The sequence below is a fragment of the Odocoileus virginianus genome, chromosome 29 (assembly GCF_023699985.2).
Source record: "Odocoileus virginianus isolate 20LAN1187 ecotype Illinois chromosome 29, Ovbor_1.2, whole genome shotgun sequence".
NCBI lineage: Eukaryota > Metazoa > Chordata > Mammalia > Artiodactyla > Cervidae > Odocoileus > Odocoileus virginianus.
This window is the reverse complement of record NC_069702.1, coordinates 36,211,651-36,283,739: the sequence shown is the minus strand read 5'-3', so window position 1 is coordinate 36,283,739 and position 72,089 is coordinate 36,211,651. Positions and strand designations below refer to the sequence as shown.

The following is a 72,089-nucleotide window of genomic DNA, read 5'->3' as shown; positions in this document are numbered from 1 at the left end:
TGGTGGTGTTGGAGATTTGGACTTTGGCAATGTACAGATGGTCCCTGACTTAAAATGGCTTGATTTAAAATTTTTCAAACTTATGATTGTACAAAATTGATACACATTCACTGGAAACTATTCCTTGAATTTTGATCTTTTTCTGGGCTAGTGATAAGTGATGTGATACTTTTTCATGATGCTTAACAGAGGCAGGGAGCTGGGCCTCCTGGTCAGCCACAGGATCACAAGTCAAACAACCAATACACTTACATTTTGTACCCATTCAACCATCATGTTTTCACTTATAGTACTCAATTAATTATGAGATATTCAACTATTTAGTATAAAATGGACTCTGTATTAGATGGTTTTGGTGGTTCAGTGATAAAAAATCTTCCTGCCAATGCAGGAAATGTGGGCTCTATCCCTGGGTTGGGAAGATCCCCTGGAGGAGGAAATGGCAACCTATTCCAGTATTCTTTCTGGAAAACCCCATGACAGAGGAGCCTGGCGAGCTATAGTCCATGGGGTTGCAAAGAATCGGACACAACTTAGGGACTAAACAACACAGCAGCAAGCTAATATCAGGGTTGTGAGTATGATTGAATCATTGACTAAGCTATGATTTTGAGTAGCTTAGGTGTATAATTTGTTTTTTTTTTTTTTTTTTTACTTATTGCATTTTCAGTTTATGATCGGTTTACTGGGATGTAATCCCACAGTAAATCATGAAAGATCTGTAACAATATATCATTTTTTTGTTGTTGTTATTTTTATTTTTTAGTGACATATAATTTGTTCACAATGTTTCAGGCATACAGCAAAGAGATGCAGATATACACATACACAAATATATGTATACTTTTTCAGATTTGTTCCCATTATTGGTTATTGCAAGACATTGAATACAGTCCCCTGTGCTTTACAATAAGTCCTTATTGTTTACCTATTTTATATAGAGTAGTGTGTATATTTTAATCCCAAATTCCAAATTCATTTCTGCATACCTTTCCCCTTTAGTAACCATAAGTTTGTTTTCTATGTCTATGAGTCTGTTTTGTAAATAAGTTAATTTGTATCAATTTTTAGACTTTACACATAAATAATATCTTATGATGTTTACCTTTTTCTGGCTGACTCACTTCACCTAGTACAATAATCTATAGGTCCATTCATGTTACTGCAAATGGCATGATTTCATTCTTTATAACTGAGCAGTATTCCATTGTATACATGTACCATTTCTTCTGTATATATTTATCTGTCAGTGGACATTTAGGTTGCTTCCACGTCTAAGCTATTTTAATATAAATAACACTGCTATGAACACTGGGCACAGGTATCTTTGGGATTTAGTGCCTTCTACAGATACATGACCAGGAATGGGATTCCTGGATCATATGGTAACTAAATATTTAGTGTTCTAAGAAACTTCCATTCTGTTCTTTATAGTAGCTGCACCAATTCTCATTCCCACTAACAGTGTAGGAGAATTACCTTTCCTCCACACTCTCTTCAGCATTTATTGTCTACAGGTGTTTTGAGGATGGCCACTCTGACTGGTGTGCAGTGATATCTCATTGTAGTTTTGATTTGTATTTCTGTAATAATTAGCAATATTGAGCATCTTTATGTTCCTCTTGGCCATATTCATGTCTTCTATGGAGAAAGGTCTTTTTGGGTCTTCTGTCTATTTATTGATTGGATTGTTTCTGTCTTTTTCTTTTTTTTTTTGTTATTGAGCTTTAAGAGCTCTTTGTAAATTTTGGAGATTATAGGTCACATCGTTTGCAAATGTTTTCTACCATTCTGTGGATTGTCCTTTTTTTTTGGTTTGTTTATGGTTTTCTTTGCTATGCAGAAGATTTTGAGTGTAATTAGGTCACATTTGTTTCTTTTATTTCCATTAGTCTAGGAAATGGATTGAAAAAATTATTCCTGCAATTTATGTCAAAGAGTGTCCCATTCCTAGATATTTTATTCTTTTTGATGGTAAATGGTAAATGAGATTGTTTCCTTAATTTCTCTTTCTGATAGTTTGTTGTTAGTGTGTAGAAGTGCAACAGACTTCTGTATATTAATTTTGTATCCTGAAAATTTACCAAATTCATTGATGAGTTTTACTGGTTTTCTGGTGGTACATTTAGGATTTTTTTTTTTTTTTTAATGTAAAGCATTATGTTATCTGCAAACAGTGAGAGTTTTAGTTCTTCCTTTTCAATTTGGATCCATTTAATTTCTCTTCTCTCTTTGCTGTGTCTAGGACTTCCAAAACTATGTTAAATGAAAGTGGTAAGAGTGGACATCCTTGTCTTGTTCTTGATGTGAGAGGGAATGATTTCAGCTATTCACCACTAAGTATGGAGTTACCTGTGGGATTATCAGATATGGCCTTTATTATGATGAGGTGGTTTCCTTCAATCCCCACTTTCTGGAGAGTTTTTGTCATAAAGGGATGGTGAATTTTATCAAAAGGTTTTTCTGCATCTGTTGAGATGATCATATGTTTTTTATTCTTCAGTTGTTAAGGTGGTATATCATGTTGATTGATTTGTGGATATTGAAAAATTCCTGCATCCCTGAGATAAATGCCACTTTATCATGGTGCATGATACTTTTCATTTATTACTTGAGTCAGTTTGCATTTTTGAAAAGATTTTTCCATCTATCTTTATCAGTGATATTGGTCTGTAATTTTATTTATTTATTTATTTTTTTTTTGGTATGTTTCTTTGGCTTGGTATCAGGGTGATGATGGCTTCAAAGAGTGAGTCTGGGAGTGCTTCTTCCATTGTAATTTTTTGAAAGAGTTTTAGAAGGATAGCTGTTAACTCTTCTCTAAATATTTGATATAATTCATCTGTGAAGCCATCTGGTCCTAGACTTTTGTTTGTTGAGAGTTTTTTTAATTTTACTTTCAATTTCAATACTTATGATTATTTTGTTCATATTTTCTATTTCTTCCAGGTTCAGTTTTCAGAGACTATACCTTTCTAAGAATTTGTTTATCTTATGTAGGTGGTCCATTTTATTGATACATACTTGCATATAGTATTTTCTTATGTATCTGTGTTCAGTTGCTCAGTTGTGTCCAACTCTTTGTGACCCCATGGCCATTAGTCAGACTCCTCTGTCCATGGAATTTTCCAAACAAGAATACTGGAGTGGGTTGCCATTTCCTACTCCAGGGGATCTTCCCAACCCAGGGATCAAACCTGCGTCTCTTGCATCTCCTGCATTGGCGGGCAGATTCTCTACCACTGTACCAGTTGGGAAATCTTTGTATTTCTGTGGTATCTATTTTATTTTCTCCTTTTACATTTCTAATTTTATTGATTTGAGATCTCTCCTTTTTTTTTTTTTCCTTGATGAGCCTGGCTAAAGGTTTATCAATTTTATCTCTCAAAGAGTTAGCTTTTAGTTGCCTTGCTCTTTTCTACCGTTTTCTTTGTGTCTCTTTCACCCTTTTCTGCTCTGATTTTCATGATTTCTTTCCTTCTACTAACTTTGGATTCTGTTTGTTCTTCTTTATGGACTTTCATTAGGTATAAGTTTAGTTTCTTCATTTGAGATTTTTCTTGTTTCCTGAGATAGGATTGTATCTCTGTAAACTTTCCTCTTAGAACTATTTTTGTCATGTATCATAGGTAGTGGACTGTTGTGCTGTCATTGCCATTTGTCTCCAGGTAGTTTTTGATTCCCACTTTGATTTATTCAGTGATACATTTTTTTTAGTAGCCTATTGTTTAGCATACATGTGTTTGTGTTTTTACATTTTGTGTGTGTTGTTCATTTGTAATCTCATAGTGTTGTGTTCAAAAAAGATGCTTAATGTGATCTCAGTTTTTAAAAAATTTACTAAGGCTTGCTTTGTGTCCCAGCATGTGATAAATTCTGGAGAATGTCATATGTGAACTTGAGTAGAATGTGCAGCCTGTTGCTATTGGAAGGGATTTTTATAAATATTTAGTCCATCATGAAGATCAGAGTGCAAATGAAATAGAGACTAAAAATCAAACAAAAAAATAGAAAAGATTAATGAAATTGAAAGCTGGTTCTTTGAAAAGATTAAAAAAAAGAAATCAGCCTTTATCTAGAATCATCAAGAAAAGAAGGGGAGGGCCCAAATCATTAAAGTCAGAAATGGAAAGGAAAAGATACAACGAGCACCATAGAAATATTATGGGTCTTAAGAGACTACTACAAATAACTGCATGCCAATAAAGCCAACAACCTAGAAAAAATAGACAAATTCTTAGGAAAGCACAATCTCCCAAGACTGAACCATGAAGAATTAGAAAACACAAGTAGATCGAGTATCAGTAATGAACCAGTAACGTTAAAACTCCCAACAAACAATAGTTTAGGACAAGATAGTGTCACAGGTGAATTCTATCAAACATATGTAGAAGAGTTAACACCTGTTCTTCTCAAACTATTGCAGAAAATTACAGAGGAAGGAAAACTTCTGAACTTTCTATGAAGTCAGCATCACCCTGATATCAAAACCAGACAAAGATGTCACAGAAAAAGAAGATTTTAGGCCAATATCTGATGAACATGGATTCAAAAATTTTCAACAAAATATTATCGTACCAAATCCAATAATATATTAAAAGGATCATACAAAATGATCAAGTGGGATTTATCCCAGGGATGTAAGATTTTTTCAATACCTATACTAAATCAGTGTGATACACCACATCAATAAACTGAAGTATAAAAATCATGCAATCACCTACATAGATGCAGTAAAAAGCTTTGGACAAAATTCAACACCCACTTATGAAAATAACTCTCCAGAAAGTGGGCATAGAGGAACATACTACAACATAATAAAGGTCATGGTTAACAAATTCATAGCTAATGTCATCCTCAATGGTGAAGAGCCAAAAGAATTTCCTCTAAGGTAGGAACAAGAGAAATAAGTCCACTCTTGCCACTTTCATTCAACACAGTATTGAATTCTTAATCACAGCAACAGACAAGAAGAAAAATCACAGGAAGCGCAACTCAAAAAGGAAGACAGAAAACTCATTATTTACAGATGACATGGTCACATATATAGAAAATCTCAAAGATATTACCTAGGAAAATATACCAAGTTCTTGTATTGGAAGAATCAGTATCATAAAAATGACTATATTATCCAGAGCAATCTACAGATTAAATGCAATGCCTGTCAAATTAATAATGTCATTTTTCACAGAACTTGAAGAAATAATTTTAAAATTTATATGGAAACACTGAAGACCAGGAATAACAAAATAAATTTTGAGACGGCAGAACAGAGCTGATGGAATCATTCTCCCTGACTTCAGACTATATGAGAAAACTACATCATCAAAACAGTATTATACTGGCACACAAACAGATGCATAGATCAATGGAACAGAAATAAACCCATGCAACTGTGGTCAGTTAATCTATGACAAAGAAGTGAGAACATGCAATAGATAAAAGACAGTCTCTTCAATAACTGGTGCTGGAAGAACTGGGCAGCTATATGCAAAAGAGTGAAGCTGGAACATTCTCTAAAACCATATATAAGAATAAACTCAAAATGGATTAAAGACCTAAATATAAGACCAGAAACTACAAAACTCACAGATGTAAACAAAACACTCTGAGACATAAATTGTAGAAATATTTTTTGATCTGTCTTCTAAACAAAGGAAATAAAAACAAAAATAAATGGGACCAAATTAAACTTAAAAGCTATTTTGCATAGCAAAGTAAACCAGTGACAAATTAAAAAAGACAACCTAATGAATGGGAGAAAAATATTAGAAAACAAAGTGACCAGTAAGTATTTAATATCTAAAATATAAACAGTTCATACAACTCAACTTTACAAAGTTTAAAAAAAAAGTTCAGATGACATTATTAGACTTTTTTTTTCCAAAGAGGACATGCAGATGGCCTATAGGCAAATAACAAGATGTTCAACATTGCTAACCATCAGGGAAATGCAAATCAAAACCATAATGAGCTAGCACCTCACACTTGCTGAAATGTCTATTATCAAAAAGAATACAAATAACAAATGTTGGTGAGGATGTGGAGAAAAGAAACTTTGGACATTCTTGGTGGACATGTAAATTGGTGCAGACCCTGTGGAAAACTTTATAAAGGTTTTACACACAACCTAAAAATATAGCTACCATGTGACCCAGCAATTCCACTCGTACACAAACATTATTTTGAGACGATATATGCATCCCATTGTTCATAAAGACATTATTTACAATTGCCAAGGTATGAAGCAGCCTAAGTGTCCATCAACAGATGAATGCATAAAGATGTGGTATATACATGAAATTGAATACTATCTAGCAGTAAAAGTGAAATTGTGTCATTTACAGTGTGGATGTACTTGTAGATTATTATGCCATGTGAAGTGAAGTCAGATGGAGAAAAACAAATACTGAATACCACTTATATGTCAAATCTAAAAATACAACAAGCTAGTGAATATAACAAAAAAGAGATTTGCAAATATAAAGAACAAACTAGTGGTTACTAGTGGTGAGAGCAAAGGTAGGTCAGCAATATAGGGGTATGGAATTAAAAGGAGCAAACTCTCATGTATAAAATGAACTATATTAGACAACATAGGGAATATAGTGAGCATTTATAATAGCTATAAATGGAGTATAACCTTTAAATATTGTGAATCACATTGTATACATGTAAGTTATATAATATTCATTATGCATCATATATACTTCAAAATAAAAAAAAAAGCAATTTTTAAAAAATTTAAAAGATGAAATTTCTTTATTCATTTAATACTTTTGTCAGTACAAATTTTGGTAAACTGGTAAACCTTTGAGATCAACTTACTTAGTAATTTTTTAGTCTATTTATTAGCTACAAAATTGAAAATTTTAATATCTGGCTCATATAAAGTAATGAGAGAATCCTTATTTATTTAGGCAGCATTGATTATACTAAAATACAACTCAATTCAGCTAAACATCTACTCAAATTCCTTCTCCAGCCAATGTAAGGTACATCTGTGATCCACACATTCACTTTGGCAGATATGCCAGATCACAAATGTGATGTTAGTAACCTCTCTGTGAGTTAAATAGCATTGGACCTCTTTTTTTGTTTGCTTATTTTTTATATTAGTACATTCAAGGGGGCACAAACTTAGATTTTTAACTAGATCTAAGGAGTCAAAAGAGGCACCACATAGTCTAAGACTTGGTCCTCTTATTGTGCTCTGTCTCACTATGCCTATGGCTTGTATGCTGGAGACAGATACAGTACTAAACAATAAGGGTATTACATCATTAACTGATCTTTCCTAAGATTCAATCAAAGGATGATGAATGTGTGTGTGTGACTGTGTAAGTTAGTTGTGAGCAACTGAATCATTCAATTGTAGTAACAGTATATAGCTATCTATGATTTCTCATATCTTCTAAACAAATAAAACACACTAAAATTAAATGTGTTTTTCCTGTTTCCCTTCTTTCAATGGCAGATATTACCCCAGACACTCTTTTGAGATCTTTAACAAATAACAACTCCATATAATTCTCAAAGCCATGCTGCAAGATAAGTACTAATATTCCCATTTCACATATAATGAAAGTGAAGCACAAAAAAGTATATATTCCTAAATTGTATAGCTAGTAAGCAAATTTGGAAAACTCAGCAGTGGTCTCAGGACTGGAAAAGGTCAGTTTTCATTCCAATCCCTAAGAAAGGCAATACCAAAGAATGTTCAAACTACCGCACAATTGCACTCATCTCACATGCTAGTAAAGTAATGCTCAAAATTCTCCAAGCCAGGCTCCATAAATACATGAACTGTGAACTTTCAGATGTTCAAGCTGGTTTTAGAAAAGGCAGAGGAACCAGAGATGAAATTGTCAACATTCGCTAGATCATCAAAAAAGCAAGAGAGTTCCAGAAAAACATCTATGTCCGCTTTATTGACTACTCCAAACCTTCGACTGTGTGGATCACAATAAATTCTGGAAAATTCTGAGAGATGGGAATACCAGACCACCTGACCCACCTCTTGAGAAACCTGTATGCAGGTCAGAAAGCAACAGTTAGAACTGGACATGGAACAACAGACTGGTTCCAAATAGGAAAAGGCTGTATATTGTCACCCTGCTTATTTAACTTATGTGCAGAGTACATCATGAGAAACGCTGGGCTGGAAGAAGCACAAGCTGGAATGAAGATTGCTGGAGAAATATCAATAACCTCAAATATGCAGATGACACTACCCTTATGGCAGAAAGTGAAGAAGAACTAAAGAGCCTCTAGATGAAAGTGAAAGAGGAGAGTGAAAAAGTTGGTTTAATGCACTGGGAAGACCGAGAGGGATCGGGTGGAGAGGGAGGTGGGAGGGGGGACTGGGATGGGGAATACATGTAAATCCATGGCTAATTCATTTCAATGTATGACAAAAACTACTGTAATGATGTAAAGTTATTAGCCTCCAACTAATAAAAATAAATGGAAAAAAAAAAGTTGGTTTAAAACTTAACATTCAGAAAACTAAGATCATGGTATCTGGTCCCATCACTTAATGGCAAATAGATGGGGAGACAGTGGAAACAGTGTCAGATTTTTTTTTTTTTTTTTTTCACTCCAAAATCACTGCAGATGGTGACTGCAGCCATGAAATTGAAAGATGCTTACTCCTTGGAAGGAAAGTTATGACCAACCTGCTGCTGCTGCTGCTTCTGCTAAGTCGCTTCAGTCGTATCCGACTCTGTGAGACCCCATAGACAGCAGCCCACCAGGCTCCGACGTTCCTGGGATTCTCCAGGCAAGGACAGTGGAGTGAGTTGCCATTTCCTTCTCCAATGCATGAAGTGAAGTCGCACAGTTGTGTCCGACTCTTAGCGACCCCATGGACTGCAGCCTACCAGGCTCCTCTGTCCATGGGATTTTTCAGGCAAGAGTACTGGAGTGGGGTGCCATTGCCTTCTCCATGATGACCAACCTAGATAGCATATTAAAAAGCAGAGACACTACTTTGCCACAAAGGTCCATCTGGTCAAGGCTATGGTTTTTCCAGTGGTCATATATGGATGTGAGAGTTGGACTGTAAAGAAAGCTGAGAATCAAAAACTTTATACTTTTTAACTATGGTGTTGGAGAAGACTCTTCAGAGTCCCTTGGACTGCTAGGAGATCCATCCTAAAGGAGATCAGTCCTGGGTGTTCATTGGAAGGACTGTTGCTGAAGCTGAAATTCCAATACTTTGGCCACCTCATGCGAAGAGTTGACTCATTGGAAAAGACCCTGATACTGGGAGGGATTGGGGGGCAGGAGGAGAAGGGGATGACAGGGGATGAGATGGCTGGATGGCATCACTGACTCGATGGGCATGAGTCTGAGTAAACTCCGGGAGTTGGTGATGGACAGGGAGGCCTGGTGTGCTGCGATTCATGGTGTCGCAAAGAGTCAGACATGACTGAGCGACTGAACTGAACTGAAGTGAGTAAGATGTGGAGTTAATACTTGATCTTGGGTTGCTAATTCCATATTTTGCCTTAAAAAAATAAAATAAAAGAGTCTGAGCTTGCCTACATGGCTGTAACATTCCTCCCCTCCTCCCCACCAAAATACGTTTATAGTTTCAGAGCCAGCTTTGATCATATGGTCAAACTTTGTCTAATGTGATATGAGCAATAGTGATATGTCAATATTGATATAATTTGTTAGATAAGAAGAATGAGTTCTGGAGGGCTGATGTGCATTGTCCCTCTAGTGAGCAATAATATACTGTACACTTAAATGAGTTAAGATAATAGACCTCATGTTAAGTATTTGTACCTTAATCAAATAACATCTTTTAAAAAAAAAGTGTTACATGCAATTTTTAGGTCCTACCTCTCAAGATCAGTGGTGGATCCTTGATTTGATTGCCATTTTCTGTGTGCTGCAACTGATGGTGGGATTTAGGATATTCATAGTGGATAATGAAATAGATGCCATATGTTGAAAAAGGAAAAGGCTACCTAGGCTTTAAGTGAACGAGATATAATTTTGTCACATCTAAGGTTGTATTTTATAGAAACTGAACTTATGCCCTGAAAAATGAAGGAAAATTTTTATGAAGAATATATACACTGATACCCATTTTACTTCATCCTAGTCACCAAAGTATAACATCAAGTTTATCTTGCTTGCTTTGCAATTCTGCTTCCCTATATAAAAGGTTAATCTTTAACATATCTAGGAAAAACCCTACCCAATGAGCCCTGTGTGTAGATAATCTTTGCTTGGCTTTTGTACCTTTAAGCAAATCCTTCAAATACATTTCTTCTTGTCATTGAAAATTATTCCAAGTAATGTGTCCAAAACCTCCCAGTGTTTGTGTGCTGTTCTACTGTGGGTCCTTCTAAATTACTTAGAAAAGTTGTGCATTAAATTTATTTCTTCTGATATTGAATCACTTTCATAGAATAAAAATTAGGTACTCACAGTTCTAATGAGGTGGATGAAACTTGAGCCTACTATACAGAGTGAAATAATTCAGAAAGAGAAGCAGCAATACAATATATTAATGCATATATATGGAATTTAGAAAGATGGTAATGACAACCCTAAATGCAAGACAGCAAAAGAGACACAGATGTAAAGAACAGACTTTTGGACTATGTGGGAGAAGGTGAGGGTGGGACAATATGAGAGAATAACATTGAAATGTGTATATTACCATTATGTAAAATAGATGACCAGTGCAAGTTCAATACATGAAGCAGGGTGCTCTGGGACAACCCAGAGGGATGGGGTGGGGAGGGAGGTGGGAGGGGGGTTCATGATGTGGACACCTGTACACCCATGGCTGATTCATGTTGATGTATGGCAAAACCATCACAATATTGTAAAGTAATTAGCCTCCAGTTAAAACAAATAATTTTTTTTAACTTAGTGTCTCAATTTTCATCTCTTCTTTATTATGGTTTCATCTCCATTTTGAGCAGAAATTTCTCTGAACGTGCTGGCCTTTGAATGATATCAATGCAACAAGTCTAAAAGTGATTCAGACTCCTCCTCTCTTCTACATTTTCAGAGTATGTTCATTATTTTCACTTGGATCTAGATAGATTTATCTGCTCAGTTCAGCATCATACCCAGAAGTGTCATAATTATACCTACTGATATCACTTAATTTTTAATTGTTATTTCAAAGATGTACTTATTCTTAAAATAGTTTCCTATCAATAGAAAACATAGAAAATTTACTTACTTATGTTTAAGTCATAACATCTTATTCTAGAATAAGCATAGTACAACATGCAAGATTATTAGCAAGACAGAGGTCTTAAATTTCTTTTAAATTGTAAAGGAATGGTTATTAGCTTTCTATTAACTGGAAATTTCACAAAAAGGTTGGCAGAGTTTTAGTATCCTGAAATAAGTAAAGATGCTTCTATACCAGTATGTGTGATTTGAAAAAATTTTCTTCAAATCTAGGAAAAATGCTCAAAATAATAAAATTTGAGCATTATGCCTTTAAAATTGCAGGGTTTTAATGATTTTAGTGTCATTTTAATAGTAATAACTACACTTATTGACTTCAACATAATGTCAAATATAATTATCTCCCAATTATAAATGTAATGTCTTCTGTCTGAATGAATTTTCCTATAGAAAGTTCTATATTTATAACCAAGCTGCTCTATTGCAATTGAGAAACCCTCTAGTAGCATTTTAAAGAAGAATTATGAAAGCTGCTCCACAGGAAGCATCATTCCATAAAGTAACTTGCATCAACAAAGCTGCTGTTAGTATTATTCCATTCATAGTCACCAACAGGTTTTCCTTCTAACTTTTTACTTACTTGTCTTAAATGCCATCTATCCTTGTTATAGGGCTCCCCTGGTAGCTCAGCTGGTAAAGAATCTGCCTGAAATGCAGGAGTCCTGAGTTTGATCCCTGGATTGGGAAGATCCCCTGGAGGAGGGCACTTTCAACCCACACCAGTATTCTTGCCTGAAGAACCCCATGGATAGAGAAGCCTGCAGGGCTATAGGCCATGAGGTCACAAAGAGTCAGACAGGACAGCGACTAAGCATAGCACATCCTTGTTATGATGCACATCTCATTTTATATCAATATAAATCTCATTTGATAGTGAGGATATTTTTGTTTGTTTGTTTAAGTCACTCAGTTGTGTCTGACTCTTTGCAACCACATATCCGGCATTTGACAGATGGATTCTTTATCACTCAGCCACCTGGGAAGTCCCTGGGATATATAGCTCAGTGTTTTTCTTTCTAATTCTTCAATTCACTGAAAACTTGTTTAATACATTTTCCATCCCTTTTTCCACAAGGTACACTTAAAGTCATTAAATTACTCCATTTTTGTCCTGTTAGGTAGTTAGAACAGGAAAAAAGGAGTCCAGAATGGCAGTGGCTAAAAGACAAGGAAGGGACAAGCCTGCGGAAATAGAACAAAGGAAGGTCCAAGGATCAGAGTGAGGACCTCAGGTAGAACAAACAGCACTCCTGGTTAGCCTGATTTACATAGGGAAGACCCAGGGGAAGGAAAAAGTATATAAAAAGGGGGAACCAAAGGGCTGGGGCTCTCGCCCATGCAAGCTCTCTCTCACTCACGTCTTTTAGGTCTGCATGCCCTCATGCCTTGAGGATGTACTTTCCTTTATTTTCTAAATAAAACTGAGCTGTAACACTGATCTGTCCGAGAGCTGTAACACAGTTTGTCTGAGACCTGAGACACGGTCTGTCTGAGAGCTGTAACGTCTGTCACTTCAAAGTTTTTTTGTGATGAGACAAAACAGAGGAAATTACACACTGCCATGACAGTCCCTTTAATTTTCTGAAATTTTCATACAGCACAAAACTCTCAAAATTTGGATAATATTTTAATTATATGACAAAATTCTATGTAAAATGCAGAATTTACCTTAGCTAATATGTCTCTTGAATTCTTTAACTTATGTAGAATAAAATCCCATGACTCATACTAATTTCACCTTTTTTAAGGTAATGGAAATTTAAAAGATATTTCCATTGTTGGAGTACATGTGAAGAATTGAAATTTCCCATTCAAATGTGAGCTGCCTCAGTAATAATTTCAATAATAAGGAAATTACTTGACCGTATTTATTTTTTTGACAGTATTTATTAAAAATACATATACTCTTTGACAAATAATAGTTCCCTGGTTAATATAAGCTACATAAGTTAATGACAGCAGACATAAATATACATACACCTAAATAGACATGCATATGGCTTGTTTTTGCAGCATTGTTAGAAATCCGATAATAAATCAATAGAACGTGTATTAAACTGAGTTATGCAACATGCAATACTTAATGTTAGATATGTTGGATTCAAAAGTTTTTCATGATACTATAGCCTGATTCCATTTTTAAAAATACAATAAAAGAAACTTAATATATGTGTTATAAGTATATTTGTGCTTCCCTAGTGGTTCAGTGGTAAAAAACAAACAAACAAACAAACAAAACCCTGCCTGCCAATGCAGAAGATGTGGGTTTGATTCTTAGTCGGAAAGATCCCTTGGAGAAAGAAATGGCAACCCTTTCCAGTATTCTTGCCTGGAGAATCCCATAGATAGAGGAGCCTGGTGGCCTACAGTCCATGGGGTCACATGAGTTGGACAGGACTTAGCGACAAATAATAACAAAAATAGATATATTTTACTTTTGTGTATATGAACATATATAATGTATATAATATATGCCACATTGTTAACATTGATTATGGTTAGGAAATTGAAGAGGAGAAAGAAAAGCTTCATTTTTATATGCTTTGGTTTAATTTGAATTATTGCAAAAATCTTTTTCACTTTGATTTTCTAAAAGCAATATAGAATACAATTAACAATGTTCCAAATCAAAGGATTATCATTTTTGAATGCTCAGAAGCATATGAAAGCATTGTTAATAAATAATAAAAGCAATGTTAATAAATAATAAAAATTAATAAAATCTGTTCTAAATTACATCCAATTTTAGCATTACCTCTCATAACTAGTAGAAAGCTAGAAATTTTAGCTAATATTTGTCATGACAAAGTGCATTTTATAGGGCTTAATTTGGAGAAAAATAGTTTTAATACATAAAATTTTTCAGATGAATAACTTTTGGGACTCCATCTCTAAAGTCATCTGTAAGTTGGTGTGCTTTAAAATATGATGAATACAAAAACAGTCAGTTAATACAAAATGACAGATACTAGTGGACTACTTGATAGATTAACAGCTAGCATCAAGTCTTGCTAGGTCCAAGCTGTTTATTTCAGCCCCAGACTTGAAAGGATGCACAGGCCACATTCAGGCCCCTAAGCACATTTAATTCAAGTGGACAGAAGCACATGATTATATATCCAAGCCTCCTATTGAAATTGCAAGTTTTATCTTTCAGCTGCTGTACGGCTTCAAGCTGTGGAGATATAAAATGCTAGCCTTGGGACAAGTAGTTGGAGCGTCACCAAACTTTGATGAACAAAGAACTTCCTGAGTGCCTTTTTTTCTTCCTGATGACAAAGAAAATTTTTCATTTTTATAACATTGTCTCCCCAGTTTTTAATTAATGTCAGGCACAGGTGGTATAAGGGATAACCACAGTAAATCACAAAAAGGGTTATGAGCCTCCAAAGAACTATTATTAAATATAGGCAGGTCATAAAGCAATGCTTTAGAATGATGGGACTGTCAGGTGTCCACATTTTCAATCTATACTTTTGAAGCTGCTATCTCTACATCTGCAAGAGGAATTTTAGATTATACTCTGGGGCTTTGTTATAATTAGAAAAAAATAAGTTCAATATCTGATTAAAATACAATTTATTTCAATGATTTGTTTTCCCTGTATATTTTTACATTTTTTCAAATATATTTAAGATTCAAAACAGGATGGGCAGCTTCAAGTTTGTGAGTTTCCTCAAAATATAGGAAAATATTAAGTAAATATTTTGCTCCTTTCATTCATTTTGAAAATGAAGCAAATCTCAGTGAAAATTAAAAAGTCTTTATCATTAAATTCTCACATTGAAAACCATGGCAATAAATCACAAATATACATGAAAGTATGTTTGTGCACTTACAAGAATCTTAGTATCACATTTTCATGGAGAACTATTCAATATATATTTGAACGATGTTGCTGTACATCTGGAATTAACACTATGGTAAATCAACTATACTTCAGTAAAAATAAGTATATAAAAATAAACAATTTTATAATCCATCTCTAATTCTTACAATCTTCATATGCATTTTAAAAAATATGTACACCTATCCTTTTCTCCCTTCCTCCTTTATTTCCTTTCTTCTTCTCTTTCATTCTTCTTCATTGACTTACACTTCAATCTAGACATCAAATAGATAGTTGGAGGAAAAAATAAATAAAGTGTTTTGAAAATTGTGATCACACTATTGATAGAGTTAACATTTTTAAAATTGAACAGAAGACTTGTGTTTGCTTGTGCTGCCATAACAAAACATTGCAGACTGTGTGGATCAAACAGGAAGCATTCATTTTCTCACAGTTCTAAAGCCTAGAAGTTCAAGATAAAAAGGTCAGTTTGACTTCTCCCAAGGCCTCTTGGTTTGCAGACAGAGGAAGTCTTATTTTATCCTCACGTGTTTTTCTCTGTGTTCACAAATCCCCTGTGACTCTCCCTCTTTTTATAAGGGCACTAGCCATATTAAATGAGGACTCACCCATATGGCAACAATTTACCTCTTTAAATGATCAAAATTAACTCTCTAAAGGCCTCATTTCCAAATATAATCACTTTCTGAATTATACTGGGGCTAGGACTTCAACATGAAATTTGGGGGTATATAAATAATTTCATAACAATTGAAAGCATTTCCCCATGCCATTAAATAGTTTTAAATTGCAGGATATTCTAATACATTGACACATAACTATTTAAAACATTTCCTATTGTTAAACATTGATTATTTTTCTGAATTTTTACAATAGTAAAGAGTGATGTAGATAATTTCCTTAAAAAGAAGTAACTGTGCATCTTAGGCTACTTTCTTGGGCTCAAAATCGCAGAGGTGAATTTTTTCCATCAAAAGTTACAAATATTATTTCTAAAATTTCAGAACTTTCCCCCAATTTTAATTGCCTACCAGCAGCTGGTGAGTTTTGTGTTTGAATAACTTAACCAAAGCAAGTTACTAAAAGATTGTGCTACGCTTTGTCACTCTGTTCAGTTCAGTTCAGTCGCTCAGTCGTGACTGACTCTTTGCGACCCCATGAATCACAGCACACCAGGCCTCCCTGTCCATCACCAACTCCCGGAGTTTACTCAAACTCATGTTCATTAAGTCGGCGATGCCATCCAGCCATCTCATCCTCTGTTGTCCCCTTCTCCTCCTGCCCCCAATCCCTCCCAGCATCAGGGTCTTTTCCAATGAGTCAACTCTTCACATGAGGTGGCCAAAGTATTGGAGTTTCAGCTTCAGCATCAGTCCTTCCAATGAACACCCAGGACTGATCTTCTTTAGGATGGACTGGTTGGATCTCCTTGCAGTCCAAGGGACTCTCAAGAGTCTTCTCCAACACCACAGTTAAAAAGTATTAATTTTTTTGGTGCTCAGCTTTCTTCACAGTCCAACTCTCACATCCATACCTGACCACTGGAAAAACCATAGCCTTGACCAGATGGACCTTTGTTGGCAAAGTAATGTCTCTGCTTTTTAATAGGCTATCTAGGTTGGTCATAACTTGTCTTCCAAGGAGTGAGCATCTTTTAATTTTATGGCTGCAATTGCCATATGCAGTGATTTTGGAGCCCCAAAAAATAAAGTCTGACACTGTTTCCATATCTATTTCCCAAGAAGTGATGGGACCAGATGCCATAATCTTAGTTTTCTGAATGTTGAGCTTTAAGCCAACTTTTTCACTCTCCTCTTTCACTTTCCTCAAGAGGCTTTTTAGTTCCTCTTCACTTTCTGCCATAAGGGTGGTGTCATCTGTATATCTGAGGTTATTGATATTTCTCCTGGCAATCTTGATTCCAGCTTGTGCTTCTTCCAGCCCAGTGTTTGTCATGATGTACTCTGCATATAAGTGAAATGAACAGTGTGACAATATACAGCCTTGACGTACTCCTTTTCCTATTTGGAAACAGTCTGTTCTTCCATGTTCAGTTCTAAGTGTTGCTTCCTGACCTCAGTAGTGTCTGACTTTTTGTGACACTATGAACTTTAGCCCACCTGACTCCTCTGTACATGGGAATTCTCCAGGCAAGAATACTGGAGTGGGTTGTCATGCCCTCTTCCAGGGGATCTTCCCAACTCAGGGATCTAACCCAGGTCTCCTGTATTTCAGGCAGATTCTTTACCATCTGAGCTACCAGGGAAGCCCAAGAACTGGAGTGAGTAGCCTATTTCTTCTCCAGTGGGTCTTCCCAACCCAGAAATTCAACTGAGGTCTCCAGCATTACAGACAGGTTCTTTACTAGCTGAGCTACCAGAGAAGTCATTAAAAGATTATTTCTATTTAAAAATATGACTGTTCTATTTAGAAATGTTTTTTATGTACTATGTTATTGATTATATTTGTCATACTCCTACAGTTTTTTATTAGCATTTAGTATTATTTTATCATTTTTATTAGGATTATCTGTGATAGGTACATATTTACAGCAAATTTTCCCTTCCTTTAGTTTTTTAAGGAATTATCCTTACAAAGGATATTAATATGTTATTTGTCAAAAAGTATATTCACAGTACTGCTTATGGTGTTCTTATATTTTCATATTTATTTAATCATTAGAAGTATTATTTGTTTTATAATATGAATTATGTTTCAATATTTCATGGTTAATTACACATACCATCATATTAATTAAAACTTTATTGACTACATTAAACGTATCTATTTTACACTCATGAAAAACTTTCTCCACTATTTTTATTTTTATGAAATGATTTCAATTACTATTTTACTGAGAACTTCCAGAGGCCTCCAACACATCTTCCTAAATAAAACCTGTATCCAACATTCTACCGTTTCTCCCGTTATTATGGATGGATAGTTCATGCTTCTACTGTGTCCAATAGCCATCCATTGTACACTAGATATTATCCTTTGACTACTTTTGGCAATAGCCTAGCAATTCTACCATGATGTATCTATCATTCACCCCCCTCGACAGATTTATCCCCATTAGCATTCAAACCTATATTTACATCATCCACAGGAAAGCAAAACAAAGAAACAAAGAAACAAAGATACAAACACACACACATTTCCAGACTCCACCCCTTCTTTCTGCTGGCACTTTATCATTAAAAGTTTTGTGTGTTCTATGTAGGCTTGATCATTCATCCCAGTCTATCTTAGTCACAGTTTAAATACATTGTTCTATCCCATACAGGGGTTTTTCCGGAAGGTAATGATCCTGTATTAATTAGTAAATTGAATACCAATTCTGATTCTGTTTTCATTGCTTTTCTCCTATTCTCTTTTGAACTCTTATCATTTTGAATTTTCCCCACTATTCCACAGAAGGTAGTTTTATCAATTTCATGACCTCCATCTTTTATAGTTATCAACTTCTTCTGGGAATTAATTACTGTCACTTTCTGATATTCTGGGACTCTGACATCTTCACTAAAATAAGGAGTCTGTTTCAATGGCAGTATCTCCCATCTTCATTTCCACCCCTACAGAGGACAATCCTATCAGTGTATTTTAGACATACTGGTAACCTACTCATCAATGCATAGCTCAGTGATGGTAAATGTTCTCTGAGCCCTGTCAATCAGATGTAATTGAAACCTTGCTGATTGAATAAAATTATTTAAATCCACTCCAAATTTTCTATCTTAACACTTTATTTATTTATTTTTGAATTTTATGTTATTTATTTATTTATATACTGTAGTGGTTTTGCCATACATTGCCATGAATCAGCCATGGATTTACATGTGTTTCCCATCCCGATCCCCCCTCCCATCTCCCTCTCCATCCCATCCCTCTGGGTCTTCCCAGTGCATCAGCCCTGAGCACTTGTCTCATACATCCAACCTGGGCTGGTGATCTGTTCCACCCTTGATAGTATGCTTGTTTCAATGCTGTTCTCTCAGAACACCCCACCCTCGCCTTCTCCCACAGAATCTAAAAGTCTGTTCTGTACATCTGTGTCTCTTTTTCTGTTTTGCATATAGGGTTATCATTACCATCTTTTAAAATTCCATATATATATGTTAGTATACCGTATTGGTCTTTACCTTTCTGGCTTAATGTTTTTTTAATGGCTAAGTAATATTCCATAGTGTATATGTACCACAGCTTCCTTATCCATTCAGCTGTTGATGGGCATCTAGGTTGCTTCCATGTCCTGGCTATTATAAATAGTGCTGAAATGAACATTGGGGTACACGTGTCTTTTTCAGATCTGGTTTCCTCAGTGTTTATGCCCAGGAGTGGGATTGATGGGTAATATGGCAGTTCTATTTCCAGTTTTTTAAGAAATCTCCACACTGTTCTCCATAGTGTCTGTACTAGTTTACATTCCCACCAAAAGTGTAAGAGGGTTCCCTTTTCTCCACACCCTCTCCAGCATTTATTGCTTGTAGACTTTTGGATAGCAGCTATTCTGGCTGGTGTGTAATGGTACCTTACTGAAGTTTTGATTTGTATTTCTCTGATAATGAGTGATGTTGAGCATCTTTTCATGTGTTTGTTAGCCATCTGTATGTCTTCTAATTAAGTAAGACTCTGGCACAGAATATGAACAGCTTATTTCCAAATTCAGACTTAAAGAAAGTAGGGAAAACCACTAGACCATTCAGGTATGACCTAAGTCAAATCCCTAAAGATTATAAAGTGGAAGTGACAAATAGATCCAAGGGATTAGGTCTGATAGACAGAATGCCTGAAGAACTATGGATGGAGGTTCATGACACTGTACAGGAGGCAAGGATCAAGACCATCCCCAAGGAAAAGAAAGGTAAAAAGTCAAAATGGTTGTCTGAGGAGGCCTTACAAGTAGCTGTGAATAGAAGAGAAACAAAAGGCAAAGAAGAAAAGGAAAGATATTCCCATCTGAATGCAGAGTTTCAAAGAATAGCAAGGGGAGAAAACAAAGCCTTCCTCAGCCATCAGTGCAAAGAAATAGAGAAGAAACAATAGAATGGGAAAGTCTAGAAACCTCTTCAAGAAAATTAGAGATACCAAGGGAACATTTCATGCAAAGATGGGTTTAATAAAGGACAGAAATGCTATAGAACTAACTGAGGCAGAAGATATTAAAAAGAGGTAGCAAGAATACACATATAAAAAAGATCTTCATGACCCAAATAATCAAGATGGTGTGATCACTCACCTAGAGCCAGACATCCTGGAGTGTGGCCAGACATCCTGGCCCATTTCTAAGTGGGCCTTAGAAAGCATCACTACAAACACAGATAGTGGAGGTGATGGAATTCCAGTTGAGCTATTTCAAATCCTGAAAGATGATGCTGTGAAAGTGCTGCACTCAATATGTCACCAAATTTGGAAAACTCAGCAGTGGCCACAGGACTGGAAAAAGGTCAGTTTTCATTCCAATCCCAAAAAAAGGCAATGTCAAAGAATGCTCAAACTACTGCACAATTGCACTAATCTCACACGCTAGTTAAGTAATGCCCAAAATTATCCAAGCCAGGCTTCAACAGTACATGAACTGTGAACTTCCAAATGTTCAAGCTGGATTTAAAAAAGGCAGAGGAACCAGAGATCAAATTGTCAACATCTGTTCGATCATCAAAAAAGAAAGAGAGTTCCAGAAAAATAACTACTTCTGCCTTATTGACTATTCCAGAGTCTTTGACTGTGTGGATCACAACAAACTGTGGGAAATTCTTAAAGAGATGGGAATACCAGGCCACCTGACCTGTCTCTTGAGAAATCTGTATGCAGGTTAGGAAGCAACAGTTCAGACTGGACATGGAACAATAGACTGGTTCCAAATAGAAAAAGGAGTATGTCAAGGCTTTATATTGTCACCCTGCTTATTTAACATATGCAGAGTACATCATGAGAAACGCTGGGCTGGAAGAGGCACAAGCTGGAAGCAAGATTGCCAGGAGACATATCAATAACCTCAGATATGCAAATGACACCACGCTTATGGCAGAAAGTGAAGAGTAACTAAAAAGCCTCTTGAGGAAAGTAAAAAGGAGAGTAAAAAGTTTGGCTTAAAACTTAACATTCAGAAAACTAAGATGATGGCATCTGGTCCTATCACTTCATGGCAAATAGATGGGGAAACAGTGGAAACAATAACAGACTTTATTTTTTTTTGGGGGGGGGGGCTCCAAAATCACTGCAGATGGTGAGTGTAGCCATGAAATTAAAAGACACTTACACCTTGGAAGAAAATGTGTGACCAAATTAGACAGCATATTAAAAAACAGAAACATTACTTTGCCAACAAAGGTCCGTCTAGTCATGACTATGGTTTTGCCAGTAGTCATGTATGGATGTGAGAGTTGGACTATAAAGAAAGTTGAGCACTAAAGAATTGATGCTTTAACTGTGGTGTTAGAGAAGACTCTTGAGAGTCCCTTGGAAAGCAAGGAGATCCAACCAGTCCATCCTAAAGGCGATCAGTCCTGAATATGCATTGGAAGGACTGATGCTGTAGCTGAAACTCTAGTACTTTGGCCACCTAATGTGAAGAACTGACTCAATTGAAAATACCCTGATACTGGTAAAGATTGAAGGCAGGAGGAGAAAAAAATATCAGAGGATGAGATATCAGAGAACTGATATCAGAGGACTGAGTGATTGTACTAAACTGAACACTTTAACAATAAATACTTTCAGCTTAGCTTGTGTTTGTGCAGGCTGCACATAAATGCAAGTTTTGATTAACCAGCTGACTAAAAAGTGAGATCTACTCTCTGCTGAATAAGCTAGTGCATGTAATACAGATTCATTGCCAAATGTACTCTATCACTATATGCAGTCCAACAGACCATCATATTTTTTCCTCCTTAGTTATCCAAAACCATCAGTGTCTCTTTCCACATACAATTCCCATGTTTCTATCACAATAAATCATAAATATCTAGCAAATATTTTAGTGTATAAATCTTACCAGAGTTCAGATTTAATTTTTATCCCTTTGAGACCAGGAGAGTTTTGACTCACAATGTCAAAAAGGTGGTAGAGATTAGTCTTAAAAAGATGGACATTACTTTGAATGGCACAAGGTAATTACCTCAAATGAGTTTCTTACAGGTCTTTAATCAGTGACGAAACAGCCTCACTATTAACAGAGAACTTTTTTCTTCTGCTTCCAAGGAAAACTCATAGGTGCTTAGAAGTCAGATAAACCAGTCAGCCTAACATATCAAAAAGTTCGTTATTCCTTGGGATTTCAATCTATACTCAGAATTTCACCTGACTGGATTGTGAGTTTAATATATGCTATAATACAGCAACTTCTATAATCATATTCTAGATCAGATCTTCAGCTAAGTCTTCCCTATGAGATTAAAAGAGAAAAACTTCCCCTTAATCCTGAAATATCCTAGATTCTGATCATGGAAATATTCTAGTGAAGGATTTACAAGAACAGAGAAGAACTTCAGGCCAGAAGAAATATGTAAAATCATATTATCTTGGTTTTAGAGACACAGAGAGAAACTTATATTTTGTTCAGGCATGTTTGAGTCTCTATCTCATTTATCTGAATCAGTATCTTGATAGTATATCCATAGTTTCTCTGGATTTGCATATCTTTTTCCTAAAGAATAAAACTGTATTTTGGATTATTTCACTATGAATTAAATTAAGCATAGCACAGATTGAATGAAAATTGATTATTTGGAAGCACATTTCTCTTCTAAAAGAAAGCATTTTAAAACGATTCAAAGATAAACTTAGTCTCCTTTTACAAATTTCTGCTTATATGGCTTTAGTAAACAGTTGTCACAGTATCTCAAATGTGCCCGCTATAAAACCAAACCGTAACACTATGCAACATGACCAGTAATAGAAGAAAATACAAAAAAAAAAAAAAAAAAATCCCACACATTTCACAGATCTGATTTGGCTAGAAGCACCAGTTTTCTAGGTACAAGGGATCTTGAAGTAAAATAAAGTGTAAGCTGTTTGTATTCTACTTTTCTATTTAATATATATATGTATATATGTGTGTGTGTGTGTATATATATATATATATATATATATATATATATATATATATATATAAATTTGAGGGGAAAGTATACAAGAAAGGAACCCTGAGTGCATTATCCACGGCAAGAGCAAAGTCCACATTTTTAGTTAGTACATTTGAGGATAGTTTTCTGTTTCCAGAAAGGGGCACCGCTAAGCTTGGCAATGGGGCACATAAGTAAACATACTGCTGTCTTGCTGTTGGGCTGCACGTCACAGACCCGCAAGCCTTATGCTGGCCGTTGCCCAGCCTTGAGAACAAAGAAAGAGCCCAGAAACAGTGACAGAGACATCAACGATTTTTTGGAAAGGGGGTTTTACATATCTGCCACCCCACACTGTGTGCTGCAGACAGCAAACAGGACCTGGCAGTGATCTTGCCTACTCGGGGGAGGAGGGGGCTACCATTTATAGTTGGAATAGACATCAGGTTGGCTCATCTGTTACCAGGGAAACCAGAAGCAAAGTCATGTCCCTCACTGCCCCTGTGACGGTTAACGACCATCGCAAGGACAGGTGTTTCCCTTTAAGGTTACAAGTGGAGCCATTCTTAAGAATTAGAACTAGCTGTGATAGGGCACAAGAACGTTCATGTGAGTAGGGTGTAAGGGAGGCAGGGATTGGTCAAGCAGGAGACATACAGAGAGCAAGAGAACAGCCATCTTGAGTGATCTGAACATTCAGCTCCACCCTGACATGCCCTGCACAACCATCACGACCTTGATCTGTCCCTCTTCCATGACATCGCTGATATACAGAGAGGTCACTGCAACCAAGTACTGAAAATGCAATACAGACACAAGCAGCTAAAGAGTATACAGAGTAAACGAGGAGATTATTGGGTCAATTTCTCATGAAAGTCCAGAGGAGAACGCCAACATCTCACTGTAGACCCAGCGATCAGACTCATTTTGCAGTTAGGCCACGATGGTTGCTCATTCCATGCACTGATTCCCTCCACTCAGACTAAGGACAAAATGTAAGATGTGTAACAGGCAAAGTGCAAGGCAAATTTGACCATTAAGCAAAATCTAAGCTGTAACAAGATTCTGAGATAATGCCATCCCTTCCTGTGGTTTTTATCCTTACCTGCAGTACCATACCACTCATTCACCCTCAGTCTCCACAGCCCTTGCAAGCAATTCACAGGGTCCCCCAGCTCACTGCAGAGAAAGTAGTGCTGACAGAAAGAGGTCAAGTCACCCACAGGTTATGTCCCTCCCTTGGGGACCTTCTGCACTGACGTGTCTTTAGTGTCTTTTCTTAAATTTAGATCCCATGTCTTCACTTCTTTTTGTCAAGTGGTCTTTGTGACCTGGGCCCTTTTCTGATCTCACCCCTGTCATTCTCCCACTGTAGCTGGGATGAACAGAGAGACGGGTGGGTAGGTGCAGGCTAAGAGGCCGTGGTCTGTCCCACCTGCAGTGCCCAAATATTGTTTTCAACCCTCTGGAGGTGGTCTTCAACAAGGGTCCTTCCGCTCAGGGTTGTTCTAACCAACAGAACCTGAGTTTGTTCAGAAGCAATGGAAAATTATTCTTTAATCAGGGAGTGGAGAGATAGGAGCACCTGCTCTCCTGACAAGCCATGGTCGGGGATGCTTTACAAGGCTCTCCTCAGCTGGTAGGGAGCATTCTCAGAGTTCTTGCTGGGCAGGCATAATTGTGCTGCTCAGGCTCCAGAACCCAGTGCGCATCTCCGATTATGGCCCAGTGCCACCTCCATCTTGAATAGAGGTGTCCGGGTGCAGCATCTGCACCTGGCCTGGTCCTGGAGCTGAAGCGCTGGTGCAGCCATTTCCCAATAGAAATGCTGGTCTGAAGGGCTGGTGTGAGGCCTCTGAACAAGGCACCCAGTGAGCGAATGAAACTAGACTATGCACAAAGGGGGGAAAAAAAGGTTAGACTTTATTTTATTACCCAGATTCTATTTTATTTAGTGGCAATTGATAATGAGCTTTGCTAGTGACCAAATGAGCAACAGGTAATTTAGGTGCAGGTAAATTCGGTAACTGAGGACTAAATTCTTGAAAAAGACTACAAAAATTAGTGGAAAAATTATGAAAATATCCTCCAAAAAGCATCAAGGAACTACCGAGATAGTAAGAAGTTACAGACCTAGAATGTGGAAGAGGAGAGAAAGGCAATTCTGCACCTAGGGTCAATTTTGCTTCATTGGCAGGCTATTATTTAAACCAAAAGATTCTAAATCTCCAAGTCTTCTCCAGAGAGTCTAGCAATCATGTTCAAGGGCAGCTGTGCATTAGAGAAAAAAGCTTAAGAACTTTTAGAATCTGTGGGACACTGCCTTGAACTAGAGATACAGAATGTTTTATGTTAGAGTTCAGAGACCAGACAATTCATGAAATTTTCACCAGAAACATTTCACCATACATCCGTAGAGTTCTATGTTGTGGTTTTATTTCCAGGTCTTGAAAAAGCAGTTGGAATAAATGTAAGTGTCAAACCATATCTGACAAACTGAGTAACAACTATTTTGTGAAAGGAAGCCCAGGCTTTAGCCCTCTTTACCAGAGTAGTAAAGCTAAACCAACATTGCTAATTATATATTCATACCACATGGATCAATTACAGACCTTCATCCCACAACCAAAGACTAAAATGCAACTCCTGAGCAAAAACAGAGGGTTCTTCAACAGTGATGTTGGATTACAAATTTAATCAGGTAGAGTCTAATTGGCATTATATCAAAAAATATGACTACTTTAATAAAGAGAATTAAAATGGCCTTTGAGAGCAACTGGTAAAAAACAAGTTATCTGACAATCTTTTCCCACCTTTAGCCCCTATAAGTGATAAACAGATGAAGGTAGCAACAGTTTGTCTTCAACCAGCATTCATAGCATTTCACTCTCATATCTGTCTACCTCAACTTTTCTGCCATCCTAATTTAATTCACAGTGAAGTTGATCATCTCTCAAGACCAAAGGCCTCAAGCTGGTCTATTACCTTAATGACATTCTGCTGATAGGAGATGGTGAGGGGAAGAAATAGATACCATAAATACCTTAGGAACATGCAAAATTCTAGGGGTTGTAGATAAGGCCTATGAAATTTCAAAGTCTTGTACTTCAGTGAAGTTTTTGGTTTGAGTTGTGTTGGAAAATCCCCTTAGTGAAAGATGAATAAATGTATCCTGTATGTACTACCATTAAAAGAAAAGCACAATTGCCTGCTAGGCTTCAGTGGATTTTTGGAAATAATATCTGTTATGTTTGTGTGTACTATTCTGAGTATTCATAAGTAACTTACATCAAAGAAAACTCAAAGACAAATTCAACTTCTGAGTTAAATTTTTACTTGAGTCCTTAGAGGAGAGACCAATTATTATAGTAGTGGTCCCCTTAATAAAAATACCTATGCAGAATTTAAAGGCAAAACCTGAAGTTCAATTTGTTACCTGGAAATTATAAATTCTGATTGTATGAAGTTTGAGTTAGATTTCATAAAGCTAGAAACAAGGTGTTCTTACTTTCCTTGGCTTTATTCAGAATGCGAAATGTCTTAAGCATTTTTTTTTTTGTTTTTTATGACTAATCTCAGTATATAAGCCTTGGGGAATGTACTTCTTTGGATATTAGTATGATATACATTTCATATATAATATTTTTTTATGTGATATGTTAGTCATGATGGAAGACAAAAGTGAGGAGGAAAAAAATGACAATTTTTCACTTCTTTTTTTTTTTTTTATTCCCCATCTTGAACCCATGTCTTTTTCAGTTTCTGTTCCTTAGACACAGGTTTAATTAAATATAGTTATTCAACAATTTTGTGATTCCTTTATTACACTTTTCCTTTTTTTGCTGATTCTATTTATATTGCTTCAAAGAGTTGATTATATATTTTAATTAACTATAGTATGGTTAATTATTAACACCTCTTTGCTCTACGGTTAACAAAACTTGAGACAAAATATAAGGACTAAAATCAAGAGTTCCCTGGAGACTTTTCAAAGTGCTGAGTGTCATTTATAAATTAATTATATAATTCTTTAAATATTTTTACTGGGCCTAACAGTTTAGCTCTTCTAAGTCCAAGAAACAAGGACATTTTATTCACTTTCATCAGATTTTGCCTTGAATATTTAAAATTGACAACTACCTCATTTTCTCTATATTTTTAAAATTTTGATAATTTGATTTAATTTCTTGAACATTTATTATTAATAGTTTGTGAATAATAATGTTTATATTTGGATTGCCTATGGCCTGGTTCTATTAATTTTTCTTTGGTGCTTTCACTCAACAAGTCTTTTTGATGTCATGTTATTTGTTAGTGAGAAGTAAATACTATGTATGAAAAATTTTAGAGCTAATTGAACCAAGGGAAATCACTTTAATCAAATCAGGGATTAGCCATCTGTCTTCGGCTTGGACCTAACCTTGTGAAATGTGATAGACTAAAAGAAAAAGGGAAAAAAGACAACTAAATTAGCTCTTCTCATCAAGTTATGGAATATATTTAATCTTTGAATTTAGGCCTGGTAATATGATTTATTTTGGCCAACAAACAAGGTAAAAGGAAAACTTGAAGTGTTTTTGTACATTGTCCATGACCTTTTTTGCCTAAAGGAATCCCACCTTCACACTGTGAGGAAGCTTGAGTAACCTATTAGAGAAGCCTTCTGGAACATAACCTAGACAGAGGCTGACAGCCTGCCAAATATCAGGGATATCAGTGGGGACTTCTTAGATGATGCAGCCCCAGTTAAACTATTCATTCACTACAGTGTACCAGGACAGAACCAGTGCAAGTTGCCAATCTATGTAATGTTTGTTGTTTTAAGCTACCAATATTTGGGTTGAATTGTTTTGTATCTAGGATTAAAGTGTTCAATTCCTACTTCACACTCACTCTTTTGGTGTGTATTCCTTCATGATTCCAACGAAAAGATGGAATGTTGGTCAGAGTTTCTCCTCTTTGGCAAGCACTAAAACTCACATTTTCTATTAAGGTCCCAGATGCCTGAAACTGTCAAACACTCTATTCAGGCTTATCTGGTTTTCAGAATCGCAGATTCTACTTCTTTCTTCAACTTCCCAAAACATTAATCATGACTTTTGAATAGACCAATACTTCAAGAGGATAAGTAGCATCAAATATTGCATTCTCTCCCTCTGAAATGTCCTTTTCTCCAGAATTTTACCTCAGCAAGTTCAATCTTTCTTGGCAGCAGTCCAGTACCTCCAAATAGATTTTTTTTTTTTAATGTTCAATCTTTCTCAGTGAATTTTGGTTTGCAACAAACCAATACTGAAGGAAAATAATTGTATGCAATTAAATTCTAAAACTTTTGTTTTCCTGGAGATTATGAACTCCTTGAGAATAAGGGCACATGATTTATTTGGTTTTGAGTTTCAACATGTAACTTAATGTTTGAAACGCAGAAATTCACAGAAATTCCTAATTTTTTTCTGTTGAAATTCAGAAATGGAAGAGAGGAAATAGAGTGTGCTAATTAAGGAATGAAAGTTAAGATACATATGTACAGGCCAACTTTAGTTACAAATAAGTTGTGATATTTACTATCCACAAATAGTATTCCTTTCATAGGCAGTCTTTGAATACTTTTGGGGCTTCCAAAGTGGTGCTAGTGGTAAAGAACCCACCAGCCAGTGCAGGAGACTTAAGAGACTCAGGTTCAATCACTGGGTCATGATGATCCCCTGGAGTAGGAAAGAGCAACCCATCGAGTATCCTAGCCTGGAGAATTCCAAGGACAAAAGAGCCTGGTGAGCTACAGTTCAAAGGGTCACAAAGAGTCAGACACAAATGAAGCTGAAAGGTAGTTTGAAAATGGTTCTTTCAGGAGCTCAAAATTTATAGAAAACAGAAGAACCATCCGTAGTCATCTTAGAGCCCAAGAAAAGAGAATCTGTCACTGTTTCCACTTTTCACCCTTCTACTTTCCATGAAATGATGGCACCAGATGCCATAATCTTAGTTTGTTTGTTTTTTTTTTTAATGTTGAGTTTCAAGCTAGCATTTCACTCTCCTCCTTGACCCTTATCAAGAGGTGCTTTACTTCCTCTTCACTTTCTGCCATTAAAGTGGGATCATCTGAATATATGAGGTTGCTGATATTTCTCCCAGAAAGCTTGATTCCAGCTTGTGGTTCATCCAGCCCTGCATTTCACATGATGTACTCTGCATAGAAGTTAAATAAGCCGGATGACAATATATAGCCTTATCATACTCCTTTCCCAATTTTGGACCAATGCATTGTTCCATGTCTAGTTCTAACTGTGGCTCCTTGACCTGCATATAGGTTTCACAGGAGGTGGGTAAGGTGATCTGGTATTCCCATCTCTTAAAGAATTTTCCACAGTTTGTTGTGATCCATGAAGTCAAAGGCTTTATTTAGCATAGTCAATGAAGCAGAAGTAGATGATTTTCTAGAATTTGCTTGCTTTCTCTATGATCCAATGGATGTTGGCAAATTGATCTCTGGTTCCTCTGCCTCTTCTAAGTCCAGCTTGTACATCAGAAGTTCTCAGTTTACATACTACTGAAGCCTAGCTTGAAGGATTTTGAGTGTCACCCTGCTAGCATGTGAAATGAGTGCAATTGTATGGTAGTTTGAACATTCTTTGCCATTGCCCCTTTTGGGAATTGAAATGCAAACTGACTTTTGCCAGTTCCATGGCCATTGCTGAGTTTTCCAAATTTGCTGGTGTACTGAGTGTAGCCTTTTAACAGCATCATCTTTTAGGATTTGAAATAGCTCAGCTGAAATTCCATCACTTCCACTACCTTTGCTCATGGTAATGCTTCCTAAGACCCACTTGACTTCGTACTTCACAGTGTCTGGTTCTAGGTCAGTGACCACACCATCGTGGTTATTTGGGTCATTAAGGCCACTTTCTGTACAGTTCTTCTGTATATTCTTCCCACCTCTTCTTAATCTCTTCTGTTTCTATTAGGTCCTTACGGTTTCTGTCCTTTATCATGCCCATCCTTGTATGAAATGTTCCCTTGATATTTCCAGTATTCTTAAAGAGATCTCTAGTTTTTCCCATTATATATTTTTCCTATTATTTTCTATGTTTTCTATTGTTTCTATGTTTTCTATTGTTTCTTTAAAAAGTCCTTCTTCTCTTTCCTTGTTATTCTCTGGATCTCGGCATTCAGTTGACTAATATCGTTCCCTTTCTCCTTTGCCTTTCAGTTCTTTTCTCAGCTATTTGTAAGGGCTCATTAGATAGCCACTTTGCCTCTTTATTGAATCAATAAGTGAAAACATCAATGTGTAACCAGCAGTCTGTCAAGTAGTGGGCATCCAATGTTTGGCACAAGTAGTTCCAAGCATTAAGTAGTTTTTAGTGTAGTAGAAAAGAAATATCTGTACACAGGTAACAATAAAATTCCAGTGAGATAAATGTCATGCAAAAGGGAAAGAAATGCTCTCTTAAACTTGACCGTAGTAGCAAAAACATTCTATTCACGTTAGAAACAATGTTCCACCATTTATTTTTCATCCAAACACGTTTCCTAAGCTTTAGATCCCAAAAGCGCTAAGAGACACTTAAACATTTAGTATAATGACTAACTAGTACCACCATATTTTATTTTTGTTTCAGATTGAATTATTGTGGCAGTAAAACCAATAAGGATGAAGGATAATATGCAATGATTTCTGGCAGCTTTGACACTAACTTTATGTATGTGTTTTATTAAAATGTGTTCATTATTCTTAATACATAAAAGTTTCATATACAGTATACACTCTGGATTAAGTCTGTATATTTAAACTAGAGATCACTCACTTCTCAATTACAATGCAACATAAGCATGAGCAAATTGTTCAGAATTTCTGTGCTATGCTTTTATAAAATGGAAAAAGGAATAAAATCTGTCTCATAGGTTTTTCTTAATAAGTTTAATAAGGATATTTATGTAAAATAATTGTAATATATAATACTGGCATAATTTGTATTCAAAATATTTAAGTTTAATGATTTTGTTAAAAATTTAAAAATAAAAATAGTCAAATCCATTTTGGAGATCAGTTGGATATGTTTAAAAAATTTTTTAATTATGTATACCTTTGCTCAAGGTTTTTTACACTTGAAGAAGCTACTCTAACCAAAATATTACCTATATCTTTTCTTATAGGTGTGTGTGTATATATATATATATATATATATATATATACACACACATATATATACACTTGTTAGAAAACACCGTGGGAAGAAAGAGCCACCTCTAAGGACCGTTGATGAAGGCCTTTATTGGGTGGTCGCTCTCGGGCAGAACTCCCGGGGGTGGGTGAGTGAAGAGACAAAGGGAGTCTGTGAGGTATGAGGTGTGGGGAGAGATTTTATAGCCAGGGCCGGCGTCCAAGCCAGGTTTTTCCATATAAGAAAGAAAGCACGGGCTGTAGCGGTGGTTGGTGTCCAAGGGCTCCGTGTCGGTACCTGATTGGATCAGGCTGCAGGGGGTCGGTCCCCGGAAGTTTAGTCAGCCTCCGGAACTTGTCTGCGGCACTTTTCCGGGGCATGCCTCAACATGCCCGACCTTTCATCCCGGCCTTTTTGCTATAGGACAAGGGGCGCTGGTTCTCTCTGGCTACTTCCTGCTGAACGGGGGGCGGCGAGGGTTAGGGTGTGGCCAGGATGACAGGGAGCGTCTGCCGTTACTTTTGTTACGGAGTGTTTGTTGGAAGCCCTTGGTACTGCTGTCGCAACACCATCAGCTGGACCGTGTTTAGCCGTTGTTTGATAAAGGCCAAGAGCTTATTTAAGAGACAGGGCCTGAAAGTTAAGAGCAACAAGAGGATTATGAGTGGTCCCATTAAGGTCGAGAGCAGGGTGGTCAGCCAGGGGGAGTTTTGGAACCATAATTCGAACCAACCTTGCTGGGCTTTCCGTTCTCTCTTTCTGTGCTCTAGTCCTTCTCTTACCTTGGCCATGGACTCCCTTACTACCCCTGTATGGTCTGCATAAAAGCAACACTCTTCTTTGAGGGCTGCACAGAGGCCCCCTTGTTGTAAAAAAATCAGGTCTAGGCCTCGTCTGTTCTGTAACACCACTTCTGACAAAGAGGTTAGGGATTTTTCTAAGGCCATCATAGACTTTTCTACTCGTGCAATGTCTTCATCAATGGCGACTCTCAGGGTGATCAGGCCCTGATGTTGTGTGGTCAGGGAAGCAATGCCCGTACCCGTTCTGGCTGACCCCAGGGCGAACAGCGTTGCTAGAGTAATAGCTATAATGGGCTCCCTCTTATGTCTAGGAGCTGGAGTGCCTCAGTCCCAAAAGTTGTAGAGGACCTCTTCTGGGTGGTAGGTAATCTTGGGTACTACCACTACCATGACACAGAATTCCCCGCTCTGGTTGAAGACAGCTAAATGGAGACAGGGCATCAGCCCAGTCTGTGAGCATACCCACCACCCCCCAGTTTCTGGTATGACGTAGGTCTTATTGGTGAAGTTGGTGTCATTGCCAGTCTGGGCGCACAGGGTTTGTTTATCCGTAGGAACCGTGCCTAAGCAGGTCCCCGAACCCCATACTTGTTTCATGGTAAGGCCCACCTTGCGGTCTCCCCAAGAACACTGTGGTGGGTTGGAGAGAGTGGATAAGTTGTAGGTGGCGTTTAAGCCCATGGCCTCGTAGTAAGGTGGGTGTAAGGTGTAGCAAAGCCAGCAGGATTGGGCCGCATTAGGATTGGAGTGGTTGAGGGCCCCGTAGGTTTCTTTGATCAAGGCCCACAGGGGTTCTTGGGTTTCTGGTGGGTCTGTCCGGGTTAGCTGAAGAGAGGGGGTAGGGGTAGGCGAGGTCACAATCTTTGTGGTGTTTGTCCCTTGTGGTGAGGGGCGGGGAGGTGCAATAACCTGGTTGGGCCCCACAGCATGGGTCTGGGCGGGTTGCAGGACTTGTTGGACATACAACGTTGCGCTATTGCTTCCCGTGCCATAGGTATCATATATCACTACCCCCCAGGACAGCCCGGAAATCCATCTATTTTCAATCCGTCCCTTCTGTGTAAATGATAGTTGGACCTGGTCGCTGCACTGCCCCAGGTTGGAGGGTTGCCCCTGCCAATCTGATTCCAGGAGAGGACCCGTGAAGGACATATTGATCAGGTCTGGCTTGGTCACCGACCACTTCCAGCTCCCATCGTTGGAAGTGACACAGCCCCAGGATTTACAGTAGTGGCTCACCATTCCCCCACAAGTCTTTATGTTTTCTCGCTGATGTCCCGGGCAGGCATAAAACCTGAGGGACCTGACCCTACACTTAGAGTATCCTGATTGTTCGATTAACTTTGTAAGGTTAAAGTATAGGTCTGGCCACCACTTATCTTTCGGTTGGGTGGCTGTGGTCTGGTTTAGCTCTTCGTAGGTCTCTCCATTTTTTAAGATCCAGGTGATTTGAAAAGGCTGGTGGGGGTTTTGGTTGGTGTGCCCCCCTTTTTCTAGGACCCCCAGTACCCCCAGAGTAACCCAGAGTAGAGAGCCCCACATTGTTCTGAGGTTGGGGTGAAGGGGGTGTGGCGGACAACCAGCCTCGTGGGTCTTGTAGGGATGGAGCTGGTAACCAGGTCAAGGTGTCCCAAGGGAATAGCACCCCAGGAGTAGGAAGCAGATGGCTAGGTATGTGAGGGCCAGGGACAGTCGAAGAGTGGAGGACAAATTGCGGGGGACCGCGGCCACTAATCCAATGGCAAAAAGTATAGCCAGAGCTGTGATTGTTAGCAGCCACAGTGGGTGATGCCAGGTCAGCATTGGATATCGGGATATGGTCCCTCAATTATTTTGGGATCGATGACAGAGGGGCTCGGGTGATGGTCAGTTTGGTCGGCCCCATGAGGGTGGAGCGGTAGGAATAATTGGAGGGAGGGGCCTGGGCCGGGGCCACCCCTGTCTCTGGGAGACCCGGGGGAGCTCGTTTGAGCTGGGTTAGTTGATACCAGGGCTCGTGTCCCAGAAGTTTGGCTGCCATGGGAGTGGTGAGGATTACAGTATGGGGCCCCATCCAGCGAGGTTGTAGCAGGTGGGGACTCAAGGCTTTTAGCAGTACCTGATTTCCCGGAGCCAGAGGCTGAGTTGACCCTCGTCATCTGTCGGTTGTGGCAGGACCCGGTCTGCGTGTTCTCTCAGCAAGGATCGTAGGAGGGAGAAGAGGGGGAGGTACCCTGCGAGTGGGGGAGCCTCTCCCTCTGGGAGGTAAGTCAGGAGATAGGGCCTGCCGTAGAGCAGTTCAAAAGGGGTCAAACCTGTTTTGGAGTGTGGTGTGGTGAGAATGCGAGTGAGCGCCAGAGGAAGGAGGTCGACCCAAGACAGCCGCAGTTCTGAGGCAAGTTTGGTCAGGTGCGTCTTGATGATGCCGTTCACCCGCTCTACTTTGCCTGACGATTGGGCCCGATAGGGGATGTGGAGATGCCAGTCGATGCTGAGGGCTGTAGCCACCTGCTGGGAGATCTGTGAGATGAATGCAGGCCCATTGTCAGACTGGAGAAGTTTGGCAACCCAAATCTGGGAATGAGAAGGGTCGTCAAGACCTCTGCCACTGCCGCTGCTGTCTCTCGGGCGGTGGGGAAGGCCTTGACCCATCCTGAAAAGGTGTCTACCAAGATCAGCAGATAGCGGTAGGTTCGATGTCTGGGCATGTGGGTGAAGTCTATCTGCCACTCCTGCCCAGGCATATGTCCCCTTAGCTGGTGAGTCTCTTGTGGGGGTCGGAGTCCTTCTTGAGGAAAGGTGGAAGCACATGTTAGGCAGGAGCAGTGGACAGCATATATGGTCTGTCTGAGATGTAGGGGAGAAAAGCCGGGGCTGAGAAAGGAAAAGAGAGCCCTTGGTCCGATGTGGAGGGTATTGTGAATTTGGGATATTATGGCCTTAACCTGGCGCTCAGGAAGCACCAGTTTATTATGGAGTAGTATCCATCCCAACGGGTGTCTCTGAGCCCCTTCCTGTGCCAGCAAGGCTCTGGCTTCTTTGCTGGAATAATCTGGGTTGAGGGTGATCTCAAAGTCAGCAAGGGCTCGGGGGCTTGTTGTAAGGTGATTTGTCGAGCCACTTGATCTGCCATGTTGTTACCCAGAGCGACAGTGTCATGAGTATTTTGGTGTCCCTTGCAGTGTATGATAGCGACCTCTTTGGGCAGGGATAAGGCATCTAACAGTCGAATAATGTGGGGGGCATTACAGATGGGGGATCCTTTAGTGGTCAGGAAGCCCCGTTCTTTCCAGATTGCCACGTGAGAATGGGCAATCAAGAAGGCATATTTGGAGTTTGTGTAAATATTGGCCCTTTTGCTAGGTGTAAAGCTCTAGTTAGGGCTGTTAGTTTAGCCTTCTGAGAGGTCGTCCCGGGTGGCAAGGGCTGAGCCTCCAGGACTTCTCGGGTGGTTACCACAGCATAAGCCGCCCTTCGGTTCCCATCGGGATCTCACTTTGGGCTCCCATCGACGAACAGAGTTAGCTCTGGATCTGGTAAAGTTTCGGAAAACAGGTTGTGAGGTGATTGCATAAGGGACTCAAAGACTTCTGAGCATGAGTGGGCTGAGGGTTTTGAGGAGAGGGGGAGGGAGGGCAATGAAGAAAGCGGGTTTAATTGTGGAGAACGACCCACAGAAACTTGTGGATTGTCCAAAAATACCAGGTGAAACTGCTGGAGCCTGGATTCACTGAGGTCAGAGAGAAATTTAGAGGCTAAAAGATCGCCAAGGCGATGAGGTGAGAAGGTGGTCAGGGGTTGACCATGAATCAGCTTTTTAGCATCAGTGTACAATATTGTCACTGCTGCTAGTGCCCGCAGGCAGAAGAACCATCCCCTGGCTGTGGGATCAAGTTGTTTGGATATGTAAGCAATAGGCAGCAGTTCAGGGCCAATTGGTTGCACCAAGGCTCCAAAGGCTATCCCTCCCTTTTCATCAGTGTATAGATGGTGCGGATAGTTGGGATTTGGGAGAAAGAGAGGGGGTGCAGCCAATGGGGTTGAGCGTAAAGCGTGGAAGGCCTGAGCCACTTCAGTGGGGGAAGACAGCAGTCCTGTGGGAGTCTCTTAAGCGGCGGCATATAGGGATTTGGCCAGGGTGGCGTAATTTGGGACCCAGTGTCGGAAGAATCCCGTCAGTCCTAAGAAGGACAATATCTGGTCTCCATTGGCCGGAGGGCAGATGGACCTGAGAAGGCTACACCGATCTGCTGTCAGGGCCTTAGTGGTAGGGGTGATTTGGAGGCCTAGATAGACAACAGAAGTCTGAGTAAGTTGGGCTTTGGATTGTGAGGCTCTGTAACCCTGGGAACCGAGGAAATTAAGAAGAGTTGCAGAATGTTGTCGGGAGGTCTCTTCCGAGGGGCTGCAAAGGAGCAAGTCGTCTACGTATTGGAGGAGGGTGCTAGGGCAGAGCGAGCATCTGGCCAGGTCCCGGGGCAGAGCCTGCCCGAGGTAGTGGGGACTATCTCTGAACCCCTGAGGGAGCACGGTCCATGTCAGTTGTGTGGTCAGCTGGGTGTCGGGGTCAGTCCAGGTGAAAGCAAAGAGGAATTGGCAGTCAGGGTGGAGTGGGATTGTAAAAAAGGCATCCTTGAGGTCAGTAACAGTGAAATGAGAGGTTTTGGGAGGTATGGAAGAAAGGAGGGTGTAAGGGTTAGGGATAAGTGGATGGGCAGGGACCACCGCCGCGTTGATCAGGCGGAGGTCCTGCACTAGCCGGTAGTCTCCTGAAGCCTTCCGAACATGGAGGATGGGTGTGTTACAGGGGGAAGTCGTGGGGATCAAGAGACCCTGTCCCATGAGACGGTCGATGATGGGCTTTAGCCCCCTGAGGTTATGACTAGACAAAGGAAACTGGGGCCGGACTGGGAAACAGGTGGGGTCTTTTAGCCGGATGAGGACTGGAGGGTGGTGCCGAGCCACCACTGGGACTCGGGTGTCCCAGACCTAAGGATTAACAGAAGAGGTTGGAGGGTCAACAAGTAGCGTTAGGAAGGCCCCTGACGTGGGAGCCAATTCTGGAATTAGGTGAAGAGTGGCCTTCAGCTTAGTGAGTATATCTCTTCCCAAGAGAGGAGTAGGGCAGGAGGGGATGACCAAAAAGGAGTGGGTAAATAGGCAGGAATCTAATTGACAGGATAGCAGTTGGGTTTGGAGCGGACATGAGGGTTGGCCGTCAATGCCCATAACCGAAACCTGGGAAGGACATAAAGTGCCCCCGAAAGAGGGAAGGACCGAATAGGTAGCCCCCGTATCAACTAGAAAGTTGATAGACTTACCCGCTACCTGGAGCGTTACCCTGGGCTCGGCTTGGGTTATCGGGGTTCCCGAGTCTGGGCGGCGTCAGTCATCGTTGAAGCTCAGCAGCTCCAAGGCCAGAGGAGGGCAGGAGGTCTCCCTGGGGGGCTCTGGTCCCTGGCCCCTAGAGGTCGGGGCCCGAGAGGCCTGGGGACAGTCACTAGCCCAGTGTCCTCGTTGTTTGCACAATGGGCACGGCTTGGAAGGAGGCCGCGGGTTGGGGCACATCTTGGCCCAGTGTCCTTCTTGGCTGCACTTGAAGCAGGCCCCCAGAGGGGGGTTTTGGGGCTCCAAGCCCACCGCCGGCCGCAGGGCTGCTACCAAGGCCTGGGTTTGCTGGTTTAGGAGGCTTGCCTGAAATTTGGCCTTTTGCTTGAGCCTGGCCTTTTGGCTGGCCTCAGCAGTTTCTTCACGGGAGTTGTAAACCTTAAAGGCCATTTTTACCAGGTCTCAAATAGGGGTCTGAGGGCCGTCCTCGGCCTTGGCCAGCTTTTTTCGGATGTCAGGTGAGGATTGGGAGATAAAACGGTTGGCCAAGGTAGCTGCCCCAATGGGGGACTCAGGGGAAAGTCTAGTGTATTGAACAAAGGCCTCAGTCAGCCGATTAAGAAACATGGCTGGGTTTTCATTGGGCCCCTGAGTCACCTCGTCTAGTTTGAGGAGGTTTACAACCTTATGAGAGGACATTTCCATCCCATCGAGGATACACTCTATCATATAGCATACCCGCAGCTGGCCGCCACCCCCTTCCGGGTAGTTCCAATCAGAGTTGGTGTCAGGAACTGCCTGAGCTCCCGGGGGATGCTCAGGGGAGGGGTTGGCACAGTGTCACTGATCGGCCTGAGCCTTGGCTGCCGTCCAAATGGCCTGCCTCTCTTCGGGGGTGGTGGTAGACCCCAGGATGGCATATATGTCCTGCCATGTTAAGGCGTAGGCGCGGGTCAGACTAGTAAACTGCTTAATGTACTGAGTGGGGTTGGAGGAAAAGGATCCCAGTTTGGCCTCAATCTGTGCTAAATCTTGGAGAGAGAAGGGGACGTGAACCTGGGCTAGACCCTCAGCTCCGGCTACTTGTCGCAGAGGGAGTAGTGGCACTGGGGGAGGGGGAGGGGAGGCTCCTGGAGGGTTGCTGTGGGAGCGAGTGTGGGAGCTAACTGGAGAAGGGGAGGGGGTGATGGGGGGAAGGGGAGGACACAAGATAGGGCTAAGGGCCGGAGGATCTGGGGCCGGCGGTTGAGTCTCGGGGGCGGGAGCAGGGGCAAAAGGGGCCAAAGTGGAGGGGGAGGGGGCAGGAACCGGAGAGGAAGGGGTGGGGGCCGTGGGAGAGGTATGGGCGGGGCACCAGATCTTCTGGGGGAACAGAGAAAGCAGAGGACTCAGAGATGGGAGGAGTTGGCTTGGCCCGGGAGGGTGGAGTCGGGGGGGCCATAGTGAGTAGGATTTGGCTAGGAGCGCACATGGTGCACAGGGTGGGGCGAGAGTGCAACGCCCAAAAGGCCTGAACATAGGGGACCTCAGACCATTTTCCCGTTCTCTGGCAGTAATTATCTAAATCACGGAGGACGTCAAAGTCTAATGTCCCTGTGGCTGGCCATTGTGAGCCATTGTCTAGGGAATACTGAGGCCAGGCCTGTGAACACAGAAAAGTGAGTTGCTTGGGGTGGATATATCCCTTTAGTCTTAGGGTCTGCAGGTTAGCCAGCAGGCACTCTAAGGGTGTGGAGTATTGGGGATCGGGTTTGGAGGCTGTTGATCCCATTGCGACCATGGGGCATGGAGGCAACCCTTGCTATCCGAACGTCTTTGGACGTGTCAAGGGAAGCCGGGGGTCCGTGCAGCCATTCGGAACGTCTTCCTCACGAGCTAGGGACCAGGAAAGGCCGAATCCGGAGGTCTACTCAGCCGCTTGGGACGTCTCCCTCATGAGCTGGTGACCGGAAAAGGCCGAAGCCGAAGGCCAAAGCCAGAGGTCTACTCAGCCGCTGGGGACGTCTCCCCACAAGCTGGTGACCGGGAGGGCCCAGTAAGTGTGCACCCGTTATTGGGCCCTAGGAGGTGGTCGCCAGGTAGGGCAGGCCACAAAGCTGAGGGGACTTACCCCGTATCCTGCCGTCCGGGGGGTTGGTCAGCCGCCTGGGTCTGGGGCTACCAAGGCAGTGGAGCTCGAGGGTGCCTCAACGGCGAGTGCCGGGGGCCCTCACCTCGAGACCCGCTTTGGGCGCCAGATGTTAGAAAACGCCGCAGGAAGAAAGAGCCACCTCTAAGGACCGTTGATGAAGGCCTTTATTGGGTGGTCGCTCTCGGGCAGAACTCCCAGGGGCGGTGAGTGAAGAGACAAAGGGAGTCTGTGAGGTATGAGGGGTGGGGAGAGGTTTAATAGCCAGGGCCGGCGTCCAAGCCAGGTTTTTCCATATAAGGAAGAAAGCACGGGCTGCAGAGGCGGTTGGTGTCCAAGGGCTCCGTGTCGGTACCTGATTGGATCAGGCTGCAGGGGGTCGGTCCCCGGAAGTTTAGTCAGCCTCCGGAACTTGTCTGCGGCACTTTTCCAGGGCATGCCTCAACATGACCGACCTTCCAACACTCATCAAATAATTTAACATATGTTAAACAAGCAGTACATTTACATATGTAGTCATTAAATTATATGCTAAATGAATACTTAATTTTTAAGGATAAGCACAATGTATTATAAAGTTAATATGTTTTCAAACAGTATATTTACTGTATAAGCATAGACCATATTCTGATAGAATATACATCAGGTAATACTGAAAAATACAGTTTAAAAGAGTGAATGTTTCTTCGCTTTTTATTTATTTCCATTTTCCAGTATTTCCACAAAATATCTGGATTTTGTATATAGATTGTGATTTTATTTTGAGGAAACTAAAGGGTTTTAAATCAAAATAAGACAGTTAACTAGAAATTTTGTAACCAGGAGGCAAAAAAATACAAGGTTACGCCTATGGGTTCCTTCTTATCTGCCTATTCTGGAAATAAACAGGAAACAGATCAACAAGGGGAGATCATCTATGCTAGAAAGCTAGAATGTTCTCACTGATTGGCTGGTTGTGCATATACTTTTAGTGGCATAAGCTTTGTTGCCGGGAGCCAGCACACGAGATCCCACCCATGATAAGGTCGTGAGGAGAAGACCTGACAAGCAAGGCAGATCCTCAGGGATTTCGAAAAGCTGCCCCGGCGCTCACCTTAAAGATGATCTCTGTCTTTCTGATGCTTGCTATATTAGACTACTCCCTAATTTCTGTGACACAGGTCGAAGGCCTTCCCCGATCTCTTTCCAAACAGAATCAACTTAGAACTTTAATCAATATGTCCCCCAGACGGTGGTATCCTATAAGATTATCCAGGATGAAAGGAGTGTTTCAATTTAGACCCCTTTGCTGGCATTCTAGCCTGCTTGGCAAATGCGTACTAATGCACATGACTGCTCACAACACCTTAATCATAAACAGCATAAATAACCTGATCACACAAAAGGCCCTAATAGGCACAGAGCCCTTTGGCGGGTGAGGAAGCCCTATTAGATAACAAAAAAATTTATTCTAAAAGTGGTTGTAGTTAAAGATTTAAAAAAATAAGAGTTTAGAATTGTTCATTTTAACCAGGAATGCTAAACAGGGGCTGCCTCACCTGAGCTGCAGTCTTTGTGTGGTAAGCCTTTCAGATAATTTAACTGATAACTTCTGCAAAAGGACTGACCTTTGTGTTCATTAAAGAATAGATTACGGAAAACAGCTTTGCATTCACCTAGGTCATAAAATGTCAATAGGCCCCAAGGCCAGAAGATAATGTACAAAACTCTCACAATGAAGTATGCAGAAAACACCCTGGTTTCGTGTAGGACAAGCTGATGTAACATTAAACTATCTTCCCCTTAAAAATGCACTAACTTAGAATATAAAAGCTATGGTAAAAAATAAAGATTTGCCAGACTCTGTGCACCCCCCGTCTGGTCACACACTCTCTCTCTCTTTCTCTTGCCGTTCATCCTGAGGGTATCCCCTGGATCCTGCCGAGGCTAGACCCCAGCACTTTGTTGTTTTTTAGATTTTTCCCAAATCTCCTGACGGAAAAGATCTGTTTTAAGCTAATATTACTCATTTGTAGCTATCAGACCTTTGGAGACAGAATTCTTAAAGACTACATAAAGAGATTCTGAAGAAATAAATAACTATAAAGCCATCCTGTTTTGTTTGTTTATTTGTTTTGTAACTTGCTTCAAGCCAAATCTAATGTCAGAGGAAGGGTAGTCTGGCAGAGTACTGTAGTGGACTGATCGCAAAGCTGATGCTGAACGTAAAATCAGCACAGCAAGTAATCACAAGTATATATTATATTCAGAAAGGGATTTAGTATAGGTTCTAAGACCTTTAGTTCTATACACTACATCATTCTGACATCATGAAATACTGAGTAACAAATAAGAAAATATAGTATTTAAAAGACAAAACACATTTAAATATATTCATAAAAGTGAAAAAGTGAAAGTCCCTCAGTCATGTCTGACTCTTGGCAACTCCATGGACTGTAGCCCGCCAGACTCCTATGTCCATGGAATTCTCCAGGCAAGAATGCTGGAGTGTGTAGGTATTCCCTCCTCCAGGGATTGAACCTGGGTATTCCGTACAGCAGGCAGATTCTTTACCCTCTGAGCCACCAGTGACCACATATAATTTAAATTCAAGAAATTAAAGCATGTAATCATTAGATGAAGGTTTTCAAAGGCAATACGTTGAGTCACTCATTGAACTATATACTTTTTTCATAGAAAATACAACTATATATCTATGAATGTATGTATGGTTAACATGATATTTGCCATGTTTTATTTATATTCTAATTCAATCCTTGTTTTCTTAGCTGAAACAGAAGCCCCTCTCTACATCTTTGTAAATGAAGGCTTATACTGATGCTGTTATAGCCATGCTTTCTGGGAAACAAACTCACTCAGAAGGACAATGTAGATAGTGGAGTACTGTTTATTACACCGGCGGGTCCAAGGCAGAGTCTCCTCTTAGCCAAGGACCCCGACCAGCATTTGTGAAAATCTTTTATACCCCATGTGTATGTGTCCAAACCCACCACCCTGATTCCCTTGAGACTTACATAAACAAAGGTAGGGTAAATACAACTACAATAACCCCATCATTCACGTGTTATGTGTTCAAACAGTCAATAATCAATAAGCCCGCAGTTACATTCCAAAGAGTTAATAATCAATAAGCTTGTGATCACGTTCCAACCAGTTAATAATCGATAAGCCTGTGATTACATCCTGATAGATACGGAAAATGTTTATGACCTGTCCGGAGACAGGGGTGATTACTGTATGTCTCCTCTTAGGCAGTGAGTAACCTGGATGTGATCGTCAAGATTCCCCTGTCTGGAGGGGGTCTTATCCTTCCATTGTCATTCCCACAGGCACTAAGCAGAGAGTTCAGAGTCCACTGGAGAGGCAGCCGAGCATGATCAGCACAGATAGGCCTGAGATATAGTCCTGGACCTATGAATTCTTTCTTCAATACTTAAAGGAAATCATCAAAACAGTTATTTGATGATATATTGTCTGGCTGTGGAGTGTTTTTAACATTAATTGGATATAATTAAACTGCTTCTAGTGTATTACAGGAGGAATATGATTACATTACTGAATAATTTTGTCTGCATATTTGAAAGCTAATGTACAAACAGGGTTTGTGAGCATATGACATGTACAGTTAAAAAGACACTGCCCTCAGAAGGACCCTGCATTTGGTCTAAAGCTCTACTGTTGTTGTCTTGGAATTTTTAATGATTTTGAATAACATGACCCATTTTCATTTGCTTGACCCGAAAATTATATAGCTAAGTCTATGTGCAAAAGAATTAAACTTAACTATCATTGTTGTTGTTTAGTCACTAAGCCATTTCCAAATGTTTTGTGACCCCTCAACTGTAGCCCACCAGGCTCCTCTGTCCCGGGGATTCCCCAGACAAGAATAATGGAGTGGGTTCCATTTCCTTCTCCAGGGGAACTTCCTGATCCAGGGATTTCATGGCTGCAATCACCATCTGCAGTGATTTTGGAGCCCAGAAAAATAATGTCTGACACTGTTTCCACTGTTTCATGATCTATTTGCATGAAATGATGGGACCTGATGCCATAATCTTAGTTTTCTGAATGTTGAGCTTTAAGCCAACTTTTTCACTTTACGCTTTCACTTTCATCAAGAGGCAGTTTAGTTTCTCTTCACTTTCTGCCATAAGGGCGGTGTCATCTGCATATCTGAGGTTATTGATATTTCTCCTAGCAATCTTGATTCCAGCTTGCACTTCTTCCAGACCAGCGTTTCTACTGATGTACTCTGCATATAAGTTAAATAAGCAGGGTGACATATACAGCTTTGATGTACTCCTTTCCTATTTGGAACCAGTCTGTTGTTCCAAGTCCAGTTCTAACTGTCGCTTCCTTACCTGCATACAAGTTTCTCAAGAGGCAGGTCAGGTGGTCTGGTATTCCCATCTCTTTCAGAATTTTCCAGTTTATTGTGATCCACATAGTCGAAGGCTATGACGTAGTCAATAAAGCAGAAATAGATGTTTTTTTCTGGAATTCTCTTGGTTTTTCAATGATCCAGTGGATATTAGCAATTTGATCTCTGATTCCTCTGCCTTTTCTAAAACGAGATTGAACATCTGGAAGTTCTTGTTTCACGGATTGCTGAAGCCTGGATTGGAGAATTTTGAGCATTACTTTACTAATGTGTGAGATGAGTGCAATTGTGCAGTAGTTTGAGCATTCTTTCGGATTGCCTTTCTTAGGGATTGGAATGAAAACTGACCTTTTCCAGTCCTGTGGCCACTGCTGAGTTTTCCAAATTTGCTGGCTTATTGAGTGCAGCACTTTCACAGCATCATCTTTCAGGATTTGAAATAGCTCAACTGGAATTCCATCACATTCACTAACTTTGTTCATAGTGATGCTTTCTAAGGCCCACTTGACTGCACATTCCATGATGTCTGGCTCTAGGTAAGTGATCACACCATTGTGATTATCTGGGTCATGAAGATCTTTTTTTGTACAGTTCTTCTGTGTATTCTTGCCACCTCTTCTTAGTATCTTCTACTTCTCTTAGGTCCATACCATCTGTCCTTTATCAAACCCATCTTTGCCTGAAATTTTCCCTTGATATCTTTAATTTTCTTGCAGAGATATCTAGTCTTTCTCAATCTGTTGTTTTCCTCTAATTCTTTGCACTGATCCCTGAGGAAGGCTTTCTTATCTCTCCTTCCTATTCTTTGGAACTCTGCATTCAAATGGGAATATCTTTCCTTTTCTCCTTTCCTTTTTGTTTTTCTTCTTTTCACAGCTATTTGTAAGGCCTCCTTAGACAACCATTTTACCGTTTTGCGTTTCTTTTCCATGGGGATGATCTTGACCCCTGTCTCCTGTACAATGTCACGAACCTCTGTCCATAGTTCATCAGACTCTATCATATCTAGTCCCTTATATCTATTTCTCACTTCCACTGTATAGTCATAAAGGATTTGATTTAGGTCATACCTGAATGGTTTCATGGTTTTCCCCATTTTCTTCAGTTTAAGTCTGAATTTGGCAATAAGGTGTTCATGATCTGAGCCACAGTCAGCTCCCAGACTTGTTTTTGCTGACTGTATAGAGCTTCTCCATCTTTGGCTACAAAGTATATAATCAATCTGAATTTGGTGTTAACCATCTGATGATATCCATGTGTAGAGTCTTCTCTTGCATTGTTGGAAGAGGGTGTTTGCTATGACCAGCGTGTTCTCTTGGCAAAACTCTATTAGCCTTTGCCCTGCTTCATTCCATACTCCAAGGCCAAATTTCCCTGCTACTCCAGGTGTTTCTTGACCTCCTACTTTTGCATTCCAGTCCCCTATAATGAGAGAGACATCTTTTTTGGGTGTTAGTTCTAAAAGGTCTTGTAGGTCTTCATAGAGCCATTCAACTTCAGCTCCTTCAGTGTTACTGGTTGGGGCATAGCCTTGGATTACCGTGATATTGAATGGTTTGCCTTGGAAATGAACAGAGATCATTCTGTTATTTTGAGATTGCATCCAAGTACTGCATTTTGGACTCTTTTGTTGACCATGATGGCTACTCCATGTCTTCTAAGGGATTTCTGTGCACAGTAGTAGATATAATGGTCATCTGAGTTAAATTCACCCATTACAGTCCAGCTTAGTTTGCTGATTCCTAGAATGTTGACATTGACTCTTGCCACCTCCTGTTTGACCACTTCCAAATTTGCCTTGATTCATGGACCTAACGTTCCAGGTTCCTATGCAATATTGCTCTTTACAGCATCAGACCTTGCTTTTATCACCAGTCACATCCACAACTGGGTGTTGCTTTTGCTTTGGTTCCATCCCTTCATTCTTTCTGGAGTTATTTCTCCACTGATCTCCAGTAGCATATTGGGCACCTACTGACCTGGGGAGTTCCTGTTTCAGTATCCTATCATTTAGCATTTTTATACTGTTCCTGGGGTTCTCAAGACAAGAATACTGAAGTGGTTTGCCATTCCCTCTCAAGTGGACCACATTCTGTCAGACCTCTCCACCATGACCCGACCGTCTTGGGTGGCCCCACACAGCATGACTTAGTTTCATTGAGTTAGACAAGGCTGTGGTCCTGTGATCAGATTGGCTAGTTTTCTATGATTATGGTTTTAGTGTGTCTGCCCTCTGATGTCCTCTCGCAACACCTAGCGTCTTACTTGGGTTTCTCTTACCTTGGACGTGGGATATCTCTTCACGTCTGCTCCAGCAATGCGCAGCCGCTGCTCCTTACTTTGGACAGGGGGTACCTTCTCACCGCCGCCCCTCCTGACCTTGAACATGGAGTAGCTCCTCTCAGCCCTCCTGTGCCCGTGAGGCAACTGACTCATAGATGCTATTATAAACTTGTTTCGGAGGTCACACAGTTATCCATGCGAGTGCAGAGCCTCGTCTAGTGGTTTCATTCCACCGTGAAGTCAGGAAGACTGCTGGAACACAGAACCCGCCACAAGGAGCTGCAGGTACAGGCAGCCCAGAACATCGGCCTGGAGTGGCTGGGTGAGCCGCCAAGACTTTGTTTTCACACGGTTATGTTTTCCAATTATCTATTGACATAAAAAGATAGTCCAAGATTTAGTGACTTAACAAAAGCTATTTCAGTATATATTTTGAAATTTTGATTATGAATTTGACCAAGGCTTGCATGGCTGTGACTTGTGTTATTAAGTCACCAGCTGCAAGGTCCAACATGGTTTCTTACACACTTGGCATTTTAATAAAGACTGTGGGAAACAGTTCAGCTGGGCCCCACTCCCTTCCATTTTTGTCCCAGGACCTCTCTATGTAGGATATTTAGTAGGATAGCCAGACTTACACAAGGTTCCTAGAAAAAGTACAGTAGAATAAAAAGAGGAAGTGAAAGTTGCCTGTCTCTTACTACCTGACAAAATATTTGTCCAACAGTATTTCTACAGTGTTCTATATAAAATAGTTCTACTCAAAATAGCTACAGAGCCCTCTCATATTCCAGAGGCAGGGTGATGAGTAACACGAGGAGGGTCAAAGCATTTGCATATGTCTTTAATCTATTAAATCGTGATTAGGTAATATAGATAAACAATTAATTTGTACACATAAATTGCTTTGTATGTACCACTTTTACATCAAATTAAACTACTTTACAGACACAGATACAGTTAGATATAGATAGAACTATAACAATAAAATGAATGTAGGTAGATAGATATTGCTATTTATTCAGAAACCATCCATTAAATACTTTTTTTTCTATGAACTAGGAATAGTTAAAACAGAGAAATGTGAATTTGTTTCTTTGTTAACAACAACAAACAGGGTTTATTAGAAAAATACAAATAAAATTGAATAATAGCTTATTCTTTTGTGTTTAATTAAATATACAGAGATTGCATTTTCAAAATGCAAAAATGTCTATCTTGTATATGCCTTTACAGTAAAGAGGTACTTCCCCTATAGATAATTTTGTGAAAAACAGCATGTTGTTTTTCACATTATTTGCTTTTTTTTCCCCCAATGACATGTGTCTGACATCAAGTTTTCATTTTAGTTCATTTGGAATAGACATTTATTTTAAAAAATTAAAAGTTAGTTTACTTAAATTAAGTAATATTAGATTGAGAAGAAAGGCCAAAATAGGATACATTACTGAAGATTTCCAAAATATATTGCAGATATAATCCTTATACAAAACTGAATAGAAAAAGCCCAGAGAGGAAAGGACTAAATACAAAAATTAAATCCTGCATATCATCTGTTGGACACTTGGAAAGTAAAATCTTGCCCTGTATGAATATAGAGAAAATATAGAATACATTCCAGATAATTTGTCATTTTCTTTTATAAATGTAATTGCTTTATTAATATGATTATATACACAGCATTCCAAAATTCTTTCAAGAGCTCATAGGTAAATGTGCTTTCGGCAATAAAACTTATAATGAGTTAAAAGATGGTACTCTCTTTTCCAACAGTTTGAAGGAACACGAGTCATAGGTCATAAGCTAACAAAGAAAGGTTTATTTAAGGAGCAGTGTTTCGCCTAAAGGTAAACTCAGATAATTATGATTGTTCATTTATATATACACACACACACACACACACACACACACACATATATGAGTAACTTGTTGGTTCATTATAATACCATTGTTGACCTTAAATAAGACTGCCTGTTATTTCTCCAGCAAAGTTGGGTTTACTTAGGATCAGCAAAGATTTGCAATTACAGCACTTCCACGTGCAAGCCCCTGCACAGAAAGGAGAGAAGAACTCTTTTAAACAAGGATGAAGGAATTTGGGAAGTCTCTAGTAAGCAGAGCTCATTGAAGGAACTGAGAGTTGGAAGCATACTGATTTTTGGTTGACTAAGTTGTGACAGTCTCTCATTAGCTAAACTCTTGGCAGACAAGAAGAAATCTTTCTCTCCCCTTTGGCACTTTGCTATAATCAGAGAGTATGAGAGCTACCCCTTCTGGTCTACCAATTCTGTTTTAGTTGGGATTTCTGTTTAACTACATTTTACACCATATTACATTTCACAAATATAGGTGAAAGGTTATTGAATATGGATTTATATTCAGTTCAGTCGTTCAGTCATGTCCAAGTCTTTGCGACCCCATGGACTGCAGCACGTCAGACTTCCCTGTCCATTACCAGGATCTATATTAGGTTTAGAAAAATTTTCCCTCATGGAAACAGATTTTGGACCCATTTTATGTATCTGATGGGGCTTTCTTTGTATATCTGTTACTTTTTGATTTATAAGAAATATATATTTGGTAATTTAGGTTACAAAATTTTATTTCTCATATATATTTGACATTTGTTCATGTTCCCTGACTCCTAAAACCCTTGGAATTTTCTATGATGAGAGTTTAAAATGTACCTTATGTTATGCTAATGAGCTGACTGTTGGAAAGCTCTTTGGTAAACTAAAGTGGGGTGCCTGATTGCCATGAGAACCAACAGTGTAATTAGACTGTTGGAACTTTCAGTTCACTTCTGTCCCCAACTACAGGTAGAGAAGAAGGACTAGAGATTGAGTTAAACTGCCAGTGGCCACTGATTTAATTATGCCTATGCAATAAAGCCTTCATAAAACCCCAAAAGGACAGTGTTTAGAAAGCTTTCAAGCTGGTGAACACCTGGAGATTTGGGAAGTGTGGCATGCGGGGAGAGAGCATATCCTTTTCCCATATCCTATACCATACATCTATTCTATAAAATGTTTCCTTGAGTTCTGTGAGCCGCTCTAGCAAATTAATGAAATCCAATGAGTGGGTAGTCTTATTTGTAGCCAGTTGTCCAGAAGCACAGGTGATAACCTGGGCTTGCATCTAGCTTCTGAAGTGAGGAGTGGGAAAAGTCTTATGACACTGATCCCTTAACCTGTAGAATTTGATGTTATCTCCTGATAGGGATTATGAAAGTTTAGTTGAATTGTGCAACACCCAGCTTGTATCAGATCATTGCTTGGTGTTCTGGGGAAACCCATCATCCTGTTTCAGAGACAAATTGATATCTATAATAACTGCTTCTGTGATAACTTGGGGGACTGTTAGAGTAGTCAGTGAAAAAGAAGAGGTCTTAATATTAGTTGTCAATATCAGATAACTATAAATTAGGACTACTTTCCCATTTTGGGCTTAGAAGAATAATTTGTATTTTTTTTTTTTTTTAACCAGCTTAAAGCTAAAGTTAAGAAGAACAACGTAACATAGTAAAATTTCAAAGTTATTTTTATAACCATAAATATAAACTATGATAGATTGTACTATTAACAATTTTATTTTTCTGAAGAGCAAATCAGCATATTTTATTTAAATAAAATTCCCTTCAAATATTCAAATTTCAGAAAATAATTTTACTTTGTATGCATCAAATGGCATCTTGTAGAATGAACATTGAGATACGGTTCATGAGTTTAAGTAATTCTGTGTGATTTTTTTAAACTCTAAGTGAATAGAACATCAAGGTCATTTCCTTCTAAATATATATCTATATAATATATATTTTTAAAATATATGTATGTAACATATTTAAATATATATATTACATATATGATTTGCAACACTAACATAAGAAACTAAATAATGACAAGTAAGATTGGGACTCAAAATTACTTAGAAGTTTAGTAATACCACAGGGATTGGAATTTCAAAAGCAAATAAACTTTAGGATTTCTGATAGAGAATTATCTTCTGGTTAACTGCTATTAAAAACCGAACAGTTTAAGAATGTTTAAAATCTGTTAGAGAAAGATATCAATTATCTGGTAGTTACCTAGGAGATAACCTTAGTGGTACAGAACACAAATGAAAGATTTGCAGACAAGCAAAAAACCTATACTTACTCTACTCATAAATATAACCCACTTGTTTGTCCCCTACTTGCCAATACTTTGCAAATTAGAAGCAACAAATAAAAAATATTTGAAGGCACCTTATAGCTATAAAACATCTTTTGGGCAGGAAATAAGAGGAAAAGTGAGTCTCTGAGCTCAGCAAACACATCAATTTGTATGACTATGTTATAGGAAAAATAGAGATTCCAAAGTAGAAATCCTTCCAGATTTTCCACTTAATCCTCAAGGATTTGGAACACTGTAAGGGTAAAAGTTGAAGGCAAGATCCCAAGCTGGCTGTAGCACTAGATGCAATCATTTTGCATGACATATAAAAAATTTCATGTCATCTATGTGCAATCATTTTTTTTTTTACTCAAATATTTTGAAATGCCTTTTAGCTTTCAGTATGTATCATTCAGATACTTCCCACCCTTTTGTGCATCTTCTCATTCTTTTTGCCTATTGCCATTTATTTGGAATAAGACCTTTCAGGGATTGCTGTTGTTTGAGATGCTTTTTCCAAAAAATTAAAGTCTATATTAGTGAATTTGTCGAGTGAGGGAAATATGAATGAAACTTTGTATTGGAGAGAGAAATTTTATCAAAATATTCAGATCATCTACTTAAAGATTTTTTAATCCCACGGTCATAAATATTGCATATTCGATTCTTAAGATTTTAAATGAAACATTTCCTCAGATCTTAGAGACAGTGACAAAGGTCACATTATATAATGGGTAGGATTCCAGTACTCCTTTCATTAAAGATGTTAACTATCACTAGTTAAAATAATACTGCCTAGAGTTAAACCTCGGGACAGTAACTGATTTTTTTTTTCCATTTATTTTTATTAGTTGGAGGCTAATTACTTTACAATATTGTAGTGGTTTTTGTCATACATTGACATGAATCAGCCATGGATTTACATGTGTTCCCCATCCCGACCCCCCATCCCACCTCTCTCTCGACCCGATCCCTTTGGTTCTTCCCAGTGCACCAGGTCCGAGCACTTGTCTCGTGCATCCAACCTGGGCTGGTGATCTCTTTCTCCCTAGATAATATACATGTTTCGATGCTGTTCTCTTGAAACATCCCACCCTCACCTTCTCCATCAGAGTCCAAAAGTCTGTTCTATACATCTGTGTCTCTTTTTCTGTTTTGCATACAGGGTTATCGTTACCATCTTTCTAAATTTCATATATATGCGTTAGTATACTGTAATGGTCTTTATCTTTCTGGCTTACTTCACTCTGTATAATGGGCTCCAGTTTCATCCATCTCATTAGAACTGATTTAAATGAATTCTTTTTAATGACTGAGTAATATTCCATGGTGTATATGTACCACAGCTTCCTCATCCATTCGTCTGCTGATGGGCATCTAGGTTGCTTCCATGTCCTGGCTATTATAAATAGTGCTGTGATGAATATTGGGGTGCACGTGTCTCTTTCAGATCTGATTTCCTCGGTGTGTATGCCCAGAAGTGGGATTGCTGGGTCATATGGCAGTTCTATTTCCAGTTTTTAAAGAAATCTCCACACTGTTTTCCATAGTGGCTGTACTAGTTTTCATTCCCACCAATAGTATAAGAGGGTTTCCTTGTCTCCACCCCCTCTCCAGCATTTATTGCTTGTAGACTTTTGGATAGCAGCCATCCTGACTGGCGTGTAATGGTACCTCATTGTGGTTTTGATTTGCATTTCTCTGATAATGAGTGATGTTGAGCATCTTTTCATGTGTTTTTTTGCCATCTGTATGTTTCCTTGGAGAAATGTCTGTTTAGTTCTTTGGACCATTTTTTGATTAGGTCATTTATTTTTCTGCAGTTGAGCTGGAGGAGTTGCTTGTATATTTTTGAGATTAATCCTTTGTTGCTCCGTTTGCTATTATTTTCTCCCAATCTGAGGGCTGTCTTTTCACCTTGCTTATAGTTTCCTTTGTTGTGCAAAAGCTTTTAAGTTTCATTAGGTCCCATTTGTTTATTTTTTCTTTTGTTTCTAATATTCTGGGATGTGGGTCATAGAGGATCCTGCTGTGATTTATGTCGGAGAGTGTTTTGCCTATGTTCTCCTCTAGGAGTTTTAGAGTTTCTGGTCTTATGTTTAGATCTTTAATCCATTTTGAGTTTATTTTTGTGTATGGTGTTAGAAAGTGTTCTAGTTTCATTCTTTTACAGGTGGTTGACCAGTTTTCCCAGCACCACTTGTTAAAGAGGTTGTCTTTTTTGCATTGTATATCCTTGCCTCCTTTGTCGAAGATAAGGTGACCATAGGTTCGTGGATTTATCTCTGGGCTTTCTATTCTGTTCCATTGATCTATATTTCTGTTTTTGTGCCAGTACCATACTGTCTTGATGACTGTGTCTTTGTAGTAGAGTCTGAAGTCAGGCAGATTGATTCCTCCAGTTCCATTCTTCTTTCTCAAGATTACTTTGGCTATTCGAGGTTTTTTTGTATTTCCATATAAATTGTGAGATTATTTGTTCTAGTTCTGTGAAAAATACCATTGGTAGCTTGATAGGGATTGCATTGAATCTATAGATTGCTTTGGGTAGTATAGCCATTTTGACAATATTGATTCTTCCAGTCCATGAACACGGTATATTTCTCCATCTGTTTGTGTCCTCTTTGATTTCTTTCATCAGTGATTTATAGTTTTCTATGTATAGGTCTTTTGTTTCTTTAGGTAGATATACTCCTAAGTATTTTATTCTTTTTGTTGCAATGGTGAATGGTATTGTTTCCTTAATTTCTCTTTCTGTTTTCTCATTGTTAGTGTATAGGAATGCAAGAGATTTCTGTGTGTTAATTTTATATCCTGCAACTTTACTATATTCGTTGATTAGCTCTAGTAGTTTTCTGGTAGAGTCTTTAGGGTTTTTTTATGTAGAGCATCATGTCATCTGCAAACAGAGAGAGTTTCACTTCTTCTTTTCCTATCTGGATTCCTTTTACTTTTTTTTCTGCCCTGATTGCTGTGGCCAACACTTCCAAAACTATGTTGAATAGTAATGGTGAAAGTGGGCACACTTGTCTTGTTCCTGATTTCAGGGGAAATGCTTTCAATTTTTCACCATTGAGGGTAATGCTTGCTGTGGGTTTGTCATATATAGCTTTTATTATGTTGAGGTATGTTCCTTCTATTCCTGCTTTCTGGAGAGTTTTAATCATAAATGGATGTTGAATTTTGTCAAAGGCTTTTTCTGCATCTATTGATATAATCATATGGTTTTTATCTTTCAATTTGTTAATGTGGTGTATTACATTGATTGATTTGCAGATATTAAAGAATCCTTGCATTCCTGGGATAAAGCCCACTTGGTCATAGTGTATGATTTTTTTAATATGTTGTTGGATTCTGTTTGCTAGAATTTTGTTAAAGATTTTTGCATCTATGTTCATCAGTGATATTGGCCTGTAGTTTTCTTTTTTTGTGGCATCTTTGTCTGGTTTTGGAATTAGGGTGATGGTGGCCTCATAGAATGAGTTTGGAAGTTTACCTTCTTCTGCAATGTTCTGGAAAAGTTTGAGTAAGATAGGTGTTAGCTCTTCTCTAAATTTCTGGTAGAATTCAGCTGTGAAGCCATCTGGTCCTGGGCTTTTGTTTGCTGGAAGATTTCTGATTACAGTTACAATTTCCTTGCTTGTGATGGGTTTGTTAAGATCTTCTATTTCTTCCTGGTTCAGTTTTGGAAAGTTATACTTCTCTAAGAACTTGTCCATTTCTTCCAAGTTGACCATTTTATTGGCATAGAGCTACTGGTAGTAGTCTCTTATGATCCTTTGTATTTCAGTGTTGTCTGTTGTGATCTCTCCATTGTCGTTTCTAATTTTGTTAATTAGGTTCTTCTCCCTTTGTTTCTTAATGAGTCTTGCTAATGGTCTGTCAATTTTGTTTATTTTTTTCAAAAAACCAGCTTTTAGCTTTGTTGATTTTTGCTATGGTCTCTTTAGTTTCTTTTGCATTTATTTCTGCCCTAATTTTTAAGATTTCTTTCCTTCTACTAACCCTGGGGTTCTTCATTTCTTCCTTCTCTAGTTGTTATAGGTGTAGAGTTAGGTTATTTATTTGACTTTTTTCTTGTTTCTTGAGGTAGGCCTGTAATGCTATGAATTTTCCCTTAGCACTGCTTTTACAGTGTCCCATAGGTTTTGGGTTGTTGTGTTTTCATTTTCATTCATTGCTATGCATATTTTGATTTCTTTTTTGATTTCTTCTATGATTTGTTGGTTATTCAGAAGTGTGTTGTTTAGCCTCCATATGTTTGAATTTTTAATAATTTTTTTCCTGTAATTGAGATCTAATCTTCCTGCACTGTGGTCAGAAAAGATGACTGGAATGATTTCAATTTGTTTGAATTTACCAGGACTACATTTATGGCCCAGGATGTGATCTATTCTGGAGAAGGTTCCGTGTGCACTTGAGAAAAAGGTGAAGTTGATTGTTTTGGGGTGAAACGTCATATAGATGTCAATTAGGTTTAGCTGGTCCATTGTGTCCTTTAAAGTTTGTGTTTCCTTGTTCATTTTCTGTTTAGTTGATCTATCCATAGTTGTGAGTGGGGTATTGAAGTCTCCCACTATTATTGTGTTACTATTAATTTCCTCTTTCATACTCGTTAGCATTTGCCTTACATATTACGGTGCTCCTATGTTGGGTGCAGATATATTTATAATTGTTATATCTTCTTCTTGGATTGATCCTTTGATCATTATGTAGTGTCCTTCTTTCTCTCTTTTCACAGCCTTTATTTGAAAGTCTATTTTATCTGATATGAGTATTGTGACTCCTGCTTTCTTTCGGTCTCCGTTTGCATGAAATATTTTTTTCCAGCCCTTCACTTTTAGTCTGTATGTGTCCCTTGTTTTGAGGTGGGTCTCTTGTAGATAGCATATATAGGGGTCTTGCTTTTGTATCCATTCAGCAAGCCTTTGTCTTTTGGTTGGGGCATTCACCCCATTTACATTTAAGGTAATTATTGATAGGTATGGTCCCTTTGCCATTTATTTTGTTGTTTGGGGTTCACGTTTATACCACCTTTCTGTGTTTCCTGTCTAGAAAAGTGCCTTCAGTATTTGTTGAAGAGCCGGTTTGGTGGTGCTGAATTCTCTCAGCTTTTGCTTGTCTGTAAAGCTTTTGAGTTCTCCTTCATATCTGAATGAGATCCTTGCTGGGTAGAGTAATCTAGGTTGTAGGTTATTCTCTTTCATTACTCTAAGTATGTCCTGCCATTCCCTTCTGGCCTGAAGGGTTTCTATTGATAGATCGGCTGTTATCCTTATGGGAATCGCTTTGTGTGTTATTTGTTGTTTCTCCCTTGCTGCTTTTAATATTTGTTCTTTGTGTTTGATCTTTGTTAATTTGATTAATATGTGTCTTGGGGTTTTTCGCCTTAGGTTTATCCTGTTTGGGACTCTCTGGGTTTCTTGGATTTGTGTGGCTATTTCCTTCCTCATTTTAGGGAAGTTTTCAGCTATTATCTCCTCAAGTAACTTCCCTTGGCCTTTCTTTTTGTCTTCTTCTTCTGGGACTCCTATGATTCGAATGTTGGGGCGTTTCACATTGTCCCAGAGGTCTCTGAGGTTGTCCTCATTTCTTTTGATTCTTTTTTCTTTTTTCCTCTCTGCTTCATTTATTTCCACTATTTTATCTTCTAACTCACTTATCCTATCTTCTGTCTCTGTTATTCTACTCATGGTTCCCTGCAGAGTGTTTTTGATCTCATTTATTGCATTATTCATTTTTAATTGACTCTTTTTTATTTCTTCTAGGTCCTTGTTAAGATTTCTTTCATCTTCTCAATCTTTGTCTCCAGGCTATTTATTTGTAACTCCATTTTGTTTTCAAGATTTTGGATTATTCTAAATTCTTTTTCAGATAGATTCCCTATCTCCTCCTGTTTTGTTTAACTTGGTGGGCATTTTTCATGTTCCTTTACCTGTTGGGTATTTCTCTGCCTTTTCATCTTGTTTAGATTGCTGTGTCTGAAATGGTCTTTCTGTATTCTGGTGGTCTGTGGTTCCTTTTTATTGCGGAGGTTTCAACTAGTGGGTGGGGTTGGACGATTGGTTTGTCAAGGTTTCCTGGTTAGGGAAGCTTGTGTCAGTGTTCTGGTGCGTGGAATTGGATTTCTTCTCTCTGGAGTGCAATGGAGTGTCTAGTAATGAGTTTTGTGATGGGTCTATGTGTTAGGTGTTACTTTGGGCAGCCTGTATGTTGACACTCAGGTCTATGTTCCTGCGTTGCTAAAGAATTTGTGTGGTATGTCTTGTTCTGGAGCTTATTGGCTCTTGGGTGGTGGTTGGTTTTGGTGTAGGTATGGAGGCTTTTGGATGGTCTCTTATTCCTTAATGTTCCGTGTAGTCAGGAGTTTTCTGGTTTTCTCAGGTTTTAGGCTTAAGCCTCCTGCCTCTGGATTTCAGTTTTATTCTTCCAATAGTCTCAAGACTTCTCCACCTATACAGCACTGATAATAAAACTTCTAGATTAATGGTGAAAAGATTCTCCACCATGAGAGACAACCAGAGAGGTTCACAGAGTTACATGAAGAATAGGAGAGGGAGGAAGGAGAAAGAGGTGAGCAGGAAGAGAAAAAGGGGGACTCAAGAGGAGAGAGACAGATCTACACAGTTATCTGTTTCCAAAATGTTCTCCGTAGCCCAGACACCCACAAAGATTCACAGAATTGGATTGGGAAGAGCAGGGGAAAGGAGGAAAGAGAAGTGTTCTAAGGTAGAAAACAGAGAGTCAATTGTGGGAGAGAGTAATCAACACACTCCTGAATAGAAATGGGAACTGAATATTGGATTCTTAAATGTCCAAAATTTATATCACATACTGAAAAATAAAGATTAAAAATCTAGTGTAGAGGTTAGAGTCTTTGAAATACAATATTTAAAAACAAAAACAAAAACACACAAAAAATTTAGAATATATATGAAGTTTGGTTTAAAAATAGGGTTTCTCTCTCTTTTTTCCTTTTTTCAAGGTTATAGTGAAATGAAAATGAAAATTAAGGAATAATAGAGGAGTATTAGAGGACTTTAAAAGGAAATAGGAGAGAAAAAGAAAAAAAAGAAAAAAAAATTAAAAGAAAAAAATTTTTTTCCCTAATTAAAAAAATCATAAAAATATATGAAAATGAAAGTTGAGGAGTAATGGAGGAGTAATAGGGAATTTTAAAAGAAAAGAGAAAAAAATTTGAAAAAAGGAAAGAAAAAAAAATTTTTTTTTTTTTAATTAAAAAAAGTATACATATATATCTAGGAATTTCTCTGGAGCTGTTGTGGTCAGTGTAGGTTCAGTTCAATTTCAGATAGCTCCTCTTTCCAGCTTACACTTCTAGATATCTATAGGCCCCTTCCAGTGTAGTCGGTGTTACCTTCAGGGATTTTAATCTGTTGCACCGGTCCTTTCTGAAGCGGTTCCTTTTGTTTATTTGGCTTTTGTTTGCCGCCTCTTCGGTGTCTAATTTCCGCCCTGACACAGGTGGGTGGAGGTGATCTCTTATTTAGGTTCACTAGTTCAGTTCAGTCCTGTTATGGGGAGGGCGGGGCGCTGCAGACAGATATCACTGTGTGTGGATAGCGCTCACCGTGTTCGGCCACACTGGGTTTGCGCCACTCACAGGTGTCTATGCTTTCCCCAACTACACTGTTCAGGCTCCCGGTTGCTCTATATGGAGCGGGCCCTGCGTTGAGTGCAGTTCCAGTTTTCGGGTACTCCACAAAAGCGTGGCTTCGGTTGCGCCTGCATTTTGTGCCTTCCCAGGCCTGAGCGGTTCAGACAGCCCGGGGCTTGGGCGCACTCTCCCCTGATGCGGCGCGCCTTTTCCTCCGCAGCCCCAGCGCGCGCCCATGGGGTGCCAGCGGCTTGTGTTTGTTCTCAGGAACTGGCCTCTAGCCGAGACCCTCCTGGCGGTGGATGTCGACCATACAGAATCTCAGGAAGTCTTTAGATAGAAACAGGAGGCCTGTTTGCAGTGTGGGAGGGGGTGGCTTCTCTGGGGCTGAGTTTGCCCCTTTCTCCTCCCCCCTGCCTCCTACCTCCAGCGGGGATGGGCCAGCTCTTCTCTGGAGTTTCTCAGTCCCTTTGTTTTGTGAACGACCAGCAGTGTGTTCAGGCCAGTTAATTTTCTCCCTTGCTATCCCACAGTTTAAAAGAGCTCCCTCTGATTGCCCTCAGGACTCTTAGGCCTGGTCTTCACCCTAAGCAATGCCGCCCGCTCCTCTCCGTTCCGCAGCCCCCTTGTTGGTGGCGGGTGCGGGCATCTGGGGTACTTTTCTTCTGGGAGTTGCTTTTAGGCACGTAATCTGTGAGCCTTATTTAATTTTTCCTCCCTGTTAGGTTGCCCTCTGAGATTCGAAAACTTCCCCCAGACCCACCAGTGCAAGGGTTTCCTGGTGATTGGAAACATCCTCTATTAAGATTCCCTTCCCGGGACGAGTCTCCGTCCCTAGCTCTTTTGTCTCTCTTTTTATCTTTTATATTTTGTCCTACCTCCCTTCGAAGACAATGGGTTGCTTTTCTTGGCGCCTGATGTCCTCTGCTAGTGATCAGAAGTTGTTTTGTGGAATTTGCTCAGCGTTCAATTGTTCTTTCGATGAATTTGTAGGTGAGAAAGTGGTCTCCCCATCCTATTCCTCAACCATCTTGGCTCTGTCTCCAGTAACTGATTTTTATAACACCCTGAGATATTAAAAAAAAAAAAAAACTTTATTATTTTTAGCCCACATATCCAATGTTTAAGATAGTGTTAAGAATAGTTAATATTAACACAGTGGTTAAGAGCACAAAGAGTGAACCCAGAGGACTTGATCTAGAACCCCAGTTCTGTTCATTGTTAGCTGGTCAAGTAACTTACCTATAAACCCTTGTTTCTTTACCCTAAAATGAACATAAAATTTTATCCTTATCCTAAGGATAAGAGTCATGTCCGACTCTTTGCAAGCCTATGGGCTATAGTCTGCCAGGCTCCTCTGTCGGTGGGATGTTATAGACGAGAATACTGAAGTGGTTAGCCATGCCCTCCTTGTGGGGGTCTTCCTCATCCAAGGATTAAACCCACATCTCTTGTGTCTCCTGTATGACATGTGGATTATTTACCACTAGCACCACCTGGAAAACCAAGGATGCAATTAGTAACATACACAGAGCACTCTGAGGGGTCCCCTTCTCTATTATATTGTGCTGTATCAGTGTTGTTGTTGTTGTTTTTCAGTTGCTCAGTCATGTCCAACTCTTTGAGACCCCATGGACTGCAGCACGCCAGGCTTCCCTGTCCATCACCATCTCCTGGAGCTTGCTCAAACTCATGTCCTTTGAGTTGGTGAGGACATCCAACCATCTCATCCTCAGCCATCCCCTTCTCTTCCTGCCTTCAATGTTTCCCAGCATCAGGGTCTGTTCTAATGAATTTTCTAATATCAGTGTTAGTTGCTTCCATAAACTGTTTAATTTATCTTGCTGAAATATTCACTTGTCAGATTTATAAAATTTTATTTTAAATATTTAAGCTACTTATTTATACCATTTACACAGCCTCCCCCCCTTTTTTTTTGTAATAAGTTCATCTTTCCAAAGTAAACTAAAGTGATACTAATTTGAGAAAGGAAAGTTGAGCTCTTTCCATTGCTTTAATATGTATTAAAAGATGTGTTAATTCTTCAAGAAGTTTATTTAAAAGGTTCATGAAGTTGAAAATAATATTAATATTAAGGTAAAACAAACAAAAAATCTACTTGAGCTTTTGATTGCCAGTTGTTCATTTGCTGAGTTGTGTCTGACTCTTTGCAACCCCATGGACCCCAGCACATCAGGCTCCTCTGTCCTGGAGTTTGCTCAAAGTTATGTCCATTGAGTCATTGAAGCTATCTAGCAATCTCGTCCTCTGCTGCTCCTTCTCTTTCTGCCCTCAATCTTTCCCAGAATCAGGATCTTTTCTAATGAGTTGGCTCTTTGCATCAGGTGGCCAAAGTATTGGAGCTTCAGCATCAGTCCTTCCAATGAATATTCATGGTTGATTTCCTTTAGGATTGAATGGTTTGACCTGCTGTCCAGTGGTGTCTTCTCCAGACAGATTCTGTGCTAAATTCTGTGTGACTATTTAATCCTTTCCATAAACTTATAGTTGTTAAGAGCTAATGAGTCAGTGATAGTTCAATTAATATCTCAAGTTCAATAAGTTTTAACTTGTCAAATTCAGTAAGTGGAAAGAAATCAGGATTTGAACATAGGCAGCCAGACTGAAGAGTTAATTCTTCAGAGGAACTTGACAAGTATGACAAGGAATATTTCCCTAATTATAGAAGTAGAAGATAGGAAGAAGAGAGGTCATATATGGCAAGACAGGAAGATCTCATGGTTTCCCCAGGGATATAATTGATATAAATAAATATTTCAAATTCTGGTTTGGTAGGCTTTTGTTTTGTCTTGTTTGAATTCTGATCTTTTCACCTATCAGTTTGTATATGACTTAATGTCTTGATTTCAGTTTTATTTTCTATAATATAAAATAAATAATTTCTCTATCAAGAGGATATTTTATAGATTGAATAATATAAAAACCAAGTCCAGTGCAAGACAAATAAGTACTCTATAAGTGAAAAAATTACCATTTTTATTGTTATTGCTATTTTCATAGCAACTGTCATCTTTATTCAGTTAGAAGAGCATGTTTTAAGTACTCTATAAGTGATAAATATGACCATTTTTATTGTTATTGCTATTTTCATAGCAACTGTCATCTTTATTCAGTTAGAAGAGCATGTTTAAGTGTAGAAGATGTCTTAGATATTATGAAGGAGAGAAGAAAAAGAAACAAAAGATCTTTCCATATGTTCTAGCTAAACTTGTGCAGAGTATGATAAAAATAAAATTTGAGCAAGCCAGAGACATAAATATTATCTTTGTATCCTGCCTCTTTTAATCTTCTACCTCTTATCATTACTCTTTAAAAGTCTCTTGACTATCCTAATTCAGTATGCTTCTTTAATAACAAATAAACAAATATTATTGGCCACGAAGTAATGAACCAGTTGATGGCTCTGGTCTTGACTATGTTGACCCATGCATCTATAGTCACCTGCAGGATAAATCGCAATTATATTGATTTTTAAAAGTAGACTATTTTTTCAAAGCAGTTTAGGTTCACAGCAAAATTAAGTGGAAGATATAAAAATTGCCCACGTTCCTCATTTCCCCACATATGCACAGTCTCCCACATTATCAGTGATTCAAAAATCCCCCCCTCCCAAAAAAAAAAAGTTGTACATTTGTTACTCTTAATGAACCTGCCTGGCAGTGCAGAAGATGTAAGAAACACTGTTTTGGTCTCTGGGTCAGGAAGACCCCCTTGGAAGAGGACATGGCAATCTACTCCAGTTTTGTTGCCTGAAGAATCCCATGCATAAAGGAGCCTGGCCGGCTACCGTCCGTAGGGTTTCACAAAGTTGGACATGGCTGAAGCGACTTAGCATACAAACAATGAACCTATATTGACATAATTGCCACACGATATCCATAGTTTACATTAGACTTCATTCTCAGTATTGTACATTCTATGGACTTGGACAAATACAGAATGACAAGCATCCACTGTTACAGTACTACAAAGATTAGTTTTATGTGCCCAAAATCCACTGTGTTCTACACATTAATTCTTCTCTCTCTTGTAAGCCCTGGCAACCACTGTCCATAGTTTTGCCTTTTCTGGAATGTCAAACAGTAGAAGTCATACAGTATGTAACCCTTTCAGACTGGTTTCTTTCACTTAGTGATGTACATTTAAGGCTTCTCCACGTCTTTTCATGATTTTTCCTTAGTCTGGATGTACTGAGTTTATTCATTTATCTCCTGAAAGTCATCATTTTTGTTTTCAAATTCCAAAGTTTTGGAATTCCAAAAATTCTAAATTTTAACAGTTATGAGTCAAGCTGATATAAATATCCACATGCAGGATTTTGTGTGGACCCACAGCGCTAGTGGTAACAAGCTGGTCTGTCAATGCCAGAGACATCAGAGATGCAGGTTTGATCGCTGGGTCAGGAACATCTGGAGTAAGAAATAGCAAACATTCCAGTATTCTTGCCTGGAGAATCCCATGAATAGAGGAGCCTGGTGGGCTATGATACATAGGGTCACAGAGTTAGACTCAACTGAAGTCACTTAGCAAATAGCAAGGAGTGCAATTATTAAATCCTATGTAAGAGTATCTTAAGGCAAACCATTCGATATCATGGTAATCCAAGCCTATGCCCCAACCAGTAAGGCTGAAGAAGCTGAAGTTGAGCGGTTCTATGAAGACCTACAAGACCTTTAAGAACTAACCCCCCAAAAAGATGTCCTTCTCATTATAGGGGACTGGAATGCAAAAGTAGGAAGTCAAGAAACACCTGGAATAACAGGCAAATTTGGCCTTGGAGTATGGAATGAAGCAGGGTAAAGGCTAATAGAGTTTTGCAAAGAGAACGCACTGTTCATAGCAAACACCATCTTCCAGCAACGCAAGAGAAGACTCTACATATGGACATCACCAGATGGTTGACACCAAAGTCAGATTGATTGTATTCTTTGCAGCCAAAGATGGAGAAGCTATATACAGTCAGCAAACAAGACTGGGAGCTGACTGTGGCTCAGATTATGAACTCCTTATTGTCCAATTCAGACTTAAACTGAAGAAAGTAGGGAAAACCACTAGACTATTCAGGTATGACCTAAATCAAATCCCTTATGACTGTACAGTGGAAGTAAGAAATAGATTTAAGGGACTAGATCTGATAGAGAGCCTGATGAACTATGTACAGAGGTTCCTGACATTGTACAGGAGACAGGGATCCAAACCATCCCCATGGAAAAGAAATGAAAAAAGGCAAAATGGTTATCTGAGGGCCTTACAAATAGCTGTGAAAAGAAGAGAAGTGAAAAGCAAAGGAGAAAAGGAAAGATATCTTTCCAACCCAGGGACTGAACCCAGGTCTTCTGCATTGCAGGCAGATTCTTTACCAAATGAGCCACTCGGGAAGCCCAGAAACTGCCTGTCTTTCAAACTAGCTATACAGTTTTATAATACTACAAGCAATAAATGATAGTTCCTGCTACTCCTCTCCCTCACAATTCATACATTGCTTTTAATTTTCCAGTTATTTCCCTGATTTATTCTGATTAATTTTTCACAAGTGTGATGATAATTTTTTTTTGTGCTCTTGAATCTCCTCTTGACTTCAAGGCCCTGTGCCACAATTTTACTGAAAAATGTAATGAGGCTCTTAAACACAAGTATTGCCGTCAGTAAGTGGTCTCTATTTACTAATGTAATTTTACATCATATCATGGCATGACTTGACATCACAAAACAACATGAGATAAAACTGTGTGATCTATTCATCATTCTAACTTTATTTATCATCAACAATCATTTAGGAGTTGTCTATTATCTTTTATGAAAATGGTTTTTGCTGTTACCTCTTTTATTCCTTTTCTTACCACTATTATTGTCCCTCAACTATATTTTTAATAAACCATAAGTTCCTTGAGGCAAACTCCTCTTTTAAACAACAGGACATCTTGTTTAAAACAGATGTCCAACACTGAACACAGAGTCTGATGTCTACTATACCTGCAGTTGGTATTTATTGAATATAAAAATTATACATAGGCAAATATAGATGCATTGTATATGGATACTTGTATAAGTGTTATTTGGAAAAACTTGCTTCAAAATTATTATTATTATTTTTAACGTTCCATCATGTTCAATAAAATCAACTACTTCTAAAAATTCAATTGAGATTCAGCTTGGCAAAATTCTGCTCATAGCTTTTTATTAATATTTTCATAAGAAAGGGAGAATGGATATATATGTATGTGGATATAAAATGTCCTTGCTATGTTAATGTCAAAGTAATGCTAGATACATACTTGATCACAAATAATGACTTTTCTAACTTTGTATGTTAAATTTTGCTTGAAATTTCTTTATTTCTTCAACAATGGAAGAATATTCTCAGCTAATATAAACTTCTAACTTGATCTTTAAGGACTTTAAGCAGATTTTTTTTTTTTTAATCTGCACTTTTATTTTTTGAGCAGTTTGCTAACAGTCCTCTTTAGCTCATTTGAAGACTGTATATCCATTTGCTCTCATTGGCTTTTCTTTGTAGTTCATTCTTGCCAGTTGTCTTAATCACACACTTGTGATTTTTCTTTCTATTTATATCTCATCGATTTCTCTCAACCTGTAGCCTTTAAAAATAATTGGAGGGTGGATCTCTTAAAATTCTTTCTCTACCAGTTTCTAGTCTGCTCTTCATGGATTCTAAGCTGGCGTTACAGATATGTAAGTTCTTTTCATTATTTGTATTTATTTTCCTTTATTTCATAATTCTCTGTATAAAGTAGCCTGGATATGTTCTATTAACCTTTTGTTACTTCATTAACCCTTTCTACTCCCATTTCCAATTTGTTGTTATAATTATTTTTTAAGTCAAATATATACATATATATATTTAGTTTTAGAGTTACATTTGATTCCTTTTATGAATTTTTATTTCAGAAGTTTTCCATTTTATAATCTGTGGTTCAGTTCAGTTCAGTCGCTCAGTCATGTCCGACTCTTTGCGACCCCATGAATCACAGCACGCCAGGCCTCCCTGTCCATCACAAACGCTCGGAGTTTAATCAAACTCATGCCCATCGAGTCGGTGATGCCATTCAGCCATCTCATCCTCTGTCGTCCCTTCTCCTGCCCCCAGTCCCTCCCAGCATCAGGGTCTTTTCCAATGAGTCAACTCTTTGCATGAGGTGGCCAAAGTATTGAAGTTTCACCTTCAGCATCAGTCCATCCAATGAACACCCAGGACTCATCTCCTTTAGGATGGATTGTTTGTATCTCCTTGCAGTCCAAGGGATTCTTAAGAGTCTTCTCCAACACCACAGTTCAAAAGCATCAATTTTTCAGCACTCAGCTTTCTTCACAGTCCAACTCTCACATCCATACCTGACCACTGGAAAAACCATAGCCTTGAATAGACGGACCTTTGTTGGTAAAGTAATGTCTCTGCTTTTTAATATGCTATCTAGGTTGGTCATAACTTGTCTTCCAAGGAGTAAGCGTCTTTTAATTTCATGGCTGCAGTCACCATCTGCAGTGATTTTAGAGCCCCCTAAAATAAAGTCTGACACTGTTTCCACTGTCTCCCCATCTATTTCCCATGAGGTGATGGGACCAGACGCCATGATCTTAGTTTTCTGAATGTTGAACTTTAAGCCAACTTTTTCACTCTTGTCTTTCTCTTTCATCAAGAGGCTTTTTAGTTCCTCTTCACTTTCTGCCATAAGGGTGGTGTCTTCTGCATATCTGAGGCTATTGATTTTTCTCCCGGCAATCTTGATTCCAGCTTATGCTTCTTCCAGCCCAGCGTTTCTTGTGATGTACTCTGCATATACGTGAAATAAGCAGGGTGACACTATACAGCCTTGATGTACTCCTTTTCCTATTTGGAACCAGTCTGTTCCATGTCCAGTTCTAACTGTTGCTTCCTGACCTGCATACTGGTTTCTCAAGAGGCAGGTCAGGTGATCTGGTATCCACACAGTCGAAGGCTTTGGTGTAGTCAATAAATAATAAATAAATAATTTATATAGTAAATAAATTATCTGTGGTAGGATCCCCTAAAATGTTCATGTCCTACTCCCAGAATTTGTAAATGTGTTATTTTACATAGTAAAGCTGACTTTTTAGATGTGGTTAAATTAGGATTCCTAGAAAGGGGTATTATCATGGATTATCTGGGTGGGCACAATGAAATTATGAGTATAAGAAAGGAGGCAAGAAGTCAAAGAGGAGAAGACAGTGGGAGAACAGAAGCACAGATTGGACTGCTGTGAGCCACAAACCACGCAATGCCAGCGGTCTCTACAGACTGAAAGAGACAGGAAAAAGATTTTCTCCTAAAGCAGCTAAAGGAAGCAACATAGCTGATTCTAATTTTAGCTCCATAAGACTTCTTCCAGGCTTCCTGATCCCCAGAAACTAAGATAATGGTTTGTTTTGTTTTAAACCACAAAGCCTGGGGTGATTTCACAGCAGCAATAGGAAATTAACATATGCATAAATTTTCCTTAACGTATCTATTTATAAACATTTTAAAGTTTGTTCCTGATAGCCATAATCTTAAGGCCATCAATGAGTTAATTTAAATTATCTATATTCCCTGGATTTTGTTTAATGATATTGGGTTAATTTACCTTTTGTTTTAGTGGGTTTTGCTTTGTTTTTTTAAGGAAGCCTGAGGATGTTTATTACTGCTCTTCCCTTAACAGTCTGAAACCCCTCAGGGCTGTGACACCACTGGAAACTTCACACTGATTTTCATTTTCTGCTCATTTTTTCAGCTTTTTCACCTGCACACAATTGAAGCTTAAGGATTTGGCAGTGTGTTGGACTCACTCTCCTAGGACTCCCTTCTCCCTGGAATTTTGGTCATGCAAGTTCTGGTTTGCTTGGCATTCTCAAACTCAGATTGCCCTTTCTTTTCTTTATGTTAAGCTCAGTAAGATTTCCAAATATTTTGCTGGCTTCTCTGCCTATTAGACAAAACCCTTGGCTTTTTCGCTCACTCATTCTATGCCATAATTCAGCAAATATATTGAGTACCCAGTCTGATACAATCTAGTATAAGCTTCTGTACAATGTAAGTAAGGAGAAGGGGGCAACAGAGAATGAGATGGTTGGATAAGATCACTGGCTCAGTGGACATAAGTATGAGCAAAGTCCAGAAGATAATGAAGGACAGTGAAGCCAGGCGTGCTGCAGTCAATGGAGTCACAAAGAGTAGGACACAATTTAGTGACTGAACAACAACAAATACACTGTAAGTTAGAGTATTGCTTTCATTTTGCTTATGTGAGCCTTGAAGCTTAGCAATGATACATAACTTGCCCACCATGGCCCAGCGAGAGTTGGAGGCAGTTCTCTCTCTAATCTCACTTCACTCTAACATTCACTTCACTATATGAGAATGACTCCCAGATGTAATATAAAATAAACTGAATAAAAAATAGTAACCATGTAAATAGGAATTAGATTTATGAACCTACTAATTAATTTCAATGTCTTCAGACAATATATTTTGTTTTCCAGTGGAAAGAGGTAAAAGCTAAAGTAATTTTGAATTTTATGTGTTTAACTGATTATTAAAGTTATGAGTATAAACACTAGCAGTAAAAAAAAAAAAAAATGTAAGGAGACTCTTTGCTATAGGTGACATACATGAAAAATTAATAGAATACCATAATTAGAAGAGAACATAACCCAACTTACAGCTCTCATGGAAATTTTTATAATAGTGCCCACCATAATCGGTCATTGCTGCTTTTTATACCCTTTCTTGATATTCCAATTTGGGACAAGTTTATTTATCTTGCATTGAGCAGTAAATAAATCTCCTATGTTTGTTTCTATTCATTGTTTTTTCTGCTAATAGAGAATTGATTTTGATGAACTTACTGAGGAAGTGTATTCACATGTGAGGAACATAAAAGCAACCAAAATGTATTAAAAGGCTAAGATAAACTCCAAAATAATAGAGTGATAATTTTAACCAGAATAAATGAGAGAATCAGTGGGGGAGGCGATAATACTATGCTGTCATAGTTAAGACTGTAATGCAGTGAGCAAACTAATAATTCAATGCTGGAATTTCAAAGGGAGCTAAACAACAAAGCAGGTCTTTGTGAAATAGAGTGCAAGAACATTTGGTTGCTTAATTTTGTTTCTTAATATATTCTCAAACTTCTAAAAATAAAGTGCTAATAAGAATATTGTTAGGAAACTTTAAATAATTACAATAACTAGTAAAATATCAGATGTTAGCATTGTTTTAGATCAAATAATATTGTTAAGTTGGATATTGAAGGATATGAGGATAGGTATTTAAACTTAAGTTTTTGTATTACCAATATTTATTATTATCAACATTTTTCATATTTCTTACATTTGAAAAAATAACCAAAGAAAGAAACCAAAGAAAAACTCTAAACTTTTAAAGCCATTGAACATTTAAAAACCTTCATCTTGTTTGACTTCTTTCTTGTTAGGGATAGGTAGTAACTATTCTCAAAAATATCTGTTCTCTGTCTGAAGCATCACTCACTTCTTTGATAACTCATACCAGTTGTTCTACCCTGATTTTTCCTTTTCTACCTCTATTATTTCTTTTTCTTATCCCTTAGAACTATATTCTAGATTCTTTTCACTCATCCCACAATGTCTATATGGTAAATGTCCTATTGTCAGACGTTTAAATATTTTATGTGCCATTATCTGCATGTAATGATTTAGAGATTCAGGGTCTGGAATTGACTAGATTTGAGTACAATTATTTTATAACTAATTATGTGAGTTATTTACTATCTTAAGTTTTGAAAAAGTATTTTTGCTGTAAATGGAAGATCTCTTCCTCTTCCCTCAGAGAAATAACGAACAATCTGCATTTCATCACATTTTAAGACAATAATTAGATCATGATGATGTGTAAGTTTGATCTCATCACATGGATGAGAGACTGTCCATTTTGCACACTTCTTCCATGTCTCACCTATGCATCCATCACCCTCCACCATGTGACAGAACTCTCACTACCTCAGGCTGGTTGTGCTCCTGGTGGGGGGCAGGAGGGTCTCCAGAAAGCTTAGCATGTCCACAAGATACATACAAGGAGCTGTGTACTTGGAGCTCCCTGGCCCAGAATCCAGTGTTGCTGAACTTCATGTATATCTTCCTAGAATCTCAGGTGAGGAAGATATTACAGGCTCATCTTATCTCTCTTCACCAACTCTTTTTTTTTTTTTTTTTTTCTCCTTCTCATCCTGGTCAGAAAGGAGTTTTATCCTTATCCTTCTCTTGTATCATAACTACCTCCTTTTTAAAATATAATTTATCTCTTCATCAAATTTTATGTCATTATAGCAGATGGTATTCAGTTTAATGATGAAGAGCAGAGTTTTGAGTCAGCTTGCCTAGGTTTGAATTGTAGCTCTGATCCATTATTAAATATATGATCTTGGTCAAAACACTTAACTGTGCCTTAATTTTCTTGTCCTGCAATTACAAATTATTATAATACCTTCTTCATAGGGATATTGAAAGATGAAATGAGTTAATATGGATAAATGGCTTAGAATATTGTCTTGCATGTAAGTACAAGATGTATTTTAGCATTTGTTATTCATGTAAGTTATATAAATTGGCAGTTAAAGAGTATTTAAATCTTTGCATCTTCTTTGAAGGACTCCTCTTCAAATGCTTGATTTTCTCCCACACTTTCCAATGTAACTTAGAAGGTCAACCCTTAGCCACCTCAAACTTATTTACATATATTATTAAAGTTTCTTTGAATCCAGGAAAAACATTAAGTATATCTTGTTTAGGTGCATTTGTTTAAATTTGGCAGGAAGTATGTGTTAGTCCCTAACCCCAAATTAATGCCGTGCTCTTTTTTGACTGGAAAAAAAAAAAAAAAAAGAAATCATAATCCAGACCCTATTGTTAGATTTTTTATTTAACAGTGAAACTAGTGCTGAGGGTGTCTTGTGTCTGGAGATTACCAGCATGGTTTACTCTGGTTTTCTAGAACTCTGGCCTTACTTACCACATTAAGAGAATGTCTTTTTTTCCCCCCACTTTTCCTCCCTCTTCTTCCTCTTGCTTTCCCTCTCCTTTGTTTTTCTCTTTTTTTTTTTTTTCTGTGTTTCTGATTATACATCAAATCTGAGGTCTTTCTCCAGAATAAAGTCATTTCTGTCATATCATTGGCCCATACTTTGTTCATGAATTATTGCAACTGATAGGGCTTCCTTTCCTGTAAAGCAACTATGTATCTTAAAAACACAGGTTCCAGAGGTGACCTAAAGAAAAAATTACATGTTGGTCCCTTTCCTCCCCTCTCTTGGGCCTTTCTCTTCACTTTTATTCTACCTCAGGTTTAGAATCCTGGTCTCATGATGTCTTCAAAGTCAATAGTTTGTAGGTTTGTAGTTAGACTAGGTCTCAAACAAATGATGACCAGTGATCTTGGAAAAAACTATGGCTGCATCTGTAAATTCTATGAGAATGTATTTAATAACTGGTCAGTTCTACACTACTAGTCAAATTGAGGGGTTTCACCTTTTGCTTTTACTGCCCCTCTGGTTATCAAAAACAATTATTTGGTTTATTCTTCAAATGTCCTTGGTCTTTTACAAGACCAAAGTTCCACATTTGCCTATTTAATGATCAGCAAACAGTTTTAAATGAATTATCTCAAACCATCTGCTGTGCAAACTATTTTTTTTAATTCATATGTAACATAAATGCAAATACCAAACTTGATAGTTTTGTGTATACACTTTCTCTCTCTTTTTTTTTTTCAACTTTGATAACTCTTATTCATTCATCCAACCAGTGTTCCATCAAATAACTCATATAAACAGTCTAATATAAAGCTGCTATAAATTTAACTATTTAATTGTATAGATAATACATGGAGTTTTTTAGTTATCTTATGTTTTACAAGTGGAAACATTTTGCAAGCTTTTCTACTATCTTCACTGAACAATATGAAATTCTTCCCAGTCTATTGGTCTACATGTAATTCACTATTTTTAATGACCAAGTAGCACTTCATACTGGAGCTATATCACAATTTATATAGTTATCCTTCAAATCATAGTCACCTTCTATATTTCTGCTTTTTTCTTCCCCTGAAAACAATGCTTACAATTATATTTTTGATACATAAATCACTATATGTTATTTTATTTCTATAGAGTAGATATCCTAGTATAAGATACTGTGTTTAAAAGGAAAATTCGTTAAAAAATTTTATTTTGGACTCTTCAGTTGCTTGTCTTAAAAATAACTGACATTTTTGCAAGCAATAGACATGTCATTTTCTAGTAATATCCAACAACATCTATGTGCCTTTAAATTTTTTAACAGTTTGAAACATGTAAAACATAAAGGATAATGATGAGTCAACATTTATTTTTATTTGCAGTTTTCTGAATATTGGTACATTTAATGATTTGTATTTTTTGGTGAATTTTTTGATGAATTTTCCCTTTATAACACCTGGCCATTATTTTTTTATTAATATTTCATCTTTTTCATTTTCATATTCAGAGATACTTTGCTCATTATCTGTATTACAAATATTTTACATTGTTGTATATTTGTTATTAATATTTATGTAGGATAGTGTTAATATACAGTTTGTCTTGCTGGTCTCTTTTTCAGATATTATTTTTCTTTGCCTACTTACTGTAGTTTAATTTTAGTTAAGGTTTGTGATGGTTTTGCAGTGGTGGACATCAAAACCCTCCCCACATGAACCGTCACATGAACATAGACTATATCCCCCTGAAAATGTACAGAAAGGAATGTTCCCACTCTTTCTTTTCCATATATTCCCCAAGAATTACAAAGAGGACCAGGATTCAGCCAACATTCTCAATTCATTTTTGTGGATTAGTGAAACTAGTTAATATTATTAAATATTATTTAAATTTCAACTGGAAATAGACAAGGGGCAAAGTTCTTAAAACCAGTTTTCAGGCACCTGCCAAAAGAACTAGAAGAGAAATTAAAAGAGCAGTTTTTTTTTTTTTCCCTAGAACTTAAGACTTCATTTTCCTCTGAGCTCATATTATCATGTGAGTCAGAAGAGGCAGGTTTTATTGTTTTTAGTTTAAAGG

At 38.6% G+C, this 72,089-nt stretch overlaps 1 protein-coding gene across 5 annotated transcripts; it reads right to left on the bottom strand.

Annotated features, from left to right (window-relative positions):
- Positions 1 to 31,397: 31,397 nt before the first annotated feature.
- Positions 31,398 to 39,711, bottom strand: LOC139032058 (uncharacterized). Of its 5 annotated transcripts, none has more exons than XR_011484607.1 (4): positions 37,411 to 39,295; positions 34,209 to 35,622; positions 32,720 to 32,935; positions 31,398 to 31,940 (listed from the first exon to the last, which is right to left on the bottom strand). XR_011484607.1 is itself a non-coding variant. In XM_070458348.1 (3 exons), exons 2-3 carry the CDS (start codon positions 34,898 to 34,900, stop codon positions 31,832 to 31,834), a joined length of 801 nt encoding a protein of 266 aa, XP_070314449.1. In that variant the 5' UTR covers positions 34,901 to 35,622; positions 39,528 to 39,711; the 3' UTR covers positions 31,398 to 31,831. The 5 variants fall into 5 exon arrangements, 3 of the variants coding, with proteins under 3 accessions (XP_070314449.1, XP_070314450.1, XP_070314448.1); XR_011484606.1 differs by having other exon boundaries at positions 31,398 to 32,935; positions 34,209 to 34,609; positions 35,546 to 35,622; XM_070458348.1 differs by lacking the exons at positions 32,720 to 32,935; positions 37,411 to 39,295 and adding an exon at positions 39,528 to 39,711.
- Between the last annotated feature and the right edge of the window lie 32,378 nt (positions 39,712 to 72,089).

What these genes read in the sequence shown, in the direction of transcription:
- LOC139032058 (XM_070458348.1), bottom strand. Translation starts at nt 34,900, where the DNA reads ATGTGCTTCCACCTTTCCTCAAGAAGGACTCCGACCCCCACAAGAGAC. An exon ending in CTCTGGCTCCGGGAAATCAG is followed by an intron (nt 31,941 to 34,208) that starts GTACTGCTAAAA and finishes CTTAACTTTCAG; the next exon opens with GCCCTGTCTCTTAAATAAGC.